This window comes from Humulus lupulus, chromosome X (genome assembly GCF_963169125.1).
Source record: "Humulus lupulus chromosome X, drHumLupu1.1, whole genome shotgun sequence".
In the NCBI taxonomy this organism is placed as follows: domain Eukaryota; kingdom Viridiplantae; phylum Streptophyta; class Magnoliopsida; order Rosales; family Cannabaceae; genus Humulus; species Humulus lupulus.
The window spans coordinates 253,645,588-253,717,676 of record NC_084802.1 but is presented as its reverse complement, the minus strand read 5'-3'; the positions used below and the strand labels follow the sequence as shown (position 1 = coordinate 253,717,676).

Genomic DNA, 72,089 nt, shown 5'->3' with positions numbered 1-72,089 from the left:
GGTTCGCCGCGGTTGCACGAGCACCCCCGACCGAGCTAAAAATGATATCGTCTCCCTGGCCCTTCGCCATTTGGGGCATAGATCTAATAGGCGCCCTGCCCACCGGAAAGGGCGGGGTCCGTTACGCCGTGGTAGCCATTGACTACTTCACAAAGTGGGCCGAAGCAGAGCCGTTGGCGACAATAACATCGAAAAAGGTGCTAGACTTCGTGGTTAAAAGCATCGTTTGTCGCTTCGGCCTACCCAAAAAGATCGTTTCCGACAATGGCACTCAATTTGACAGCGACCTGTTCACCGAATTTTGCGAAAAGAACGGAATTGTGAAAAGTTTCTCATCCGTGGCCTATCCCCAGGCGAACGGCCAGGTCGAAGCTGTCAATAAAACTCTGAAGGCAAGCCTCAAGAAGAGGCTAGATGAGGCAAAGGGGATCTGGCCAGAACAGCTCCCCCAAGTTCTGTGGGCCTATAGGACCTCACATCGGACTCCCACGGGTCACACTCCTTTCTCCCTAACCTTTGGAAGTGAAGCGGTCCTCCCCGTGGAGGTAAAGGTCCTATCGCACAGGGTCCGGTCCTCCGAACAGAACAAGAACCACGAGCTCCTATGCCACTCCTTAGACTTGATGGATGAGAGGCGAGAGGATTCACAACTCTAGCTCACCCATTATCAACAGAAAATCACTCGCTACTTCAACGCTAAGGTCAAAAGACGTGCCTTTAGCGTCGGCGATTTGGTCTTGAGGAGAGTTTTCCTGGCCGGGAAAGATCCCAAAGATGGGGTTCTGGGACCAAGCTGGGAAGGACCATACCAGGTCATCGAAGTCATCAAAGAAGGGACGTATAAATTAGCTCGACTTGGTGGAGGGGCGGTCCCGCGGACTTGGAATGCAATCCACCTAAAGAAATATTATCAATAAACATGTGTAAGACCTAGAAGGTCACCTCCCATGTATAAATAAAAATCAAATGTTTCTCGTTATTTGCAAGGGTAATTTTAAAGTAACAACGAAAGACCCTTTCCCAGTTACTTGGGGGGCATATGGTACCCGGATATATCCAGGTCTCCTTAACGACTTAGGTGTTAATTTTTATCTATGGATAAGAGTTATCACAAACTAAGTCCTATCCTGGTCTTAACCAGGTCATAAAACTTAGAAGTTAGCTAAAATTTGTTGACCGAGGTTCTTCTTTAAAGAGCCCGGGATACGGATAAAAGTTGACACGAACTAAGTTTTTTCAAAATAAGTTCCTGGTCTTAACCAGGTCATAAAACTTAGAAGTTAGCTAAAATTTGTTGACCGAGGTTCTTCTTTAAAGAGCCCGGGATACGGATAAAAGTTGACCCGAACTAAGTTTTTTCAAAATAAGTTCCTGGTCTTAACCAGGTCATAAAACTTAGAAGTTAGCTAAAATTTGTTGACCGAGGTTCTTCTTTAAAGAGCCCGGGATACGGATAAAAGTTGACACGAACTAAGTTTTTTCAAAATAAGTTCCTGGTCTTAACCAGGTCATAAAACTTAGAAGTTAGCTAAAATTTGTTGACCGAGGTTCTTCTTTAAAGATCCCGGGATACGGATAAAAGTTGACGCGATCTGAGTTTTTTCAAAATAAGCTCCTGGTCTTAACCAGGTCAGAAAGCTTAGGAGTGAACTAGAAAATTGTTGAACGCGGATCTTATTTAAAGAGCCCGGGATACGGATAAAGTTAACTCGAACTACGTTCATAAAAATAAAGAGATAAATTATGACCAAATACATGAAAATATATATGTAAAACTGGTTGAGCAAATTGTCTCGAGGCGGAAACGCCTCACATAAAAAAGAGAATTACAATAAAAAAAAAAAGAGTTCAAAATACGAAAACAAGAAGCATCCTAAGCCCCATCAGCTGGCCCTTTGGAGGTCGCGGTCTCACCCTGCTCCGCCGCGGCAAAGGCCTCTCCAGTCTCCGATGGAGGAGCCTCCTTATTCAGGCGGGCTTGAAGCCGCGGCAACAGGAATGCCCAGAGGTCCGGCGGCATGAAGGAGAAGTCCGCGTCCGGATTGTGGGACCAGCAGTGATAGAATAGGTCCTGTAAGGACTGCTCCGACACGACCCGTTCGTCTTTCAGGGCGGTCTGGGAGGTCTGGACTTCGGCCTTCGCCACCTCAAGGTCTGCCCGCAATGCGGCCAGGGAGTTTTTAAGCTCTAGGTTCTCGGAGCGAAGCTTCTCTAGCTCGGATGCGGCCAGGGAGCGTTTAAGCTCTTGGTTCTCCGAGCGGACCTTCTCTAGCTCGGCTTTTGAGGCCGCCAAGGCGTCTCTCGCCTCCTGAGACTCCTGGAGGGCAGTCTGGCGATCTTCTTCCAAACCCTCGAGCTGGGCCTTGGTCCTAACGATGCCTCTATAGGCGGCAGCCATGCCCTGCAAGAAAAGAGTGATAAATTAGCAAACTGGAAGGAGAAAGGCGGCGTGTGAGTGTCAAAGCCTTAAAAGAAGGGGGCACTTTACCGTTAAAGTCATGTCCATAGCGGACTCTATAACTCGGACCGGGCTCTTTGTTTCGATGGCCCGGAGCTCCTTCTCCCTGATATTGTAATAGTGGCTGACGGCGTAGCTGGCCGACTCGTACACCGTACCCCGGAATGCTTCGGGCATCTTCTCCAGAGCCCGGGGGTCGACCGGGATACGCACGTCCGGGGCTACCGCGGCCAGATTCCCGACCTCTATTACCCCGTCCTGGGCGGCCAGTGGAGATCGTTGGGGTGGCGGATGCATGAGTCCTGTCCTGGCGACAGGGAGGTTCGCCCCCGCGACCTGGGATGACGGGTCTCTCCCCTTCTCCGTAGCTGGGGATTTGGTGGAGACCCCGGTCGAGCTCTTGGACTCGCGAAGCCTCTTTAACCTCGGCCCCGCTGGGGGATTCCCACCAAACACAACGCCCCGCAGACTATTCCCGGGCTGAGACATCTCTTCTGCCAAAGAGCAAAAAACACGGTTATCAGCAATCATACAGAAATAAAGGCAATAAGAAAGCAAATACTAAGGGAGCCCTACCCCCCGAGCTGGAAGAGCCTAGGACGATTATCTCACGAACTGGCGAAGGTTCTAGGTCCGGTTCTGAATCGGGGTTGGACTCTTCTACGTACTGCCTAATCCCCGGAGCGTAGACGCCCCTCTGGAGCGCAGGCCACGTGCGTAAATTGGTCCCGTACTCCTCAAAAATGGCCGACCTAAAGGCTAGGGTATTATCTACTACTACGGTACCCTTGGGCCGACTCTCTTGGTTGTCCAGCACGAGCTGGTCAACGCAGTGGAGCAGAAGCGTGTCCAGGTCCGGATTCCTTGGGTGACGATGGACGAGCTGCCTAGGGTTGAACCTAACCAGCCGGGGGTCTGCAGTGGCCCTATCTACGTTCTTAAATAAGTAAAAGTTACCTTGACCGGAAGGACCCGCGGCTGCTCCGGATTGGGCCCTCTCCTCGATCATCCCCTGGGCGACCTCCAAGCTCCGCTTCCTGTTCCTCACCAGAGGAACTTCCTCACCTTCTTCCTCGCCTTCGTCATCTGCGACCTCCTCCGCGACGATCGGCCTGTTGTCGCGGGCTGGGGGAGGCCCCCGGGGCCTTTTCAAATTCAAAGTCTGATTTGGGAAAATCAGCTTGCAGAATACCATCGTCTCGTCCGTCACGAGCACGCGGTAGTCTTTCTCACTGGGAGGCAGGTTCGCCAGTGTGTCGTATTGACCCCCGAGGGTCACGGACTTTTCGGTCCTCGAGTAGATGGCTGCAAGGTTGGTCGAAATCAGAATTGGAATAAGGGACGGGCTAAAATAAGATAACCGTTAAAAGGCGAGCTAAATGGAGGATTACTTACGAGGGCGGTTGAAATAATGATGATCGCAGTTTCGGAACCCATTAGACATAAAAAACTGGTCTTTGAAGTCGTTTGGATGGCTCGGCAGCTCGATCACTGCTGCTGTGTTAGGGAAGCGGGTTAAGTAATAGAACCCGTCGCCTCGCCCCCGCTGGTCCGGGCTGGCTTTGAGGCAGAAGAAATACAAGATATCAGCAGGAGTGGGGACCTCCCACTCATGCTTTTGGAACAAATACCTCAGTCCCGCCAGCAGACGGTAGGAATTGGGGGGGAGCTGAAATGGGGCCAACCCCACGTAGTTCAGAAAATCAGCAAAATACTGATCCAGGGGGAGGAAGGCCCCTGCCTTGAAGTGTTCCCCGCTCCAGGCCGCGAACGACTCGTCGAGCGGCGTGCAGCTCCTCTCCCCATCCGCAGCAGGTCGGGCGATCACGGAGGTCTTCCCAAGAGGAATGTTGTGGTTAAGGAAGATTTTGGTGATCTTTGCCTGGCTGGTTATCTTCGAGACGATTCTCTCCGCCTCGAAAAACGCGTCAGGAGCCACCTCGGCCTGCTTCTCCACCGCCGGTCCAAAGTGAGGAATTGGCGAGCTGGTCACCACCGCCTTTCCTTTATCCTTCTGGGAGGCCAAACTTCCCACATTCTTCTGTGGCAGATTTCTCTTTGGAGCCATCTGGTCGCCTATCGAGCAAAAGAAAACACTTTAGAAAAGGTGACCCAAGCAGGAGAGTGAGGCAAGCATTAAGTACACGAGCTGGGGTAAGCCCAGCCCGTGGAGAGTGGTGCCACGCGTTCCAAGGAACACGCGCCTATGCCCTCAACAGATCCCAGATTACTCGGAATTCGTGTGTCAGATGGCTCAGAGTAAGAAAAAAAATTTTTTTTGCCTTGGGGGGAAAGTTTCAACAGGCAAGGCGTGGCAAAACCGCTTTTAAGGCGTATTCCCTAAGCTACCCGGTTTTTGCACCCAAAGTTCCTACGGATCCTACCAAAAATTGTTCCTAAGAAAGAATCATGGAACCCATGTTCTAAGGCGATGTCCCATGGCAAATGTGCCCTAATCAAAGAAGGGCCATCACCCTCCATATCCGCGCGACCCAGAAAACCTCTGCATGTGGCTACAGTAAAAATTTTTACCTAGGCTACAGTGGCATGCTTTCAAAAATAAATGGGGACAGAAGACTTACAGTATAGGGTTGGATGGTGAGCGAGGTTGCTGCGCGGGTAGGGGCTTCGTCGGCACAGTAGTCTCCAAGGCCTTGAAGGAACTCGCACGCTTAAGCTTCGTGAACGGAGAAGATGAGAGCAATGGAAATGAGGGTTTTGCTCTTCGGAAGGTCAGAGAGAAAAGAAGGAAATTTGAGAGGTTCTGAATGGTAAGGTGGTCCGTGCGTGGGATGACCACCCCCTTTTTATACAAGGGGGGATCACGTGTAAAAGGCTCCTGGGAGACCCTCCACTCGAAATGTGAAACGACGGCTGGACAGTAGGCTAGGCCATTTAATGCGGTTCTCGTAGAATGTACCGTCGCCACCCGCGGCGTTCCACGTATCAGACGCATGCGAAAAGCATGGAATGCGAAGGGTTGTGGGAGAAGTCTAAAAGCTCCAACTGTGGTCTCCCATGTCTGACGTCATGGACCATGAGCAGGAGCTTGGGGGGCAGATGTACGCCCTGGATTTCCCACGGGCTGTTTAGCAGGACGATCCTCGGACTAAACATGATTTAGCCCGAGGCTCCCACAGGCCAGAGGCTTTATCTTCAGGACGGGCCCTTTCTAGCTCGAGGGGATGGAGTTTGCTGCTCCTTCTTGTTGTTCCAGGAGCTGGGAACAACATCCGACGACCACTGAAGGATCAGCTCGGGTTATGGATTGCTCCGGTAGCGAGCTTCTCAGGAAGCTCTGACCCTATGGGAGGTCAACACGCAAGATAAACGTGCATAATCCTGCCATCACGTGTCCGATATCCCCCTGACTTCTCGGACACGCCGCAGGAACGTGCGTATTCAGACACCCACGGATGGGTTGGGCCGTGCGGCCCATTATCTCCTTCCATACTGATTAGACCACACTTGTGTGTCAGGTTTAGGAAGTAATCATGAATATCACAGACTTGATATGACAAATGGTAAGGTCACAGGATGACCTCCCTACCAATTTCCAGGTGCCTTCTCCTATAAATATGGAGACCCTGGGAATTGATAGGGGTTGGAAGAAATAGTCTTGTAAGAACTATATATTTTGTAAACCAATTACCCAGAAAAGATCAATAATATTGACTAGTGGAGTAGAAGGATTTTAACCTTCGAACCACTTAAAAAACGTGTTTAGGGTCACCTAGTTCTTCTCACAAAGATTTCATATCTGCGGCGGTTCTACTTTTAAGTACTAATCTCTTTCTCTTCTTCTCTTAATTACCTGTTGCCGAAGAACCGCGTCAACATCTAGTTACTTGTATAGTGTATAAAAGTACTAAGTTACTTTTTGTTGTCTTCTTTTGTTAATTTTATAGATTGTAAAATATCATGTTATTTTTTGTTGTCTTTGTTAATTTTATAAATTGCAAGGTACCAAAGTTACTTTTTGTTGTTACATTTTTTATGCTTGTAATTGTTCTAGGTTATTTATAGCGTCCAAAAAATATTAGGTTAATTTTTATAGTAGCTATGTAGAAGATTGATCTTGGCTAGAGATGTTGACACGAAGGAGATGCCACCTGATCAAAGTTAGTATGGAATTCCATAAAATCCCACTATTAATAGATGTGTGTAAGCAACATAAAACAAAGAATTGTTGTGCATGTAGCTTTAATTTTGACTATAAACATTTTGTTTTCTTCAATAACATGGAAAGTACTGGTGTTGCATGGTTTGATCGAGAAAAAGATACATAAATAACAGTAAGTGTATTATGAATAAGGTAACCTGGTACAAAATTAAACAATACTTTAGAATACCAGGTTAACATCATTTAAACATTGAAAAAATGATAAATAAGAAATTGTAGGTACCGGGTTACTTAATTGAGCAAAACAATACATATAAACAATTGACAAGGTACTTTTTGCAATTATTATTTTTTAAGATAAAATAATTAAGAAATGGCAGGTTCATTCCAGGTTACTTCATTAAGCTAAAATAATGCAATAAAAATCAAGCAATAGGTTGCTTTTTTGACTATGAGGTTACTTATTCCAAAATCAATTAATGTTCACTAAATTCAATCAATTATAATTGCATGTACATCCCAAGTTACTTCATTAAGCTAAAAAATGCTAAAATTTAAAAAATATAATGACATGTTACTTTTTCCAATACGAGATTACTTTGCCAAAATCAATTGATTCTTACATTATTCAATGAATAAAAATTATAACCACCAGATTATTTTTTGCAGCAAATATAGTAAATAATCAAGTGACAAGTACTTCTTTAGCCCTTGTTGGACAAACAAGTTATGTTCCAAGTTACTTTATTTTCAGACAAACAACAAAAAAGAACAACACACATAAAACCAAAGAAATGTTAATATTATGAACAACAGACAAACATGTAAAATCAAGCAAAATTAAACATACATAGCAAACATTCAATCAATATAATTTATAGTTCATATCAATTCTAACTCATACAAAATTGCAATTTCAATTTTTCTTACCTGTTTTTGTATTCCTAATCAGTCTCTATCAAAGAAGATGAATGGAAATAGTTATCTCTTGCAACATGAACCTGCTACAGCGAAGAACACCATCTGAAAAAAAAAATGGAGAATCTTGTATGATTTTTTTTTGGAGGTTCTCAACTTCACAACATGATCTTTTTTCCCCAATTTGATTACCTCTACAAAACTCACCACTTTATTGAACTATTGGGTGACCTATTTGATAATTTTGCAAATAGACAAAGGAGATTTGAGAGAGAATCAAAAGGGAGGCTAGGTTTTCATTATATTGTAAAGATGATAATAAGAGTACAAAATAAACAAAATATATAGCCAAAATAATGAGAGGCTAAAAGACTAAACTACCCTTACATATTAATAAAACTTATATTATTAACATCCCCTCAAACTCACGATGCATTTGTGGGAAGCATCGAGAGTTTGCTAACTAAGAAACGAAAACGAGAAATAGTATGAGCCTTTGTAAACAAGTCGGCAATCTACATAGCGGAAGTGACAAATGGTAAAGTGATGGCCCCATTCTGATAGTGGTGACGAGTAAGATGACAATCTATCTCAATATGTTTCGTGCGCTCATGAAAAATGGAGTTGCGAGTAATTTGAATAGCACTAACATTTTCACAATGCATCGGAGTGGGATCTGAGAGAATAACACCCATATCGGCAAGTAACCAACGCAACCAAACAATTTCAGCAGTAGTGGAGGCCATGGCACGATATTCTGCTTCTATAGACGATCGAGAGACAACAGTTTGTTTTTTACTCTTCCAAGAAATAAGAGAATCTCCTAAAAATATAAAAAAACTAGTGGTAGATTTGGGATCAGTACAATCACCACCCCAATCTGCAACTGAGTAGGCACGTAACTCTAAAGTAGACGTAGATGGAAAAAGCAGACTCTGAAATTGAGTTCCCCGAAGATATCGAAGAATACGAAGCACAGCTACCCAATGTACAGTAGTGGGAGATGCAACAAACTGGCTAACAATGTGAACTGCATAAGCGATGTCTGGCTTGGTGATAGTAAGGTACACTAAGCTACCAACCAGAGTGCGATATAGAGAGGGATCTGACAAGGAAACACCATCAAATGAAGTATACTTGGCATTAAGCTCAAGAGGGGTATCAACAGTGCGAGCATCAGAGAGACGAGCCTGATCGAGAGTGTCAGCAATGTACTTAGATTGAGAAAGAAGATAGCCATGAGGAGAGTAAGCTACTTCTATCCCTAAAAAGTACCGTAGGGAACCCAAATCTTTCATCTCAAATTCACGAGTCAAGTGTGTTTTCAACTCCGTTATCCCATTCGCATCATCACCAGTGATAATCATATCATCAACATATAAAGAGAGTAAAGCGCGGCCAGAAGAAGTGCACCTAACAAAGAGAGCTGAATCATGTGCACTGGGATGGAAGCCGAGAGAAGTAATCACGATGGAGAATTTTTCAAACCAGGCTTGGGGAGCTTGTTTAAGCCCATAAAGAGCCTTCTTCAATCTGCAAACTTCTCCTGAATTATGAGGAACACCTGGTGGAGGAACCATGTAAACTTCTTCTTGAAGAGTCCTGCTCAAGAAGGCATTTTTAAAGTCCATTTGAGAAATGGACCACTGTCGAGCAGACGCAACAGCAATGAGAGTACGAATAGTGGTATGTTTGGAAACTAGAGCGAAAGTTTCCTCATAATCCATCCCATACTCCTGAGCAAAGCCTTTAGCAACCAAACGAGCTTTGTACCGCTCTACTGACCCATCAGACTTAGTCTTGATCTTGTAAACCCAACAGGAACCAATAGCACGCTTCCCCACAGGAAGAGGAACAATATTCCAAGTACCTGTCTTGTACAACGCAGAGAGTTCTTCAGCCATTGCCTGCTGCCAAAGAGGATCAAGAATAGCCTCTTTATAGGAAGAGGGCTCAGAGAGTTGGTGAATAGAAGTCAAAAAAGAAGAGAAAGAATCAGAATAAGTGGAGTAGACAAAATCAGGTAACTGTGTGGACTTACGAATTCTTTGAGGGTAGCGAGGAGGAGGAGGAGCAGGATCCACAATCTCAGAAGCATCTTGGGCAGTAGTAGGGACAGAAGGGACTTCGACAGGCTGAGAACCGACATCTGCAGAGTTAAGAGTATCAACAGTACAATAATCAAATGGATCAATATGAGTGAGATCAGATTTGTGTAGATTGGGGGTGTCCGATGGAATAGAGTAGAAAGGTATATGCTCAAGAAACACAACATGACGAGAAACATAGAGTTTTTTACTAACAGGATCATAACATCGATATCCTTTTTGACCTTCACCATAACCAAGAAATACACAAAGAGCGGAACGAGAAGTAAGCTTACTACGTTCAACATGAGGACGGAGAACAAAACAAGTGGAACCAAAGACTCTCAATGAAGAATAATCAGGAGCGTGACCATAAAGTTTTTCAAAGGGAGACAGACCTAAAGTGACAGATGACGAAATTATATTGATTGAATGAACTGCAGTCAGAATGGCTTCCCCCCAGAACTCACAAGGAACATAAGCAGACAATAAGAGAGAATGAGCAGTTTCCACAATGTGTCTGTGTTTTCTTTTGGCAACCCCATTTTGCTTTGGTGTATCGGTACAAGAGGTTTGATGTAAGGTACTGTTGACAAGGTTCTTTGCCAACAGGTAATTAAGAAATGAAGAGAAAGGGATTAGTGCTAAATGTGAACCGAAACAGATATAAGATCTTAGAAAAGGAAAGAGGTGACACAAGACATGTTTTTTGAGTGGTTCAAAGGTTAAAATCCTTCTACTCTACTAGTCAGTATTATTGCTCTATACTGGATATTTGATTACAGGGCCTTTTTTACAATAGAGAATCCAACCCTTATTAAGTCCCAGGTCTCCAAATTTATAGGAGAAGGCACCTGGGAGTTGGTAAGAAGGTCATCCCGTGACCCTCTTATCTATCACATCAACTCTGTGACATTCATGATTAATTCCTAAATCTGACACATAAGTATGGTCAAATCGATAGGTAAGGAGATAATGGGCCGCACGGCCCAACCCAGTCGTGGGTGTCTGAATACACACGTTCCTGCTGCGTGTTCGAGAAGTCAGGGGCATATCAGACACGTGATGTCTGATATATGCCCGTTTACCTTGCGTGTGTTGACTTTACAAAGGGTCATAGCCTTCATACTCAGTTCGTACCGCGAGCTGGATACTTAACTCGACGATAGGCCTTCAGAATCCGGGGTCAAGTCTTGTGCAATCTTGGCGAACCCTTGAGTCTCCTCGAGCTAAGTAGGTACGACCTAATGACAGAGGCTCCGGTCTGTGGGACGTCCACGAGATAATTATGATTAGGCCGCAGCTCGGCTCGCTAATCAGCCCGTGGGAAAAACAGGGCGTACATCTGCCCCCCAAGCCCCTGCTCGTGGTATGCCACGTCGGGTAAGACCACAGTAGGGGCTTTTAGGCTTCCCCATGAACTCTTCATATTCCACCTCTTACGCAGGCGCCTGATACGTGGAACATCGTGGTTGGTGACGGTACGTCTTACGAGAACCGCATTTAATGGCCTAGCCTATGCTCAGCCGTCGTTCCGTATTTCAAGTGGAGGGCCTCGGATCCCTCATCAGGGCCATCCAACGGCCCTCTACACGTGACCTGTAACGACCCGAATTCACTAATAAGGCTTAAGGGCCTTGATTAGTGTGCCAGGATGGCGTGTTGGGATTTATGTGTGATTTTATGAGTTAAATGCATGGTTATAATTTAAAGCGTGTTATGTGACCATTTGATTATTTGAGATGCATGACTATGTATATTAGTATGCATGTAGGCCCGGATTGTGTTAGAAGGGCATAATTGTAATTTTGGCCATGTTGGGCATAACTGTATTAATATGTGATGATTGTTGAGACCACAGTGGTATGTGGGTATATCCGTGATTGGTAAGTTTCGGCACGAGGCGATCCTAGAGCTGGATAGCGGGGAAAAGTCACAACGGGGCATTATAATTGACTTTGGACAAGTCAAGGAGTATTTTTGATATTGGGTTATGAAAATAAATAATTGGAGATATATTTGAGGTTAGGATACCTAGGCGGGAATACTGGGGGATTTTACCATTTTTGCCTCGGGGACATTTTGGTACCCCGAACCTTGAGGTAACCAGCTTAAGTTATAAAAACAAAACAAATAAACCATTTGGAGACTTAGAGAAACCGACCCAGCCTCCACCCTCTCCTCTTCTTTCTTTCTTTCCTCTTTTTTTCATGAAATCCACAGAAATCTTAGGAGAAATCAAGCTTGAACTTCTGAAAATTGATGGTGGGATTTGGTGGTTTAGCTCAAGAGTTAATCAAGAACAAATCAGGGTAAAGGTAAGAAATTAATTCTTTTTCTCAAGTTAATTCTGAGATTTTGTTGGGTTGTGAATGTTTATGGATTTTGATATTCAAGGTGGAGTTTGAGGCTTGAAACTTTGAAGATAGGTCATGGGATCCTTTGGGAAACGATTCTACAACTGAGGTAAGGTTTAAATTAAAGTTTGATGGTTGAAATTGAGAATTCCATGGTTGGTTTTGAGTTTTAGGTTTGAAATTTCAGAAATTTGGAATTGGGATTTTGGTGAGTGTTAGGTTGGATTTTTGGTGGAATTGTGTTGTTTAAACCATCCTAATGTTGTGATTATTAATTGGTTTTGAATTGGGAGCTTTGGGATGGCTTAAGGTGAGGTTTTAAGCTTGAAAATGGTGGGTTTTCTGGGTTCGAAGGGTCGGGCCGCGGCATGGTTCTTGGAGGGCCGCGGCCCTTGAAGGCTAAGATGCGCTGAGGATGGAGGGCGGGCCGCGGCATGGTCCTTGTAGGGCCGCGGCCCTTACCTGTTTCTGGGCATTTTTGTGGCCCTGTTTGGGGGCCATGCCGCGGCGCTTAAGGAATTTTGGGATTTTGAGAATTTTGGCTTGGGAATTTAACCACGGGTGCTCGGGATTGAATCTTTTTATATTTTTGGTGAAGTTCAATGTTCCGGGGACTAGAACTTGGTTTAGAAACTCATTTGAGATTTATCTTATTGGTATCCATTATCTTGGTTGTGACTAGGTGTTAAGCTAGAGCTCGGGAAGTGGATCGTGCTCGGGGGCCGTCATTTTTCTATTTAAAGCATTTAGAATTAAGGTAAGAAAACTATAACACCCGTAGGATAGGGCGTGGGCCCATAGTATGATTGCGGGGCGCGGCCCTATGTTGCATGTTGCATGATGAGATGATTGCAGGGTACGGCCCTATATTGCATCACATGTTAGGGTGCAGACTTAAATGAATTAATATTTGATTGCATGTTGTTGTGTTATATTATATGTGTGATTACAATGGAATGAACGACAAGGGCCGAGTGCGGCGTAGGCCGGGTACGGCCGTGGGGCCGAAAGTAACACACAGCACATGGGATGCTTATATTCAGGGTGGGACCCAAGGGATACATGAGTTATCCTCACGGTGAGAACCGAAACCCCAGGCTTTGGTAAGGCCTCAGGGGCGGCATGGCCGTACTTGTTTATTATGATGGTTTTCCTATGTATCAGTGAATTATGCCAGCTATTTGATTTGCATATGTTATGTTCTGCATGAGTTTTCTTGCTGGGCTTCGGCTCACGGGTGCTCCGTGTTGCAGGTAGGGCAAAGACTGAGTCAACCAACCATGAGTACGGAGAGCGTGAAGCGACGCGTACATGTTTGGCCTGCCCGACTGCTTTGGTTGGGGGTTTATTCGAAAATGGCTGTAATAATCTATGATTTTTAGTACTGATCAACTGTAAACTTATTTCAAGATGTAAATAATTTTTAAACCCTGTTTTGGGATCCCAATTGTTTAATACTTGAAGTTTTATTGAGTCAACGCATTTTCGAAGATTACAGCCTTAACTTTTTATTAGTCACACTTTTGTTTCAAAACCTCGGTTAGCGAGTTCATTGCACTGTTTTGTCTTAAAACTCACTTAGTAACGGCTCTAAGGAAGTAGGGCGTTACATGACCCTTCACGTATATAAAAAAGGGGTGGCCACCCTACGCATGGGCCACCCTTTCATTCGAACTTTTTCCGAATTTCTCTTCTTCTTCTCTCTTCATCTCAGACGAAAAAACCCTCTTCTCTGTGGCTGCTATACTCAGCGTTCAAGAGGCTCAGATGCCAGGATTTCTTCAAAGCTTTGGAAGCCGGTACTCCGACGAAGCTTTCACCCAGGCAATACCTTCATCCACCTCCCAGTCAAACACTGTAAGTTTCCTGACCATGTGTGTTTTGAAAATATATTTCACTATAGCTGAGGTAAATATTTTACTGTAGCCGCATGCATGGTTTTACTGGGTTTTTTGGATATGGAGGGTGAAAGCCCTTTTTTAGGCTAGGGTATCTTTCCTGTAGGAAATCATTTAAGAGTATGGTTTACAGGATGCTTTTTTTGGGGAAAATTTCTGGGTAGGAGTTTTGGAACTTTTGGGTGCACGACTGGGTAGCTTAGGGAACACGCTTCACAGGCGGTTTTGCAATTTTTTGCCTACTGAAACTTTCCCCCCAAGGAAAATTCTATCCTGACCCTCCTGACACACGAATTCCGAGTAATTGGGGATCTGTTGGGAGCACAGGCGCGTATTCATCGAACCTCGTGGTCCCACTCTCCACGGGCTGGGCTTACCTCAGCTCGTGCAAATAACATTTGATTTTTCCTCATGCTTGGGTCGCCTTTTCTGAAATGTTTTCTTATGTTCGTTAGGTGAACAGATGGCACCGAAAAGGAACGCTCCCAAGAAGACCGTAAGCAGCTCGGCCTCATAGCAGGACAAAGGAAAGGCGGTGATGTCGGACTCCCCAATCCCCAACTTTGGGCCGGCGGTGGAGCAGGAGGTCGAGGTCGCCCCCGATGCCTTCTTCGAGGCGGAGAGGATCATCTCAAAGGTCACCGACCAGACGAAGATCAACAAAATCTTTCTCTCCCACAACATCGCCCTGGGGAGAGCATCTGTAACGCCCTACTTCCTTAGAGCCGTTACTAAGTGAGTTTTTAAGACAAAACAGTGTGCAATGAACTCGCTAACCAAGGTTTTTGAAACAAAAGTGTGACTAATTAAAAGTTAAGGCTGTAATCTTTGAAAATGCATCGTTTCATCAAAACTTCTATTATTAAACAGTTGGGATCCCAAAATAAGGTTTGAAAACTAATTACATCTTGAAATAAGGTTACAGTTTGAGAAATTATAAAATTATAGATTATTACAGCCATTTTCGAATAAACCCCCAACCAAAGCAGTCGGGCAGGCCAAACATGTACACGTCGCTTCACGCTCTCCGTACTCATGGTTGGTTGACTCAGTCATTGCCCTTACCTGCAACACAGAGCACCCGTGAGCCGAAGCCCAGCAAGAAAACTCATGCAGGACATAACATATGCAATGTATACAGTTTATCATAACAGATAATCCACAATAAACAAGTCAATCATTAGACTAAGCAAACACGGCCAAGCCGCCCCAGAGCCTTACCGAAGCCTGGGGTATCGGTTCTCACTGCGAGGATAACTCATGTATCCCTTGGGTCCCACCCTGAATATAGCATCCCATGTGCTAGGTGTTACTTTCGGCCCACGGCCGCCCCGGCTTACGCCGTACTCGGCCCACGGCCGCCCCGACCTACGCCGTACTCGGCCCACGGCCGCTCATTTCATCATAATCACACATATAGTGCATTCGAAATAATCATTCACACACATCATGATTCATTTAAGTTTAAACATTTGCACATAATACAATCTGGGGCCATGCCCTAACCTCGGGTGTTATAGTTTTCTTACCTGCATTCCGAGCCTCCTGATGCACTAAAGCCGCGAGCACGGTCCTCTAGCACGAGCCTCTCAAAGAACCTAGTCACAACACACAAGAAACATCCCTCATTACTAATCAACCCAAAACCACTTTCCGGGACCAATCCCGCACTCTCGGGACCCCTAAAACCTTAGAACAACACCCCGGAGGCATCCCCCGAACCCCCGGAGCAAAGGCCTAAAATTGCCTAAAAATGATGCCCTGAAATTAGCCTTGTGCCGCGGCACCACATCCTTGTGCCGCGGCACCCATCAATCAGAGGCTCCCTTGCCGCGGCACGAAAAACCTGTGTCGCGGCACGCCTTCGCAGACCCAGAATTCTGGGTTTTCTCCTGCGTTTTCTCCGAGCTAAAACCTTACCAAATCAACCCAAACTCACACCCAAGCCCCAAAACCAACTCAAGACTCCAAATAAACCATCCAACAACCCATACACATCACCAAAACATCTAAACACCCAATCAAATCCCCAAAATCCACATCCTTGATTTCAATTTCAGAAAAAATAAAAACTCAAACATCAAACTTAACCCATGCTCAAATTCTTAACCCATAACATAATCAAGCCTTAAATGTGTATAAAATTCCTTACCTCATATGGAGAATCCATCCCTAAGCTTCCTTCATCTCCTAGGTCTCCAACTTCTCCTTCTCTTCTTCCTCATGCCCTAGCTTTTCCCTCTCTTTTCTCTTCTCTTCAAACACTATCAAGACCAAAATGGTTAAGCCCTAAACCGTGTACCCCATAAAACCAGCTGCCATTTATCTAATTCCCAACCAAATGACCATTTTTCCCCTCCTTGCCTATCCTTTCCCACCTAAACCTCAAGGGTACTTAAGTCTTTTCATTTCTATTTCATTTCTACCATTTTCTTTCTAAAACTTGTTACTCTCAGCAGTAACTAATGGTTACCCAGGTTACTAAATCTCCAATAACCATTACCCACTAAATCTCAACTTAACCATAAAATTCCCGAGGTACCCCTAGGCTCCTCCCGAGCCGGGTATAGAAATCCCGTTGTGACTCTTGAGTTAACGAGCTCTCTAGAACCGTCTCGGCACGTGCATCACAATAATACAACCACACCCACGTGGTACAATTCACAGAATACAGTTATCACATATCAATACAGTTATGCCCAACATGGCCAAAATTACAATTATGCCCTTCTAACACGATCCGGGCCTACATGCATACTAGTAAACATAGCCATGCATCTCAGTTAAACAAATAGCCAAATAACATGCTTTAAATCATAATCATGCATTTAATTCATAAAATCACACATAAATCCCAACCTGCCCTCCTGGCACACTAATCAAGGCCCTTAAGCCTTATTAGTGAATTTGGGTCGTTACAACTATCCCCTCCTCATAAAAATTTCGTCCTCGAAATTTATCCAAACACATCAGTCAACAAACCCGCAGTTCTGACCATAACTTCCAAGGTCCACCGCCTTTACTTTACTTTTCAACAACACTCTTACAGGAGTAACAATCTTGGCTCGCAAGATCTCGTCTAATAGCCATACTCTCGATAGCCCCTCTTTAACACCGCAACCCTGCCGAAGCCCAGGGTCTGCCTAGATTACAATGACCAATTCATTGTCTTATTCCTGATTCCATAGATACTCAAACGTCATCACCTCTACTAGGTGGGATCAGCTTGTAGGCCCCGCTGGCCTAACACCTAGTACAACTTCGATATTTTATGTTGAATCAAGGGTCAGAACTCTCCCTTCTTTCTTTGAACGCCTCACAGATCCTCGTCTGTTATTACGCAGAGATGCAACTCTTTCCTTCCGGAGCTTTATTTCCTCATAATTTAACCATTCACAAGCTCTTTATCCTTTCAAATAGGCAGACACTCTTGCCTTAACAATTCCAACCACTTGTCTGGCTTTCACTCTGAACCAATGCCAAAACGTAGTATTCACTAACCTTTACCTCTTACCATGTCCTATGTCGTGTTTCATTAACCAGACACCAGCAACTGCTACCACGACTAACTCATCAGGGATTACGCTTCCCTTAATACCTCCAGTATCCGCCTACTTAGCGCTCAATTCTTTAAGATGTCTGATAAGTTTCAGGCTGCTATTCCACTTGCAATCAATTGATAATTCCAGGTTCCCACTCTGTTCTTTTCGTTCTCTAAGTCCATTCCAAAATTTAAACTACTAAAGGGTCTCAATTCGATATCATCGACGCTCCGTCCTGAAGCCAGTTCACTCGACCCAACCAACATTAACTCAAACAACCGAGTTAAACTTTTCATGTCCAAATACCTTACTTAAGGTCTAATGTGATCTATTCCCATGATACACTACCACATCACCTAAACTCTGTCACCCGCTCAACCCTCCCGGTGCAACGTACCCTAGGAGGTAGAATGATGTCCATTCAGAATCCTCATTCAAAACCATATCCTACCTGGATCCTTCACTCGATCCTGGTATCCTACTGTACCACCATGACAGGGTCCTTCCCTGTTTCAACTCAAGTCAACACTTCGGATTCCATAGCTCAGTGACGCTCACCAGCTAACCCTTACCTATTAACATCATGCCAATCTCAGTCGTTGCTTTGACCACCCCAATACCATCTATGGCGCTATTCCCCGACTGACACGCGCCTTACCGCAAGGAGTTCCGCCTCCAATTAAATTTCCCCTCGTCCAATCGAGAACTCAAACACTGATCATCAGTCTGTTACTTTTCACCACAACTGGACCTCAACGTTAACCTTCTTACTAATACCCAAAACTCAAGTACCTTATGCCATACACAACAGTCGACTTAACGTTCCAAGTGTATCAACCATGATCCATTCTGTCGCCTCCCGCAAGGTTCGATCCACCCTCGCGCCAACTGCGCCTGGGCGTGCACAATCCGTGATGCACTCCCACATTTCCATAACCCTACCATGGATCAGGTCCTTTATGAAATCACTCTTTACTTAACCAAATCACACGCATACTCCCGCATTAGCAGATACTAAACAATCACACCTTGTCTTCTGAATTTCTTTCTGATTTGATACCACTCAGTCCGTCTAACCTCGAGTTTACTGTTCCCCTCGTCTCTGATGTAGTTGTCTCCCGGAGATGCTCGTGCAGTAGATGACGCGCTTACCAGTCTTGTTATGCCTTCAATTCTTCGAACGTTCTTCATTAGCTTCTTTGCGGCTTCAGATCAATTCTTCTCTTACCTGTCCTTCCTCCTTGTAGCTCTAATCTTAGTACTCCTGACGACGCTCAACCAACAATCCGTAGAACCTTACCTGAGACTCTGCCTTCTGGGTACAAACGTCTTTCGCATAATCATTGCTCACCATTTCCGTCTGGGAGTAATCCACATGTACTGCTCGTGAGCTTGAAGGGACTTACCCATACCGTTCACGCATTCTCAGCCTAAAGAACTTACCTGTGCTGCTGTAGCTTGAACCATTCTAGAATCTTTGTTACCAACTCCTCACTCCCAACCCGGTGCAGAATAGAAAATTTTCCAAAGTGTCTCTATCCTTGGTTTCCAACTGGCAATAACCAGGTCGTAGATCAACTCTTGGAGACATCGTCCCCACTGGTACCCAACATTGTACTTTTCGTTCAAACCCAACGATGCCAACAATCCCCGCAGTATAACACACTGGCTACACCAGGCTCAGATTCCTTCAATTTCTTCGATAGACTTTCTGTCGTCCAAAACCGTCTTTTACAACATTCCCTATACCAATCCTATCCATAGTCTGACCTTGAAGTATTCCCTAAATCTTCCTTTGCATACCCACATAATTTTCCCACTGATCAGCTCCGTCTCCTTTACGTACTCCAGATGACATCCTCAACAATCCATCTGCCAGAGTTTCTAATTCCTTCTCAATAAGTATCACTGTCCTCAGCCTCTCGAATGGCACCATAGAGGCACCCTCTCTATGTCCATCACCCTCTCGGAGCATTCGCAACACCGAATCCTTCCAGTTCGCTACATGACCAAAGCATAAGCTCGTCAGATACATACTCACCCTTGAGGACTCGGCCTCGAACTTTGAATGTATCGCTGCACTCTGGTTCTCCGTTCCCTCACCATGGGAAATCCATCCCAACATCTCGAGTCATTCTACGTAGAAGTCATGCCCTCACCTGACCTCCTCTCAGGTGGCATCCTCTTCCTCATATGCATACCAATTAACCTCCTGGTTCCTGTCGCCATCTCGATATCTACCTTTTCAATCAGGCTTCTTTCAAATCTCAAATTAGGTGCCCAAGCACTGTCTGGGGTCCTTCTATCTCAACAATCGAGAATCCGACCTCGCTGCGTTCTATCAACAAAAGTACCGTCTTATCAGTCAGACTTTTCCCCTTTTTCTTGGCAATCCAAAAGCCACAACATTATCCGGGGTTCTTTCAACTTGATTATCACGAATCTATCTTCACTAATTCCATCAAAGGAAGCACCGCCCTTGCGGCTCTAGCACTCATGCTCTATACATCAACCATCAGTTCCTCAAACAATATGGCCCTCTCCGCCATCCACATGCAGACAAAAACTCTTTCCTCAAAGCAGCCCAAATGCCTTAGGCTATTTCAGATCTCATGCCCTTAAATGGGTCGCCACCAATCCCAGATACATCCATCTGTATAAATTTCCGAAATGAACTATCCAAATCACCAAACCCATTGATCTACGCTGTTGTTACCCCTAACAGTCCAAACCAGACTCACACATTTGCCCGTCTCCACGGTTCTAATCATGTCTTTAAAATCTCTTCTAACCATTCATCAACTAGGTTCTTTCCAACCCATTAAGCCAGTACCTCCGCCCGAGTACCAAATCCAGGCATCTCCCTGCCTCAATGTTTAACACAACCCTCTAATCAGGATCTCTCATCCTCTTAACCAAGGGTGGAATTAACTCTGCTCATCTATTGATAAATTCCTTGTCAACTCGAACTCTCCTCAAAACCCGAGGTTAACACCCTTTAAGCCTTTCATGTAATACCCTTATCTGTCCATACCTCACAGTAGACCAACACTGGCCACCTTACTGTTAAAACATCGAAATCAGCTATTTCCCCAGAGAAATCTGCTGCTCTTCTATCCCGTCTCAACTAACAACTCCACAGCTACCCAAACACTAGTGACCCTCTGCTGCTACACTCAGGGGTAACTAGAGATTTCAACTCCAACTTATATCTAAAACCCCCTTTTCAACACAATATCAGGTCCCCAAACCCTTCTAGGAACCAACAACACAATTCCACCTGTCAAAACTGACCTAACACCTGAACTCTGGGGTTCCTACTCTGAACCAAACCACCACTAGGTCCAAATATCCACAGGTATAATGCACACCCAAGCATATACTAGGTCAAGTCCACCATGATATACATATAGCTTACCAAATCTCTATCACCACTAAGTGTATCCACACTCATCATGCTTCATACAAGCCAGTAAACAGATATAACATATGAATTTAATTCAGAAAACTAACCACATACGCTCAATATGCGAACCATTATGCCAATTTTCATCCACATGCATAATAATGTTATTCAGCACACATTAATCTCAACATGCAACAGTCAAGGGCCAGGCCCTATCAGTATCTCATGCATATGTCATCTCATTCCTTATGCTCCATATAAATAAGCAGGCAAACAGGGCATTCAAACATATATTCAAACATGTCAATCATTCATACCAACCAACCCTGAGTCGAGCTTGTCACTGACAGCGAGCGTACATGTTCGGTCGATCTCCAGAACCAATAAACCTTGGCTCGCTCTGATACCAAGTTGTAACGCCCTACTTCCTTAGAGCCGTTACTAAGTGAGTTTTTAAGACAAAGCAGTGTGCAATGAACTCGCTAACCGAGGTTTTTGAAACAAAAGTGTGACTAATTAAAAGTTAAGGCTGTAATCTTTGAAAATGCATCGTTTCATCAAAACTTCTATTATTAAACAGTTGGGATCCCAAAATAAGATTTTAAAACTAATTACATCTTTAAATAAGGTTACAGTTTGAGAAATTATAAAATTATAGATTATTACAGCCATTTTCGAATAAACCCCCAACCAAAGCAGTCGGGCAGGCCAAACATGTACACGTCGCTTCACGCTCTCCGTACTCATGGTTGGTTGACTCAGTCATTGCCCTTACCTGCAACACAGAGCACCCGTGAGCCGAAGCCCAGCAAGAAAACTCATGCAGGACATAACATATGCAATGTATACAGTTTATCATAACAGATAATCCACAATAAACAAGTCAATCATTAGACTAAGCAAACACGGCCAAGCCGCCCCAGAGCCTTACCGAAGCCTGGGGTATCGGTTCTCACTGCGAGGATAACTCATGTATCCCTTGGGTCCCACCCTGAATATAGCATCCCATGTGCTAGGTGTTACTTTCGGCCCACGGCCGCCCCGGCTTACGCCGTACTCGGCCCACGGCCGCCCCGGCCTACGCCGTACTCGGCCCACGGCCGCTCATTTCATCATAATCACACATATAGTGCATTCGAAATAATCATTCACACACATCATGATTCATTTAAGTTTAAACATTTGCACATAATACAATCTGGGGCCATGCCCTAACCTCGGGTGTTATAGTTTTCTTACCTGCATTCCGAGCCTCCTGATGCACTAAAGCCGCGAGCACGGTCCTCTAGCACGAGCCTCTCAAAGAACCTAGTCACAACACACAAGAAACATCCCTCATTACTAATCAACCCAAAACCACTTTCCGGGACCAATCCCGCACTCTCGGGACCCCTAAAACCTTAGAACAACACCCCGGAGGCATCCCCCGAACCCCCGGAGCAAAGGCCTAAAATTGCCTAAAAATGATGCCCTGAAATTAGCCTTGTGCCGTGGCACCACATCCTTGTGCCGCGGCACCCATCAATCAGAGGCTCCCTTGCCGCGGCACGAAAAACCTGTGTCGCGGCACGCCTTCGCAGACCCAGAATTCTGGGTTTTCTCCTGCGTTTTCTCCGAGCTAAAACCTTACCAAATCAACCCAAACTCACACCCAAGCCCCAAAACCAACTCAAGACTCCAAATAAACCATCCAACAACCCATACACATCACCAAAACATCTAAACACCCAATCAAATCCCCAAAATCCACATCCTTGATTTCAATTTCAGAAAAAATAAAAACTCAAACATCAAACTTAACCCATGCTCAAATTCTTAACCCATAACATAATCAAGCCTTAAATGTGTATAAAATTCCTTACCTCATATGGAGAATCCATCCCTAAGCTTCCTTCATCTCCTAGGTCTCCAACTTCTCCTTCTCTTCTTCTTCTTCTTCTTCCTCATGCCCTAGCTTTTCCCTCTCTTTTCTCTTCTCTTCAAACACTATCAAGACCAAAATGGTTAAGCCCTAAACCGTGTACCCCATAAAACCAGCTGCCATTTATCTAATTCCCAACCAAATGACCATTTTGCCCCTCCTTGCCTATCCTTTCCCACCTAAACCTCAAGGGTACTTAAGTCTTTTCATTTCTATTTCATTTTTACCATTTTCTTTCTAAAACTTGTTACTCTCAGCAGTAACTAATGGTTACCCAGGTTACTAAATCTCCAATAACCATTACCCACTAAATCTCAACTTAACCATAAAATTCCCGAGGTACCCCTAGGCTCCTCCCGAGCCGGGTATAGAAATCCCGTTGTGACTCTTGAGTTAACGAGCTCTCTAGAACCGTCTCGGCACGTGCATCACAATAATACAACCACACCCACGTGGTACAATTCACAGAATACAGTTATCACATATCAATACAGTTATGCCCAACATGGCCAAAATTACAATTATGCCCTTCTAACACGATCCGGGCCTACATGCATACTAGTAAACATAGCCATGCATCTCAGTTAAACAAATAGCCAAATAACATGCTTTAAATCATAATCATGCATTTAATTCATAAAATCACACATAAATCCCAACCTGCCCTCCTGGCACACTAATCAAGGCCCTTAAGCCTTATTAGTGAATTTGGGTCGTTACAGCATCCGTGGTGGCCCGACCTGCCGCAGAGGGCGAGCGGAGCTGTGCACCGCTCGACGAATCGTTCGCGGCCTGGAGCGGCGAACATTTTAAGGCGGGGGCCTTCCTCCCGTTGGATCAGTATTTTGCTGATTTCCTTAATTACGTGGGGTTGGCCCCATTTCAGCTCCCCCCCAACTCCTACCGCTTGCTGGCGGGGTTGAAATACTTGTTTCAGAAGCACGAGTGGGAGGTCCCCACTCCTGTGGACATCTTATACTTTTTCTGCCTCAAGGCCAGCCCGGATCAGCGGGGGCGAGGTGACGGGTTTTACTACTTAACCCGATTTCCCAATACGGCTGCGGTCATCGAGCTGCCCAGCCACCCCAACGACTTCAAGGATCAGTTCTTCATGTCGACGGGGTTCAGAAACTGCGAGCTCCACTACTTCAATCGCCCTCGTAAGTGTTTGTTTTTTTTTTATCCTTAGCTCGGAAGTTAAGTGTCGTTTTTGCTCCTCCAACATCCTTTTCTGACTTAGACCAATCATACAGCCATCTTCGCGAGGACAGAGAAATCTGTGACCCTCAGGGCCCAATATGAGACATTGGCGGGCTTGCCCCCCAGTGAGAAAGATTATCGCGCGCTCGTAACAGACGAGACGATGGTGGCCTGCAAGCTGATTTTCCCAAATCAGACTTTGAACCTCAGGAGGCCCCGGGGGCTTCCCCCAGCTCGCGCACCAGACCCATCATCATGGAGGAGGTCGCGGAAGACGAGGATGAGGAGGACGAGGGCGACGAAGTTCCCCTCGTGAGGAATAGGAAGCGGACCTTGGAGGTCGTCCCGGGGACGGGCGAGGAAAGGATCCAATCCGGAGTAGCCGCGGGTCCTTTTGGCCAAGGTAACCCTTACATGTTTAGGAGTCTAGATAGGGCCACAGAAGACCCCCGGCTGGCTAGGTTCAATCCTAGGAAGCTCGTCCATCGTCACCGAAGTGATCCGGACCTGAACACAACCCTGCTCCATTGCGTCGACCGGCTTGTGCTGGACTACCAAGATAGCCGGCCTAGGGGTACCGTAGTAGTAGATAACACCCTAGCCTTTAGATCGATCCTATTCGAGGAGAATGGGACCAACCTTCGCACATGGCCATCACTCCGGAGGGGTGTCGTAGCCCTGGGGATTAGGCAATATGTAGAGGAATCTAGCCCTGAGTCAGACCCGGGCCCAAAACTTGCGCCAGCTCGGGAAGTAATCGACTTAGATTCTTCTTCTAGCTCGGGGGGTAGGATTCCCTTAGTACACATACTTGAATTTTTCTTTACCCCTTCACTTTTGTTTTTGCATGATCATTAATTCTCGTACTAACCATGTTTTTGCTTTGGCAGAAGAGATGTCTCAGCCCGAGGAGAGCCTGCGAGGTGCGGTCTTTGGAGGGAACGCCGCCGCTGGGCCAAGAACGAAGAGGCTCCGGACGTCCAAGAACGCCACCGGGACCCCCACCAAGTCCCCTGCGAAGGAGAAGGATCAAGCCCCAGCTGCACAGGTCGCGGGAGTGGTCCTTCCTGCTGCTGGGGGAAGCAATATGCCTCCACCGGCTCCGCGAGCTCCACTCGCTGCCCGAGACGCAGGAACGGAGGTTGGGACATCAACCATTGTACCTTTCGATGTACGCATCCCAGTCAATCCCTAGGACCTGGAGAAGATCCCCGATGCCTTTCGGGGAATGGTGTATGAGTCGGCGAACTACGCTGTCAGCCACATATACAAGTTCACTGAGAAGGAGCTTCGGGCCATCGAGACAATGAGCCCGTTGGGCATGCTGTAGTCTTCACTAGGCATGGCCATGACGGTAAGCTAACCTTAACCTTTTTGTGGTTTTTTACATTGTTATATTTTGCCCTGCTTTTTTTTTTCTAAGGCAATTGTCTTTCCGTCTTCGCAGAGCGTTGTCGCCCTTCATCGGAGCATCATCAGGACCAAAACTCAGCTCGGGGACATGAGGGACGAGCATCACACTACCCTGCAAGCGGCCAAGGATGCCCTGGCGGCCTCGCAGGTCGAGCTGGAGAAAACTCGTTTGAAGGTCCAAGAGCTCGAGACCTCCCTTGCCACCTCGAGGACGAACCTAGACGCCGCCAAGACTGAGGTCCAGGTTGCCCAGGCTGCCCTAAAGGCCAAGCGGACAACTTCAGAAAAGTCCATGGAAGATCTGTTCTACCACTGATGGGCCTACAATCCAGATGCGGACTTCTCCTTCATGTCAGCGAGCCTCTGGGAGCGCTTGCTGGTGAAGTTCCAAGCTCGCCTTGATAAAGAGGCGCCCTCGGAGACCGGGGATGGTTTTGGCGCAGCTGAGAAAGGTGAGACAGCGACCTCCAAGGGCCCACCTGGTGGAGCTTAGTGCGTGTCTTTTCTTGTGCCCCCCAATATATTTTAAATAATTTTTATGTAACCTTTGCATGAGGTGCTTTCACCTTGAGACAATTTGCTTTAACGCTTTTAATTGATCTTCTCTTTTTTGCCTTTATGCATTTTGGCTACAATTTCTTGAAAAACTTAGTTTATGCTGATCTTTTTCCATATCTCAAGCTCTTTAGGGAGAACAGCGATCCATAGATTTAAACCAACTTCTAAGTTTTATGACCCGGTTAGGACCAGGAACTTAGTTTGAAAACTTAGTTCACGTTAACTTTTATCCATATCTCGAGCTCTTTAAGAAGAACAATGATCAATAGATTTAAATCAACTTCTAAGTTTTATGACCCGGTTAAGACCAGGAACTTAATTTGAAAACTTAGTTCGCGTTAACTTTTATCCATATCTCGAGCTCTTTAAGAAGAACAACGATCAATAGATTTAAATCAATTTCTAAGTTTTATGACCCGGTTAAGACCAGGAACTTAATTTGAAAACTTAGTTCGCGTTAACTTTTATCCATATCTCGAGCTCTTTAAGAAGAACAACGATCAATAGATTTAAATCAACTTCTAAGTTTTATGACCCGGTTAAGACCAGGAACTTAATTTGAAAACTTAGTTCGCGTTAACTTTTATCCATATCTCGAGCTCTTTAAGAAGAACAACGATCAATAGATTTAAATCAACTTCTAAGTTTTATGACCCGGTTAAGACTAGGAACTTAATTTGAAAACTTAGTTCGCGTTAACTTTTATCCATATCTCGAGCTCTTTAAGAAGAACAACGATCAATAGATTTAAATCAACTTCTAAGTTTTATGACTCGGTTAAGACCAGGAACTTAATTTGAAAACTTAGTTCGCGTTAACTTTTATCCATATCTCGAGCTCTTTAAGAAGAACAGCGATCAATAGATTTAAATCAACTTCTAAGTTTTATGACCCGGTTAAGACCAGGAACTTAATTTGAAAACTTAGTTCGCGTTAACTTTTATCCATATCTCGAGCTCTTTAAGAAGAACAGTGATCAATAGATTTAAATCAACTTCTAAGTTTTATGACCCGGTTAAGACCAGGAACTTAATTTGAAAACTTAGTTCGCGTTAACTTTTATCCATATCTCGAGCTCTTTAAGAAGAACAACGATCAATAGATTTAAATCAACTTCTAAGTTTTATGACCCGGTTAAGACCAGGAACTTAATTTGAAAACTTAGTTCGCGTTAACTTTTATCCATATCTCGAGCTCTTTAAGAAGAACAACGATCAATAGATTTAAATCAACTTCTAAGTTTTATGACCCGGTTAAGACTAGGAACTTAATTTGAAAACTTAGTTCGCGTTAACTTTTATCCATATCTCGAGCTCTTTAAGAAGAACAACGATCAATAGATTTAAATCAACTTCTAAGTTTTATGACTCGGTTAAGACCAGGAACTTAATTTGAAAACTTAGTTCGCGTTAACTTTTATCCATATCTCGAGCTCTTTAAGAAGAACAGCGATCAATAGATTTAAATCAACTTCTAAGTTTTATGACCCGGTTAAGACCAGGAACTTAATTTGAAAACTTAGTTCGCGTTAACTTTTATCCATATCTCGAGCTCTTTAAGAAGAACAACGATCAATAGATTTAAATCAACTTCTAAGTTTTATGACCCGGTTAAGACCAGGATAGGACTTAGTTAGCGTTAATCCTTATCAATATCTCGCGTTTTTTAAGAAAAACAACGGTCAATCGATATGAATCAACTTCTAAGTCATTAAGGAGACCTGGTTATATCCAAGTACAATATGCCCCCCAAGTAACTGGAAAGGGTCTTTCGTGGTTACTTTAGATTACAATTGCAAACATACATAAAAGCTGATTCTCATTAATACATAAAAAGTGGCCTTCCAAGCCTTACAGGTGAATCATTGATAATATTTCTTTAAGTGGATGGCGTTCCAAGTCCGCGGGACCGCCCCTCCATCCAGTCGAGCTAACTTATAGGTTCCCTCCTTAATGATTTCGATGACCTGGTATGGTCCTTCCCAGTTTGGTCCTAAAACTCCATCTTTGGGATCTTTCCCGGCCAGGAAAACTCTCCTCAGGACCAAGTCGCCAACGCTAAAGGCGCGTTTTTTTACTTTGGTGTTGAAGTAGCGAGTGATTTTCTGCTGATAATGGGCGAGCTGGAGTTGCGAATCTTCTCGCCTTTCATCAACTAGATCGAGGGAATTGCACAGGAGCTCGTGGTTTCGATCTTGGTCGTAAGACTGGACTCTATGTGAAAGCACCTTAATTTCCACGGGGAGGACTGCCTCACTCCCAAAGGTTAGGGAAAAGGGAGTATGACCCGTAGGAGTCCGATGCGAGGTTCAGTATGCCCATAGGACCTGTGGGAGTTGCTCTGGCCAGACCCCCTTTGCTTCATCCAATCTCTTCTTGAGGCTCGTCTTTAGAGTCTTGTTGACAGCTTCGACCTGGGCATTAGCCTAAGGATAGGCCACGAAGGAGAAACTTTTTATGATTCCGTATCTTTCACAAAACTCGGTGAACAGGTCGCTGTCGAACTGGGTGCCGTTGTCGGAAACGATCTTCTTAGGCAGGCCGAACCGACAGATGATGCTTTTAATCATGAAGTCCAGCACCTTTTTGGACGTTATCGTTACCAAAGGTTCTGCCTCAGCCCACTTAGTGAAGTAGTCGATGGCTACCACGGCGTAACGGACCCCGCCTTTTCCAGTGGGGAGGGCGCCCACCAAGTCTATCCCCCAAACGGCAAACGGCCATGGGGACGAGATCATCTTCAGCTCGACTGGAGGAGCTCGGGCAACTGCGGCGAACCGCTGGCACTTGTCGCACTTCTTTACGTATGAGATCGAGTCTTTGGACAGAGTTGGCTAGTAATACCCCTGCCTCAGGACCTTTAAGGCCAAGCTCTGCCCCCCAGTGTGGTCTCTGCAAAATCCTTCGTGCACTTCCTGCAGGATGGCCTTTGCTTCACTTGGAAGAACACACCGGAGGAGAGGTAGGGAGTGCCCACGTCGGTACAACACCCCATCGACTATCGTATACCTAGGACCTTGATACAGGACTCGCCGTGCATCGTTACGTCCTTCAGGCAGCTTGCCTTCGACGCGATATTCAAGGATGTGGGTCATCTAGGTCGGCCTGGTATCGATCATATCGACCACCGTCCTGACTTCTTCTACGCTTGGTTTCTCCAAGAATTCGACTGGTACTAGACCCAATGTCTCCGTTTCCCCAGAGGTGGCGAGCTTGGCAAGAGCATCTGCATTAGCATTCTGCTCCCGAGGTATCTGCTTGACCGAGCCTCGTTCAAACGCAGACAGCTCAAATTTCACCTTTGCCAGATAGGCGGCCATCTTGGGTCCCCGTACTTGATATTCGCCCAGAACCTGGTTCACCACGAGCTAGAAGTCACTGAAGCACTGGACGGAGCTCGCCTTCAACTCCTGGGCTATCCTCAGTCCCGCCAGCAAATCTTCGTATTCGGCCTCGTTGTTGGAGGCATCGAATCCAAATCTCAGTGCCGAGTGGAATCTATGTCCCTCGGGGGATATCAAAATGATTCCAGCTCCGGAGCCATTTTCGTTGGATGAACCATCTACAAAGACCCTCCACGAAGCCTGGGGCGAGCTGATTTGGCTGCGGGATCTTCCTGGAATCCCGTGCACTCTGCCATGAAATCGGCCAGGGCCTAACTTTTTATAGCAGTCCGCGGAGTGTATAGTATCTCGAACTGACTGAGTTTGATGGTCCACTTTAACAAATGCCCCGATGCTTCAGGTTTTTGAAAAACCTGCCTTAAAGGTTGATCGGTCATGACGTGAATCGAGTGGGACTGGAAGTATGGCCTGAGCTTTCGCGAGGCCGTGATAAGGCAGAACGCCAACTTCTCCATCAGCGGGTATCGGGATTCAGCCCCGAGAAGTCTCTTGCTGATGTAGTAGACTGGTTTTTGAACTTGGTCCTCTTCTCGTACCAGTTGAGCACTAGCTGCGTCCTCAGTGACAGCCAGGTAGAGAAAAAGAGGCTCTCCTGCCTTGGGTTTGGATAGCACGGGCGGCTCAGCCAGATGTGCCTTCAGGTCGAGGAATGCGCTTTCGCATTCTACTGTCCATTCAAACTTTTTGTTTCCTCGGAGGAGATTGTAGAAGGGCAAACACTTATCGGTGGACTTGGAAATAAACTGGTTGAGGGCTGCCACTCTTCCTGTCAGGCCTTGGACATCTTTTCGCGAGCCTGGCGCGACTCCAAAAGTGCATTTCTGTGGATTGAGCCTCATGCCATATTCCCGTAGTATCTTAAAACATTCTTCCAGGTTGGAGACATGGTTATCGGCAGTCTTCGACTTGACTAGCATGTCATCAACGTACACTTCCATGTTCTTCCCAATCTGGTCCGCGAACATTCTATTGACTAGCCTTTGGTAGGTAGCTCCGGCGTTCTTCAGACCGAACGGCATGACCTTGTAACAATAGACGTTAGTTAGGGTCATGAAGCTGGTGTGTTCCTGGTCCGCCGGATTCATCGCGATCTGATTGTAGCCTGAGTACGCATCCATAAAGGACATGAGCTCGTGCCTTGCCATGGCATCCACAAACTAGTCGATCCTGGGAAATGGAAAGCAATCCTTGGGGTAGGCTTTATTCAGGTCGGAGAAATCGATGCAGGTCCGCCATTTCCCGTTAGGCTTCGAGACCAGCATGGGGTTGGCAACCCATATTGGAAACTTGGCTTCACGGATAAAGCCGCATTTCTTGAGCCGGGCTACCTCTTCCTTTAGGGCTTCAGCTCGAGTTGTTCCTAAACACCTTTGCTTCTGGGACTTGGCAGGAACGCTTTTATCCAGATGAAGTGTGTGCATGATGACACTCGGGCTAATTCCCACCATGTCCTCGTGCGACCATGCGAATACGTCCAAGTTATCCTGCAGAAACTTAGTCAGCTCTGCCTTCCTCTTGCTACAGAGGTTTTTCCCGAGCTTGACCTTCCGACAAGGGTTCTGTGGATCGATACTCACCTCCTCGAGCTCCTCAATAGCCTGGAGCTCGAATCTGTCCTCGCCTATTCGAGGGTCAATGTCCTCACTTAAGACGACATTTTCCCCCTCGGCCCTTTGAGGTTTTTCAATCTCAGGATCAGCTAAGGGTTCCTGAGATTCCTCTTCACCTTGAATGGCCATTGCCAGCTGCCCGGGTTTAGATTTTCCCTTCATGGAAATGCTGTAGCATTCCCTGGCAGCGAGCTGATTGCCCTGGACAGTGCAGATTCCCGTTGAAGTAGGGAACTTCATTGAGAGGTGGCGAATGGACGTAACGGCCTCGAAGGCTAAGAGCGTAGGTCGGCCCAAAATGGCGTTGTAGGCAGCGGAGCAGTCAATGACCATGAACTCGAGGAGTTTGGAGACTGTCCGAGACCCTTCACCTAGGGTGATCACTAACTCGATCGTCCCAATTGCTGCTGATCCTTCTCCCGAAAAACCATACAACATCATGGAGGTTGCCTTCAGCTCGGCGACGGTCAAACCCATCTTCTCTAAGGTGGATCGGAATAGGAGGTTCACCGAACTCCCGTTGTCTATCAGTACCCACCTCACTCTCCAGTTGGCGAGCTGGACTGCTACGACCAGAGGATCATTGTGAGGGAACTGGACATGGCCCGCGTCTTCCTCCGTAAAAATGATTGGTTGCCTTTCCAATCGCTGTTGCTTTGACTGACGCTGTTCCGGAACGAACTCCACTCCGTTATGAGCCTTTAGTTCGTTCACGTATCTCTTCTGGGCGCCTCTGCTCGTGCCGGCCATGTACGGTCCCCCAGAGATGGTGGATATCTCCCCCCCTACCACAGGGGGAGGGACATCCTGATCTAACCGAGACCCGGGCTGACTGGTCGGGACTTCCGGAGCAGGTCGGTTTGCTGGAACCCTGTTCCATGCATATTGAGCCAAGGGGCCGGCTCGGATGAGAGTCTCGATCTCGTCTTTTAGATGTCTACAATTGTCGGTATTGTGGCCGACGTCGTTATGAAAATGGAAAAACTTAGAAGTGTCTATCTTCCCCTTGTGGTGCTTTAATGGCTCCGGCCTCTTCCAAGGGATTCGAGTAGAGTTGGCTAGGAAGATATTCTCCCTAGACTGGGTTAACTCAGTATAAGTCGCGAAGACGGGCTTAAACTTGTCTATGGATTTGTTCTTCTTTTGGCCGTGCAGACTGTTTTCGCCATTTCCCTTTCTTTTGCCTCCACCGGGCTAGTTGTTCTGTGTGACATTTTGGGTCGCTGCCACGACCTCCGTCCCCACTCCAGCGAGCTGCTCGGGGACCTGGCTGGTTCCCGCAGCTGAAGCTTCGGCTTCCTCCAAGTTTATCCATTCTTGGGCCCTGTTAAGGAATTCGTTAACCGAGCCGACTCCCTTCCTTTGTATATCCTTCCAGAGGTATCCTCCAACGAGGATTCCAGTTCTCATGGCCATGAGCTTGGAGCTATCATCCGCGTCTCTGGCTCGAGCAGCAACGTTCGCGAATCTGCTCAAATAGGCCTTCAGAGTCTCACCGAGCTGCTGCCTCACGTTAGCCAGGGAGTCGGCCTGAACACGGGCGGCCTGAGAGGCTCGGAATGCCCTTTTGAAGTCAGCTGAGAGTCTTCCAGGAACTGATTGACTGTCTTTTACTTTGCTTGAACCACTGCCTGGCAGGTCCAGTCAGTGTGGAAGGGAAGATTAAACATCTCAGCTCAGGGCCAATGTTGTGGGCCATCATCAGGGTGTTGAACATCCCTAGATGGTCCGGTGGGTCTCCGTCCCCATTGAACTTTGACAAGTGAGGCATATGGAAACCAGATGGGTACGTCGTCGCTGCTATACTGGGGGCGAAGAGTTCCATCTCGTCCCCTGAATCATATTCGTCTTTTTCTTTTTCTGATAGGAGCTTCCTCATCAGCTCCTCCATCTGAGTCAAGCGCTCGAGGGTTTGGTCCTGATGTCCTTGGTTATTCCGGGGCTATTCAACAGCTCCGGACCCATTGTACATATTTGGTGGGTTATTGCCCCTCCTATCTTGAGATAGGTTATTTGGGACATTCCCTCCGTTACGTACTTCGGATAGAGCTCCCCTTGAGCGAGCGGGGTCATCTCCTCCTGCTTGTTCCCCTCTATGAGAGTTGAGGCGATCTCGCAGGTCGCCTCCCTGGGTGGTTTGATGACTTTGCGCCGAACTCAGACGCTGGAGCAGGTCTCCCCCAGAGAGATCACTCCGGCGACTGCCAGTCCAATGGCTCCTGCTAGATAGGCTTGTTGTCCGCCTATGGTGCTGAGGATCTGGGCTTTCCCTCGGTGTCTTGCTACGCCGGGAAGGTCCTGCCGATGGTGGATTTCTCCTACTACTCCTGTAACGCCCTACTTCCTTAGAGCCGTTACTAAGTGAGCTTTAAGACAAAATAGTGCAATGAACTCGCTAACCGAGGTTTTGAAACAAAAGTGTGACTAATTAAAAGTTAAGGCTGTAATCTTTGAAAATGCGTTGTTTCATAAAGACTTCTAGTATTAAACATTTGGGATCCCAAAATAAGGTTCGAAAACTATTTACTTCCAAAAAAATAAGTTTACAATTGATCAGTCACAAAATCATAGATTATTACAGACATTTTCGAATAAACCCCCAACCAAAGTAGTCGGGCAGGCCAAACATGTACGCGTCGCTTCACGCTCTCCGTACTCATGGTTGGTTGACTCAGTCATTGCCCTTACCTGCAACACAGAGCACTCGTGAGCCGAAGCCCAGCAAGAAAAATCATGCAGAACATAACATATGCAAATATACAGTAAATCATAACAGATAATCCACAGAAAACAAGTCAACCATTAGACTAAGCAAACACGGCCATGCCGCCCCAGAAACCTTACCAAAGCCCTGGGGTATCGGTTCTCACCGCAAGGATCTCACACATATCCTCTGGGTCCCGGGCCCTGCCCTGACCATAAGCATCCCATGTGCTTAGTGTTACTTCCGGCTCCACTGCCGTACCCGGCCTATGCCGCACTCGGCCCTTGCCGTTCATTTCATTATAACCACATATAGCATAAATCAAGCAACATTCAAACAAATGCTAATTCAATTAAATCTGCACCCTAACATGTAATGCAGTATAGGGCCATGCCCGACAATCATCTCATCATGCAACATGCAATATAGGGCCGTGCCCCGCAATCACACTATGGGCCCACGCCCCATCCTACGGGTGTTATAGTTTTCTTACCTGACAATTCGATAGTTAAAATCACCTGACTCCTTGAGCACGATCCCACTCGAGCCTTAGCGCACACCTAGGCACAAACACAGGTCAAAGTCATCACCGAACCCCAAGTCCGAAAACCTAGCCTCGGGACCAATCCCGAGTCCCCCGGGAAGTCCTAGATCCACAAAACAAGGTGGCGGAGTCGAACCCCGAACCCTAGGTCAAAATCCCTCACAAATAGACCAAAAACCCCATTCTGGGCGCAGGGTAGCGCTACAGCGCTCAAAAGAGAGCGCTATAGCGCTACAAGCAGAATCATCACCACCCCAGAAAGAAGGCCTAGCGCTACAGCGCCCAAAGACTAGCGCTGTAGCGCTAGTTGCAGGCAGCCAAAACCAAAAATCGCTTCTTGCGATTTTCTTCTCCCATTTCAACTCCAAACTTGTCCAAGTCTTTCCCAAGCCCAAAAACAAACTTATACACACCTCACACTCATCCCAAGCATCCCAAGAACTCAATCCCAAGCTCAAGCAACCCAACAACTCAAAATCTACCATGAACAACCCTAAACCAGAAATTCATGTAAACCACAAAGATAGAGTCTTAGAAATCATACCATTAATGCAATTTCGACCTTGATTCAACCCTAGGCCTCCTTAGCTTGTTCATCATCAAAGCTTGACCTGCTTTTCCCCAAAAGTCCCATCCATCTAGCTCAAAAACACAGCTCAAACCAGTAAAGCCCTAAAACTGAAATCCTCAAGAACTTACCTCAAGTTTCAGATGTTCTTGCTAATCCTTGCCAAGTCTTCAAGTGTAACCTTAAGATTCTTGATGCTCAGCCTATCCTAGCTCCCCACTGAGCTTGACCTCAAGAAAAATGAAGAGAAGAGGTGCTAGAACCCCCAAACCGATCCCTTAGAAAACCCATCAGTTTTCTCTCTTTTCTTTCTTTCCTTTTTCCTTTCTTTTTCAGCCCCTTTACTCTATTCTACAAAATCCACTAAGTGTATAAAGCCTCATTTATTCTATCTTCAAAAGCCAATTGACCAAAATGCCCTCCCTATTAATTCTAAACCCTTTTACCCAAGTAGGGCCATTTTAGTCATTTACCCAATTCCCGCTAATCCTCAAGTGTCTCTAATATTTTCCCGTTGCTTCCCAATACCTGATAAATCACCAAAAAACCATTTTGAAACTGTAAACAACTTTGTAAACGTTATTATGGGATCCCATGTATAGTTTAACGTTTTTAATAAAATATATCCATTCCTTTTAAATCGATATTTTAACCCTGGCCATTAATAACACCTTGATGCACGTTTATGGCCTAATGACTCTTAATCCGAGTTAAGCACTATTTAAAAGTACACAGTGTGACGGTCTTGGCTAACCAAGGCATTACATATAGTTAGAAAGTTTCAGGATTAGGCTAGAACATATCAGAACACTTCTCAGCACCCACTCCCTCACTCTCACGTTCTCTCTCTCCCTATCTTGTGCTTGGAGGCTTAGGGGAAGCTATTGAAGGAAAATCTTAAGAATTGAGCTGGGAAAATTTCAGGAATTAAGCTAGGAGCAGGTGAGGGGGACAGCTGAGAATCAAAGTTGCTACTGGGTAAGATTACAGACTTTAATCTGTTGAATTTCTGGTTGGGTTATGAGCATGCTTAGGGATACTTGAGTTGGTGTATGGATTTGGGATTTAAGGAAGTTTGAGCTAGTATTTTAGGCCATATGTGTTGTTGTAAGGTGATATTGAGAGTTTTGGACCTAGTACTAGCTTAGGTATATGTTTGAATGGAATTCTATAGATTTGATTTGGAGGAAAAATGCAGAAAGAAGCTAGGTATTCTAGGTTCGCGGGGGCGCACCGTGTCCCGCGTGACCCCAGAGGCCTTAGGGGCCTGCTGTTTCATGAGTGCGCTGTGACCCTAAAGGGGCAAGTCGCAGCCCGCATGCCCTTAAGAGTTGGGGCTAGCGTCTCTGACTTGAGGGCGCGTCGCGACTCGCCTAGGCAGCCTTAGCCGAAATAGGTTTTTGGGCTCGGGGACTTAAACCTAAGCGCTTGGGATGAATTCTACTACCTGGTTTAGTAGAATTCGAGGTCTCGGAGGCTAGTATTTTATTCCAAAGCATTTAATTGGATTAGATTTTAATAGTTGTCTATTTTCGCTTGTGACTAGGGTAACCGTTAAGGCTCAGAATTGAGGATCGTGCTTGGGACCACTACATATCTTTAGCTCGGGATCCGAGGTAAGAAAATTGCACTCGAGTTGTGATTGGGGCTGAGATCCCCTGTAAATGGATATATGTGAGATTATAAATGTATTTGTGATTGGAAATATCTGGATATGCAGGTTAGCTTGTGTTGCTTTCAATTGTGTGTTCTGCAACTTGTATGTCTGCTATGTTTGATGTGAAAGTCCGACCTAAGGGAGCCGGAGTTGATGTTATGCGTACTGAACGTAGCTCAGCCTAAGCAAGCCGGTATCAGCTAAATAACTAGAGGGCTCAGCCTAAGGGCACCGACACCTAATTAAATGTATCAAGATTGAATTATATATTCAGATTTAACTATTACTGTTGCTTAGCTTATTACTTGTATTCTGCTGTTAATTGAGCTGGTTGATCTAAAGTTTATTATGCATATTCTGTTGTTGTCTATGCTTGTTGAATTTAGTTTTCTTACTGAGCCTTGGCTCATAGGTGCTACGTGGTGGAGGTAAAGGCAAGGAAAACTGGCGCTGGGGCGCTACTTCGAGACTCGACAGACTCCTTCATATCCTTCCTAGCGCTATGGCGCCCTTTTGATAGCGCTGTAGTGCTATTGACAGCATCAAAACTCGTACATATCTGCCCCGAAAAACATGATTTTCTCCAAATTAACTATATTTTCTTCCACTTTCACTTCATTCCACCCTTTTCATCAACTTATCATGGAAAACCTGAAACATGAACAAATGAGCATAATTCTGCAATAAAATAACCCTAAACTAATGAAAACCAACATAAAAAAACTAGACCATAAACGAGCCTAAAACTCATTTATCAAACATAGGGGGAAATTAATGACCTAGATATTCTAATCTCTTGAATTCTTGTTTTGTGTTAGTTATTTTCTTAAATCTTTATTTTCTTGAATTATTATTTGACTTGGATTGAAAGAAAAATAGTGTTTGGTAATTAACAACTTAAAGATTACTCTGTGAAATTGATTTAATATACCACTTGTTACAATATGTGCTTATGATATCAATAACTCCTATCGAGCCGGGAATTGAGCTCCATCGAACTTCATCGAGCCAAATCAAATTTTTCATAAAAATCTTCATTTTTAAGGCCCCATCGAGCTGGGCATCAAGAACCATCGAGTCTAATCAATTTTCTGCAAATTTCAAAGTTTCAGATCTGAAAAAAAAAATTATGCTCAAATCTATTCGAAAAAGTTACATTCATATTTTAACTGAATATTTTCTTGAGTTTAAGCTTTGGATCGTTAAAAAAAAAATGATGGTGTTAATGGTAGATGGGAGCTTCTATGGTGAGAGGATGTGGTGTTAATGGAGGATCACCTTCCACTTTAATGGTGAAACTCCTCCTCGTAGTGAAGGATGATGAGGGATGATTTTTAACATTTTTTCACAATAATGTGCTGGCGATGATAGTGGTAGTAGTGGTTGGGAGATGGAGAGAGAGCAACTAAAAGGTAGAAACAAGAATATGTCAGGAGTATTTTTGTCATAAGATAGACATTGTCATATTTTACAAATTAAGCAAGAATATGCACGAAATTAAGCATAGTTTTTCAAATTCACTTTGAAAAATAGACGACGAGTCAACTTTTATTTTTTTAGTGTCTGAGATCCCAAGTTTTTCAACTATTACTATCTCAATGAGAATGTGGCCAAGGAATCCAACAACACCTAACCAAACAGCTGCAGCCTTCAAAAGAATGAAAATCTTCTGGCTTAAAACTCTCTGTCCCCCTTCTGTCTCTCTAATTAAAAATGGACACGTACCTATTACTTTTAACCTCACGTGATTAACAAATAAGGCATATCAGTTAACACTCTGTTACTCTTTTCCGTTACTTTTAGAATCCTTAATTTATAAATCTATTCTTTTGTCAAATATTATGACAATATTTGTTCCTCGGTCAAATATCTTAATTAACAATCTGTCAATATTTTTTAAATTGAGAAAAAATCATACATTTCCTTTAAAAACACTATAATAAGTCTATAATGTAATTTTTTTTAAAGTGAATTGTCCAATTATTTATTAATGCCTGTCAGAATTACCTTTCAAAAAAGTATATAGCTACACATATTATTTTATTAAAATTGTAATATTTTTAACTTTTTCTTAATTTGTTTCTATATACCATATTAGTTAATTTGTGTATTTCATCCCATTCATATTTAATTTTTTTTTTTGAGTAAATAGGAATTTGTGTAATGAAATTCCAATTTACACAATTAATTGTGATGAGTTTTTTTTTCTTTTATTTCACTATCTTTTTATTTTTAATTTTATAGTGTCTTTATCCACTATAAATTTTTTTTGTTTAACGCCTATATTTTCTTTACACTAATAATAATAATAATAATAAAGTTTGAGTAAAAAAATTTCTTTTTTTAGATTGTAGTGATTTTTTTTATATAAATAAAATTATGGGATTATAGTATAATCATACTAATAAAAAAATTTCAATACAAAAATATCTTTTAATATTGTATATATATATATATATTGCTGAATGTGATTCTTAGAAACGAGAGAATACATATATTAATATTGCAATAAAAGAGTCCAAACAATGATTACCATTTCAATGGATGAAGGTAAGTAAGAAATTAACACAATTTTTTAAGGCAAAATGAAAACAACTACTAACTGAAAGTAATACACACCAAAAGAGATAACGGGGAGAGTAAACTTCAAAAAATAGAATATAATGAATAGATTTAAATCAGTGTTCAAATTCATCAGGAGCAAGTGATGTATTTTTGTTGAACTCTCCATTCATATTCAAACTTGATGAAACCTGACAATATAAATATATTAATTTAAGTGAACTAAGATAGATAAATTATATTTAGATTAAAAAAAATATAGGAATAATAAATAGTTTTAATGCTTACTTGACTAAAATGAAAAGGTGATGTGAGAAATGAACTTGATATATTTGGTTCAATTGGAGCCGCGTTATGATTAGACAACACCTGCGTAATACACATATGAATAAGAAAAATGTATAAGACTAAAATGTATATATATATATATAAATTATTTATACTTTTACCTCTTCTACTGATAAATTTTGATGGGAAATGTTTTTCTTTTTCTTGCTCTTTTCAAGAACACCTTTTGGTCTACGAGATTTACCACTCATTTTGCCTTTTTTCTTCACACCCTTTAACTTGGTGTCAATTGGATTGCCAACATCATTCTTATATATTCCAGGAATTTCTTCTCCTCGTAAACATGCCTCAACATCATCGAATGTTCGTTTAAAACCTTGTATAGCAACTTTATAAGCATTCTCAGATATCGATCCCCTTGTTGAGATTTGTGTGTAAGCTCTACTTAATTCTTTGTAACGTCTTGCCATGCATGTTTTAGGATCATCAAGATGTGTATTTTCATATCTAAAAGTTATAGTGCCTGTCTTGGCATACTTTGTCCATCTTTTCAAAATGTATTGAGAAGGAATTTTTCCTATATTACGGGAAGAAAAAACCTTAAGAATATGTGAGCACAATATTCCAGCAAACTCAAACTTCTTGCAACTACATGTCACTGTGTCATTTGATGAGTCATGGTTAACTGTATGATGGAAACGTTTTCCATTAGGAGTGAGCTTGTATATTTTTTTCATTCCTAACTCACAACAAATCTCCATAACACAATTATATGCTTTTGAAAACTCAAATTCAAACATTTTCAAAATTGATGGGGTGTATACAGTTGCAGCATGATTTAGAATATCAATTGGAAGAGATGGTGGTAACTTACGTTGAGTTGTTTTGAAGTCTGCTTTGGACTCTTCATAACGACGATCATCAACCAACCTTTCAAAATGTTGAAAAAACCGCAACATACTATGTTGGTAGCTAACATAATGTTTCAAAACATTATTCATACTCTCACTCCGTTGAGTAGTTGTCATATTTGCACAAAAACTATCTCTACCATATACCAAAGCCCATTTCTCTTTTAATTTGAACATTCGTTCCAACCAATCGTTATCTTTGAGATTATATCTTTCAAGCATCTTCTTCCAAACTTCAATGAATTCATCTTCTTCCTCGAATTCATATATACAGTCACCAAAATCTGTTGCAAATTGACGAAATTTTTGAAAAACACTACTAAGGTGTTTTGCTGCATTTTGATAGATATGCCAAATACATAGACGATGATAAGTTTCCGGCCATTGTGATTCTAAGGCATTGGCCATTGCTGTATTTTGATCCGTAAGAATGGTTTTTGGCTTTTTTCCCAACATTGCTTCTGAAAATGTATCAAATAACCATATAAAAGTTTCGCAAGTTTCATCATATAGTAATGCTGCACCGAATAAAGTGGTTTGTTTATGATGGTTTACCCCAACAAACATTGCAAAAGGCCTACAATCATGATTTTTTCTATAAGTTGTGTCAAAGCAAACAACATCACCAAAGTGAGAAAACGATTCCATCATTTTTGCATCTGCCCAAAAAAATATTAGTTATCAAATCATCATTGTCTGCTTGCAAAGCATAAAAAAAAATTAGGATCTTCTGACTTCATACGCTGAAGATATTCAAGAACCCCGCCTGTATCTCCTGTTCTCATTTGGATTGTTCTTTTTGTGAGTATATAATTCCGACAATCATCAAGAGTAAATCCAAGATTATCACGCCCACCAGCTCTCCTAACCATTAGTTCTAAACTAGCCTTAGGAGCAATTCCAGAATCCTCAGCCAATTCAATTTCAACTGCTTGGGCAGCAGTTAATTTCCTTTGGGATCGATGCAAATGACTCTTGGTAGGACTTGAAGTCACATGACTATGCTCTTCTATAAATTCAACAACTTTATATTTTCCTGTTTGACGAGAATTTATTTTTATCTGTGCTAGACAACCAAACCTTGTTTCAGCAAGATGGCGTTTCACATTAACATCTCGTTTATCTGTTCCACGAAAACCTTGACAAGAACAACAAAAAATTCTATCCTTCATTTTCCCATCTTTATCCTTATGTCCTTTACTTCTTCGAATGCTAAAACCTACATTGTAAGCATAAGTATTATAAAAATTATATGCTTCTTCTTCAGTTTCAAATTCCATACCAACCTTAGGTATCACTTCATCACGAATACATGCATGGATCATTTTGATATTTTTCTCACTTCCAATGCTAGCTTCAATATCTTTGCTATTATCTTGCAATACTTCTTCAAAGCTCACAGTATGATTTTCTTCATTATTCTTAAATTCTAATCTTCGATGCGGGAGAAAATCTTCTATAATATTATTGTCCATATCTATCATCAACATTAACAAAAATATAAATTTAGAAATTAATAGTAAAGATTTTTCTTCTATGAAATAAAATATTAAGCTAAACCACAAAGGTAAAAATATCAATTCTATTTCTTAAGCAATTGTTATTCAGACTATTTCTCTTATAATTTTTTTTGACAAAGAGCAATTACTCATCAATTTCTCTTATTTTATAGTACCAACAATAGATATTAAGTAACTATGAATCTATAATATGTCAAAAGATTAAAATTAAAATTAACAAATTCTATATAAAACAATCAATAGCTCATCAAATCAATATAAATAAAAAAAATATATTATAAAAAATCACCTTTGTTATCGGGTAAATTTGTTTAATCAAAAGAACTTATTTTTAAACAATCAATCTATACAATCAAAATACCTTTAAAAAACAATCAATCTATCAAATCAATATAATATAATATAAAATAAATATTATAAGTCCTAATCATTATTCTTTTACAATAAAATAAAATAAATTAAAATAATATATAATATAATTGTTTAAATGAATGGCATCAATTGGAGGAATGCTCACCATAAATCTTTTCTCTATTGCAGGCTTGGATATTGCTGCATGTGATATTATTGAATGTGATTCGCTTTTTGCAGAAAGAAATTCAATATCCCTGATATTTTTTCTAGTTTAGGAGAGTGTGCTCTCAATCTTCTGAAAGCATAATAAAAAGAGGAACAGAGAGGTGATTGTTAACTGAATGATATTTGACCGAGAGGAACAAATATTGTCATAATATTTGACAAAAGAATAGATTTATAAATTAAGGATTCTAAAAGTAACGGAAAAGAGTAACGGAGTGTTAACTGATATGCCTTATTTGTTAATCACGTGAGGTTAAAAAAAATAGGTACGTGTCCATTTTTAATTAAAGCGACAGAAAGGGGACAGAGAGTTTTGAGCCCGAAGATTTTCATTCCCTTCAAAAGGGGTGCAGTTTAGGAAGTTCTTGCTCAATAACTTAATTTCCACCACCTTCGATTTATCATATAAAACAGGAGCACATGATTTGCACATCAAATATACCCAAAATCACATGGGGAATACAACAAAGGCAAAGAATCAGCGCAATGACTATTTTCTAGTGCAAACTCAATATTTGTAGAAGTCAGACTCAGAACATTGCGGTTCTGAATCAAAACGTCCTCATTCAACGACACTTGAAAGAACAAATAATAAAAAATTGGCCTTGTGGAGAAAATCAAAAGTGCCCACCATTTGGAATATCAGATAAGGTGCATCTTTACTTCTTACTTTTACAAGAGAGGTAATGTGCCAACGGCGCCACCTATACCTCATCATACAAAGTAAATACCAAAGGCAGACTGTCTTGAAAATTTGAAAATATTTTGGACAAGGATGCCATTGATATCATACAAAGCTTTACATCATATGACAGTATGAATCCTCAACAAACTTATCCGTTGCATTTCCGAGGGATAAGGATGGTAACTGTTTTGTCTATCAAACAAGAGAAGACAGTAAAACAAGCACCAGAACTCTACAACAATATCGATGACAATGTTTTTGTAAAAGAATATCAAGCAGGGGGAAAACAATATTTGATCCTCTGTTTCTATCATTGCCAATTGTGTCCATTTTGATGCTGATTAATCTTTGGCTGTCGGCAATTCCCCCAATCTATCCAGGGGGACGAACCAATGAGATGAAATATTATCTGTCATGAAAGTCTACTGATCAGATGTTTTCTTTCAAGGTAAGAAGTTAATTTTGGTAAATTTACTGATAAGAAGATTTACTTAATGATAAGAAACTGATTTTGCTAAATGAAGAAACCTTCACACCCCTAAAAAGAATCTTAATGATGAAGCATGGCTAGCTATTCGTTCGCCCTACCAAACTAGTAGTAAGGTGAGCTATGTGCAGAAATTCGTCTCTCCAAAACAAAGCTATTATCTGATAATGAACTTGTGGCTTTTTTAATTCCACCGCTGCCCAACTCAGGTGCGGTGCATCTATCCATGATCCATCACTTGTGACTGGAGAGATTGGAATAAAGAGTTAAAGAAAAATCATACCTCTCGTAAGCTACAAGTATCAAAACTGCTAGATTGATGTCAATCACTTGAGAGGGATAGCAACATCAAGGTACTTTTGGAGCAGCCATCCACTGGGATAAACACGACCGTGAGCTTCCAAATGAAGATGCCAGTTCATTATCCTTGAACAACCCACAGGTGTACCTTCCATCTGACTTTCATCCTCAACCACTTGCTCTAAAAAAGTTGTCTCCTACATAGTAAGCAAAATGTCAATTAGCTGTGAGTGAATTGCAGCTTGATGATATGTAGGAAAACTGAAGAAAACTACAAAATTGCAATGACATTAATCATACTTGGAAACCCTCCTTTACTGTGTCTAACTGTCGAACGGGAATTGATGCGGGGCGTCGCCATCTCTTTGGATCCCACAAAATTGTGCTGTTGAAAGCAAATCCTGACATATCAACATGAAATCTTCGTAGTCTCTTACTTTTCTCATTAGTATGCCATCCAACGACTTGACTCCCATTGCACACTGGACCTTCCAATATGGCTTTGTTTTTGCTTTGTGCAAGCATTGCAACTGGCCAAGTGCCGAAACGACTAGAATATATATATATATATATATATATATATATTTTTATCAAAATAAACATTTGCAATATGGAAAGATTGATATGTAGGGTACACAATCAATGGTGATAATGGTTTGCATTTATAATATTCCATGATAATTAACTCCACATAGAGAAACAATTTGTAGCAATTGCTGTCAATCAAGTCATAAAACCAAATGATCAATTATGCATTTGTTTTTTCTTTCCCTTTTATAATCCTTAGAAAGAATAAAATCTTAATAAATTTGGGATGACCTTTGTCTCTTTTCAAAAAAAAAAAAAAGGAATAAAAATCTTGCAATAAGCATCTATCACATTTTCAGTCTCAAGAGTAACAACCAAATGTAAAAGGAAAAAGGGGACAGAAAATGAAATGTACAACGCATGCAAGAAGAATGAAGTATCAGAACCTTAGATTGTTACACAATACAACATAGTTCCACAGTCCATATGTTTGCTATTTGAATAGAAACACAGAAAAAGAAATATCAATGGTCCAAGTGTATTTTACAAGGAACCATTTTTCAAATTGTAAAACAAACACGCCAAAAAACAGCTCAAGAACTCAAGCTTAACCCAGAAAACACAAATCCCCAGACCATGCATACATCATTTTGTACGCACAACTTCCTATGTCCAATTTTTTTTTTACCATATTTAAGTATAACTCGAAGAAATATCTTGCGGAGAAAGCCGACCGATAACAATCCTAGTAACAACGAAAAGATTTAACAGATAACCAACAAGGAGAAGAAAATCCAGATTTGTTACAAATCACCAAAGCTAACTCAAACACATCAGCGAAATTCTAAATTTTAGAGCAGCAGATCAGCACGAATCATCAGGGGGAGCTGGCTTATAATAGAGATACTTTGTTAAGATACCTTCATAATACCCAATACCAATAACAAAGACATGAAATTACTCAAAACATCACAAACACTTATAATTATAGAAAGAGAGTAAGACATACCTAATGCTTCTCAAGCTGTAGAACAATTCAAGCGAATATATGTTGTCATCATCAGCAAAATAAACAATGCCATCGAGCCTGTGATGCTCAATATGCTCCAAAGCAGTGTTCCTCTGATGCACACCTCGGTCCTTTACTTCCGTCGAATTCTTAACACAAACCAAATGCCTATACATAACGCCAGTCTTCCTCAAAATCTCGGCGGTCTCCATCGACGCCGAATTCATTTCCACCACAATCCACAGCAATGGCGGAGGCACCAGTCTCAACACCTGCCCCAACCTATTCAAGAAATACGCCTGCAAAGGCCGATTATATGTCGGAGTCACCACAATCAGCTCTGTCTTCGGCACAAAAACAAGCTCATCGTTCGACTTGGCCTGGGTCTCGACGCCAAGCCTCACGTCCACCATAAAATCCTGCTCAGGCTTCACAACCCGATCTCCACTGCCGCCGGCTTCGGCGGCCTCGTCTTCGAATCTCACGTTCACGTGCGATGGCTTTATGTCAAAGGAGAAATCCCGAGCCAGAATGTCGTCGACGTGACCTAAGGGCATCATTCCGAGCAGGAAGCCAATCAAGAAGAAAATCGCCCACCTGCCAAAGGCTTTCCTCAACCCTGGAGGTCCCTTGCGGCGAAAGTTAAGAGCGAAAGCGGCGACGGCGGAAGGAAGGGTCGAGGGTGAGTATTTAGAAGTAGTGGAGAGGAGGTTCTTGTGAGAAGGAGAAGAAACGGAGGCGCCATTCTGGTAGGGGCGGTCATGGTGAGCTGGCGAAAGAGTTCTCCGGATCGATGCCATTGTTGTTGTGCAATGAATTGAGTGCTACATAATCCAAAAAAAATCCAATGTCCGATGGTTTTTGTTCAAGAAATGAGGATTAGTGGAGTTGATCAAACTTTAAGTTCGAAGGAAGACGGAAACCAATTTTGAAGCGGCTGAGATCTCTCTTTAACATTCTTTCTTTGAGCTCTTCTTCAATGGAGTTTCCTTCCTTCTTTCTTTTGACCCGACCCTATTTAACCGAGGAGTGAGATTTAAGACTTTTTATTTTTTTAAATCAATTTGTTTGTAGTGATTTAATCATTGTACACGTGGCAGTGGTTAGAAAATTAATTATGTAAATGTCCTATTACCCTAGATATTACCCTAGAGACGTTAAAATGTTATTTTAAAATATATAATTGATGTTTTAGACCAAAAAGTATGAGTGAAGGCTCATTTAATGAAACTTAAATAGAAAATATTTGGACATTCATTAAGATTATACAAGTGTTATATTGGGATCCCAAAACATTGTTTAAAATATAATTACAACTCAAAAGTTAGCCACAGTCGTCCTAGGCGACAAAATCGATTATTTACACAACGTTCCTCAAAATTACCCCAGTCGTGGCAGCCAGGTAGGCCAAACATGTATGTGTCACTCCATGCCCTCTAACTCATGCTTGGTTGACTTTTCCTTTGCCCTTACCTGTACCATAGAGCACCCGTGAGCCAAGACCCAGTAAGAAAACTCCACAAACATAGCATATAACAGTTTACCTCAGTAAACGCATAACTTAAATAGATATAAGAAACAATTAACATAGCGCCTAAGCCAATCAAGGTGCGTTACCAGGCACCAGGTTCAAGGTCTTCACCGAGCAGATGAGTACAACACCTGTAACACCCCAAGTTGCTAATAAGGTTTAGGACCTTGATTAGCATGCCTGGATGGCAATAAGTGAATTAACATGATAATATATATGAATTTAAGTGAGTATGTGATTAGAATGCATATTTAGGTGGTATAAATATGCGTGTGGGCCCCGTTTGTATTAGGGGTAAATTGGTAATTTTAGCCCGCTGAGGGCATAAATGTGATAATTGTATTATGTGATGTGTACCACGTGAGTGTGGTGATGTTAATGTGATGCACGTGCCAAGACAGTCCTAGGGAGCTAGTTAACTTAAAAGTCACAACGAGATTTTATACCCGGCTCGGGAGGAGCCTAGGGGTACTTTGGGGAATTTCGTAAGTTGAGTTGAGAATTAGTGGTTAATGGTTATTGGAGATTGAGTAACCTGAGTAACCATTAGTAATTGCTGAGAGTAACAAGTTTAGATGAAAGAAGTGGTAGAATTGTAAGAAAGTAGGAATGACAGAAATGGCCTTGAGGTTTAGTTAAAGGGGGAATAGATGGAAGGGCAAAGTGGTCTTTTGGCAGGGATTTAGATTACTTCAGCTAAGGGAAAGATCATTCACGTTATTTCACTTGGGCAATTCAGTTTGTGCTGAAAGAAAAAGAGAATTAAGGGCAAAAAGGAAGAAAGGAAGGGAGTTGGGAATTCTGAGATTTAGGAGAGGAATCAAGGTGATTTAAAGCAATTAAAGCCAAGCAAAAGTCAAGATTGGTCAAAGGTAAGTTTTATCTCTGAAATCTCTGTGTTTTTAGTAAGTTTTTATAGAATTTAGGTTGGAATTGAAAGATGGTTTGTGGCTGGCTTGTTTGGGAATTCAGCTTGTGAAATCAGAGGGCATAACTTAGGGCTGGAATCAAGGGAGCTTAAGGTTGAATTCTCTACTTGAGGTAAGGATTCTATGCAATTATGAAGTTTGTTTCTGTTGTGGCTTAAGGAATTTGAAGTATGGTTTAGGTTTTTGTAGGCTTTGGTCTGAATTTCTAAACTTACTGGTTTGAACTATTGAAATTTGGAATCAAGTGTGATTTATGGAAGTGATTATGTATCTATACTTGTGGATGATGTTTAAAGGTTGTTAGATGGTTTATCTGGGGTTTTAAATTAGTTTTGGGATTTAGATATGTGTTTGGGTTGAGTTGGAGGTGTTTTGGCTCGGGAAAAACGCAGGGGAAAACCCAGATTTCTGGGTTCGAAAAGGGGCGCCGCGGCGCGAGGCTGCTTCAGGGTTGGGGAATGCTCTCTGACTTGTTGGGCGCCGCGGCCCTCAAGGGCAGCGCCGCAGCGCTAGGCTATTTTCAGAACAAGGAATTTTGCAATGTTGGGCTTTTGCTCTGGGGGTTCGGGGGATGTTTCCGATGTATTGTTTTAGGAATTTTGGGATTCTGAGAGTGTGAGATTGGTCCCGGGAAGTGGTTTTGGATTGGTTAGTATTAAAGGATGTTTTATGTGTGTTGTGACTAGGTCTTCGGAGAGGCTCGGGATAGAGGACCGTGCTCGTGACCTTGGTGCACTGTGAAGCTCCGGATACAGGTAAGAAAACTGTAACACCCGTAGAGCAGGGCATGGGCCCACATAGTGTTGTATTATTGCTAGGATGTAGCTTTAAATGAACTATTATATGTTTGATTGTTGTTTGCGAATGCTATATGTGGTTATAGCAGAATGAGCGGCGAAGGGCCGAGAACGGCAGTGGGGCCGGGAATACCACTTAGCACATGGAGTGCTTGTGGTTAGGGCGAGACCCCAATGGATACATGGGATATCCTTACGGTATGGACCGAGAACCCAGGCTTTGGTAATGCTTCTGGGCCGGCATGGCCATATATGTGTTAAAATCTTAAGGGCTGTCAGATTATTCTATGGATTGCCTAACATGTTGGTTATATAATATGCTTATGTTATGTGTTGTATGAGTTTTATTGCTGGGCTTCGGCTCACGGGTGCTCGGTGTTGCAGGTAAGGGCAAGGAGAAAGTCAACCAGCCATGAGTACGGAGAGCGTGGGGACGACACGTACATGTTTGGCTTGCCCGACTGCCTTGGTTGGGGGCATTTTGAGAAATGGCTGTATTAAACTATGTTTTTGATAATTAGTCATTTGTAAACCTATTTTGAATTGTAAATATTTTGCAAACCTCATATTGGGATACCGAATGTTAAACTTTTAAACTGTTAACGAGTTAGAGTACTTTTAAAGATTACAGCCTATATTCCTATTTAATCACACTTTTATTATTAAAACCTCGTCTAGCGAGCTAATTGCACATCTTAAACTCACTTAGTAACGGCTCTAAGGTAGTAGGGTGTTACAACACCCTAGATGGACATGCCATGGCGGCCCGCATTCAGCATGCTTATCGTCGTTTCCAGCCCTTGTCAATCCCGGCCTGTGCCGATCCTGACCTTTGTCGATCTTGGCCTTCGTTGATCAGTCACAAACACATATACATGACATAACATTTATAAACATTCATACATAACACTGAACATAGATAATCGGGTCATGCCCTGCTCTATGGGCACAAACAATTTTCTTACTTGAGTATCAAGCTGACCGCATAGTGGATCCCGAGCACGGTCCCTAAACCCGAGCCCTAGCGGTAAAACCTAGTCACAACTTCATAAAAATAAATATCCATCAAACCCTATACCAATTAAAAGCTTCAAAACAATATTCTAGTCTCCGAGACCTCGAATTCTACTAAACCAGGTAGTAGAACCCTTCCCGAGCCCTTAAGTTTGGGTTCCTGAGCCTAAAAATCTGTCTTAACCATTTCCCCTAATTAGAGCCGCGACCCAACCCCTAGGACCACGACACGCTACAAGTTAGAGAGCCTAAGGCTCTCTCCTAGGGGACACGAGCCTAAGTTAGATATTTACGAGATATTTAACTATTTTGAATGTAAATATCATAATTGTTTGCTATTATTTTGTTATTCTTGTAACGCAAGTTAAGGATGGCCCATAGGCCCATATGTACATCCATGAGTTGATAAATAGGACTCATAAGATTCATTTAGGGGGGGGGGGGGGGGGGAGGGGATATTTTGTATTCAGAGCAAAATAGTGCTTTCATACGTAGTATTTGTATCAAGCTTCAAGACTTTTGAAACTCGGTGAACCCTTGTTCGTTGATCGCAGGATTTGGAGTTCTACATCAATAAATAAACTAAGTGGACGTAGGTCATTACCAATCCTTGGGGCCGAACCAGTATAAAATCCTTGTGTTGTTTATATTCTTGTATTTAGTTCTTTAATTCATATTGTAACGTCCTAAATTTGCTAATAAGGCTTAGTGTCTTGATTAGTGATTTGGGAGGGAAAAATTGATTTAACTATATTAATACGTAGATTAAATGATTATGTGATTAGAAATGCATGTTTAGGTGAATTAGATATGCATGTGAGCCCATTTCGGTTAATAGGGGCATAATTGTAATTTTGGCACGTTGAGGGCATAAATGTGAATTATATGTATGTTGTGCCTGATAACACAAGATTGTGGTGATGTATTTGTGATGTGTGATCCGAGACGGTCCTAAGGAGCGGAATAGCGAAATAGTCACAATGGGTCGAATACCCAACTCGGGGTGAGCCTAGGGGTATTATGGGAACATAGTGTGTGTTCGGGATTACTGGATAACGAGTAGCAAGTTAATGGTTGTTTAAGTATGTCGAGGGTTAAATGGGGAATTATAGGAACACTCAAGGAATTAGCGGGATGTGGCAAATGGCGGGATTGCCCTTGGTGGCATTAGAGGATTGAGGATAGACTTAGGGTCATTTTTGGGACTTAGGTGGCTGAGGATAGGCTTAAGCTGATCAAAACACAATTTTGGAACTTAGAAGAAAATAGGACAACCTCAATTCTCCCTCTTTCCCTCTACTCGACACTTTCTCTCTCCCTCTATAAGCTTGGAAGCTTTGTGAATTATTGAGGAGTTGGCTAAGGAATTAAAGAACTGGAAGCTAGAAGTGTTGGAAAGTTAGCTCAGGTCGAATTCTCAGTGAGGTAAGGGTTCAAACTTGGTTTTTTTTTTCTGTTTAATTCTATTGTGAACCAAAAGCTTGCATGAGAGTTGGACTTTAGATTGGTTTTGAGTGTTGGTGAGGATATGGAATGATTCTGGGGTTGTTGTGATGTTTAGGTTGTGTGGATGAGGATTGTAGACTTAATTCTAAGTTTAGATGTTGTTTGGGGTGTGATTTGGTGGTTTAGGCTCGGGGAAAAAACACAGAGAAATGGTGGGATTTTTGGGTTTTAAGGCTCGAGCCATGACCCTGTTCATCAGGCGTTGCAGCCCGCTTGAACACAGAGGCTTGGGGCCCTCGAAATTTGGCCTAGGAGCCGCAGCCCATGTCCCTTTGATGAGAGCCCAAGGCTCTCTGACTTGAGCGCGCCGCCACCCTTAAGGGGCTGGGCCGTGGCTCAAATAGGAAATGTTGGCCATTTGAGGGTTTTAAGCTCGGGAACCCAAATGTTAAGGCTCAGGAAGGATTCTACTACCTGGTTTAGTAGAATCCGAGGTCCCGAAGGCTAGTATTTTAATCCAAAGTTTTAATTGGTTAAGGATTGATGGAAATCTACTTATTATGGCATTGTGACTAGGATTTACATCAAAGCTCGGGTTTAGGGGATCGTGCTCAGGATCACGTTAATATATCAACTCGGGACATAGGTAAAAAAACTGTTTGTGCCAGTAGAGCAGGGCGTGGCCCTATTATTTGTGTTTCAGGGCATGACCCTAATATTTGTGTTTAATATATGTGCTTAATATATGTGTGAATACTTGTAAATACTATGCTATGTTGTGCATGATTATGAATGAGCGACGAAGGCCGAGAACGGCGAAGGCCAAGAATGGCGAAGGTCAAGAACGGCAAAGGCCGGGAATGGCGAAAGCACGCTGAGTGTAGGCTGCTAGGGCGAGACCCTCTAAGGGTGCTGTATCCATCCGCTTGGTGAAGATCGCGAACCCAGGGCTTGGTAATGCACCTGGGTCGACATAGGTCACTATATGTTTAATCTGTTGACTGTTTATGCTGTATATTATTGTATTGATTTGTAATTTGTTATGCGTTGGGTTTTCTTGCTAGGCTTTGGCTCACGGGTGCTCTATGGTGCAGGTAAGGGCAAGGGAAAATGTCGACCAACCATGAGTTGGAGAGCGTGGAGCGGCGTGTACATGTTTGGCCTACTTGGCTGCCACGACCAAGGTTATTTTGAGGAATATGTTGTAATGATAGGTTTTGTTGCTTAGGTCGACTGTATTCACATTGTAACGACCCAAAATCGCTAATAAGGCTTAAGGGCCTTGATAAGTGTGCCAGGAGGGCATGTTGGGATTTATGTGTGATTTTATGAGTTAAATGCATGGTTATGATTTAAAGCGTGTTATGTGACTATTTGATTATTTGAGATGCATGACTATGTATATTAGTATGCATGTAGGCCCGGATTGTGTTAGAAGGGCATAATTGTAATTTTGGCCATGTTGGGCATAACTGTATTAATATGTGATGATTGTTGAGACCACAGTGGTATGTGGGTATATCCGTGATTTGTAACTTTCGGCACGAGGCGATCCTAGAGCTGGATAGCGGGGAAAAGTCACAACGGGGCATTATGATTGACTTTGGGCAAGTCAAGGAGTATTTTTGGTATTGGGTTATGAAAATAAATAATTGGAGATATATTTGAGGTTAGGATGTCTAGGCGGGAATACTGGGGGATTTTACCATTTTTGCCTCGGGGACATTTTGGTACCCCGAACCTTGAGGTAACCAGCTTAAGTTATAAAAACAAAACAAATAAACCATTTGGAGACTTAGAGAAACTGACCCAGCCTCCACCCTCTCTTCTTCTTCTTTCTTTCCTCTTTCTTTCATGAATCCACAGAAATCTTAGGAGAAATCAAGCTTGAATTTCTGAATATTGATGGTGGGATTTGGAGGTTTAGCTCAAGAGTTAATCAAGATCAAATCAGGGTAAAGGTAAGCAATTAATTCTTTTTCTCAAGTTAAATTCTGAGATTTTGTTGGGTTGTGAATGTTTATGGATTTTGATATTCAAGGTGGAGTTTGAGGCTTGAAACTTTGAAGACAGGTCATGGGATCCTTTGGGAAACGATTCAACAACTGAGGTAAGGTTTAAATTAAAGTTTGATGGTTGAGATTGAGAATTCCATGGTTGGTTTTGAGTTCTAGGTTTGAAATTTCATAAATTTGGAATTGGGATTTTGGTGAGTGTTAGGTTGGATTTTTGGTGGAATTGTGTTGTTTAAACCATCCTAATGTTGTGATTATTAATTGGTTTTGAATTGGGAGCTTTGGGATGGCTTAAGGTGAGGTTTTAAGCTTGAAAATGGTGGGTTTTTCTGGGTTCGAAGGGTCGGGCCGCGGCATGGTTCTTGGAGGGCCGCGGCCCTTGAAGGCTAAGATGCGCTGAGGATGGAGGGCGGGCCGTGGCATGGTCCTTGTAGGGCCGTGACCCTTACCTGTTTCTGGGCATTTTTGTGGCCCTGTTTGGGGGCCATGCCGCGGCATGGTTGGGCCATGCCGCGGCGCTTAAGGAATTTTGGGATTTTGAGAATTTAGGCTTGGGAATTTAACCACGGGTGCTCGGGATTGAATCTTTTTATATTTTTGGTGAAGTTCAATGTTCCGAGGACTAGAACTTGGTTTAGAAACTCATTTGAGATTAATCTTATTGGTATCCATTATCTTGGTTGTGACTAGGTGTTAAGCTAGAGCTCGGGAAGTGGATCGTGCTCGGGGGCCGTCATTTTTCTATTTAAAGCATTTGGAATTAAGGTAAGAAAACTATAACACCCGTAGGATAGGGCATGGGCCCATAGTATGATTGCGGGGCGCGGCCCTATATTGCATCACATGTTAGGGTGCAGACTTAAATGAATTAATATTTGATTGCATGTTGTTGTGTTATGTTATATGCGTGATTATAATGGAATGAACGGCAAGGGCCGAGAGCGGCGTAGGCCGGGTACGGCAGTGGGGCCGAAAGTAACACACAGCACATGGGATGCTTATATTCAGGGTGGGACCCAAGGGATACATGAGTTATCCTCGTGGTGAGAACCGATACCCCAGGCTTCGGTAAGGCTCTGGGGCGGCATGGCCGTGTTTGCTTCGTCTAATGGTTGACTTGTTTATCTGTGGGCTATCTGATATGATTAACTATATATATTTGCATATGTTATGTTTTGCATGAGTTTTCTTGCTGGGGTTCGGCTCACGGGTGCTCCGTGTTGCAGGTAGGGCAAAGACTGAGTCAACCAACCATGAGTACGGAGAGCGTGAAGCGACGCGTACATGTTTGGCCTGCCCGACTGCTTTGGTTGGGGGTTTATTCGAAAATGGCTGTCATAATCTATGATTTTTATGATCAATCAACTGTAAACTCATTTCAAGATGTAAATAGTTTTCAAACCTTATTTTGGGATCCCAAATGTTTAATACTAGAAGTTTTATTGAAACGACGCATTTTTCTAAGATTACAGCCTTAACTTTTATTTAGTCACACTTTTGTTTAAAAACCTCGGTTAGCGAGCTCATTGCACACTGTTTTGTCTTAAAACTCACTTAGTAACGGCTCTAAGGAAGTAGGGCGTTACACACATTTTGAGTTGTAAAACATTTTCAAACAGTATATTGGGATCCCAAATGTATAACTTTTATGATTTTGAATGAATGTCCAAAACTTTATAACTAATGTTGTCAAATGAGTCTTTATTTCAATTTAATCACACTTTTTAACCTAAAACCTCGATTAGAGAGCTAATGGCACATTTATAAATCACATGGTAACGACTCTAAGGTAGTAGGGCATTACAAAAGGGGCCCAGGCCAAGCTCAAGGACGCTCTCAAAATCTCTCAGGCCAAACTCGCCTGTTCCGAGATTGTCGTCGACAACCTGAAGGCGGAGCTTGATACCAAGACGGCTGATTTCGACACTGCTAAGGCTGAGATTGATCGCCTGAAGGCGGAGACAAGTGCTACCAAGGCGAAGGCCGAATGCCTGAGGGAGGAGAAGAACTCTGCCTTTGAGATTCTCGAGGATGAAAAGAAACTCATGCTTGAGGAATCAAGGCCAAAAAAGACTGGGCAACCGATCGGGCCATGTACATGATGTGGTCCTTGAACCCCAAGATGGACACCTCGTTCCTCGAGGATAAAGAGGAAGAATTCATCTCCAAGTGGAAGGCTCTGTTGGCCAAGGAGGAGGTTACGACCATCACATTGGATGGTGGAGCTGAAGAGGAGACAGGGGAGTAGGCCGAGTCTGCACCTGCTGGCCAAGACTGATTTTTATTAAAAAGGGTTGCATCCCTTTTTTTTTTGTAATTGTTTTTACGCCCTTTGGGCCAAGACAATTTGAAACATTTGCCCATATTTCTTATGTCAATGGTAGTTTTGATATTTATGCTTATACTCTTTGCTCGAAATATTTACACATTGTGCATAAAGTACTGTTGTAACGACCCAAATTCGCTATTAAGGCTTAAGGGCCTTGAGTAGTGTGCCTGGAGGGCATAACAGGATTTTTGTGTGGCTTTAATGAGTTTAATGCATGATTATGATTTAATGCACGTTATATGACTATTTGATTATTTGAGATGCATGACTATGTGAATTAGTATGCATGTAGACCTGATTATCTTTGAAAGAGCATAATTGTAATTTGGCCATTTTGGGCATGACTGTGTTGATATCTGTGATCTATGACTCGGGACAATCCTAGAGTGAGCGGGTTAGCGGAAAAGTCAAAGCGGAAATCTATACCCGGCTTGGGTTAAGCCTGGGGAGTTTAAATGAGAATTTGGAAAATATATTGAGGTTAATCTTGATGATGAGGAATGTATATTTGGTGATTAATCAGGTATTGGGTAGCGAGCGGGAATTATTAGGAGCACTTGAGGAATTAGTGGGAATTTGGGTAATATGACTAAAATGCCCCTTATGGGAAAAAAGGTTTAGAATTATTAAGGAGGGCATTTTGGTCTTTAGGCTTGTAAGAGATGAGTTAAAGGGGGCTTTATTGTAACGCCCTACTTCCTTAGAGCCGTTACTAAGTGAGTTTTTAAGACAAAACAGTGTGCAATGAACTCGCTAACCGAGGTTTTTGAAACAAAAGTGTGACTAATTAAAAGTTAAGGCTGTAATCTTTGAAAATGCATCGTTTCATCAAAACTTCTATTATTAAACAGTTGGGATCCCAAAATAAGGTTTGAAAACTAATTACATCTTGAAATAAGGTTACAGTTTGAGAAATTATAAAATTATAGATTATTACAGCCATTTTCGAATAAACCCCCAACCAAAGCAGTCGGGCAGGCCAAACATGTACACGTCGCTTCACGCTCTCCGTACTCATGGTTGGTTGACTCAGTCATTGCCCTTACCTGCAACACAGAGCACCCGTGAGCCGAAGCCCAGCAAGAAAACTCATGCAGGACATAACATATGCAATGTATACAGTTTATCATAACAGATAATCCACAATAAACAAGTCAATCATTAGACTAAGCAAACACGGCCAAGCCGCCCCAGAGCCTTACCGAAGCCTGGGGTATCGGTTCTCACCGCGAGGATAACTCATGTATCCCTTGGGTCCCACCCTGAATATAGCATCCCATGTGCTAGGTGTTACTTTCGGCCCACGGCCGCCCCGGCTTACGCCGTACTCGGCCCACGGCCGCCCCGGCCTACGCCGTACTCGGCCCACGGCCGCTCATTTCATCATAATCACACATATAGTGCATTCGAAATAATCATTCACACACATCATGATTCATTTAAGTTTAAACATTTGCACATAATACAATCTGGGGCCATGCCCTAACCTCGGGTGTTATAGTTTTCTTACCTGAATTCCGAGACTCCTGATGCACTAAAGCCGCGAGCACGGTCCTCAAGCATGAGCCTCACCAACAACCTAGTCACAACACACAAGAAACATTCCTCAATACTAATCAACCCAAAACCACTTCCCGGGACCAATCCCGCACTCTCGGGACCTCTAAAACCTTAAAACAACACCCCGGAGACATCCCCCGAACCCCCGGAGCAAAGGCCTAAAATTGCCTAAAAATGATGCCCTGAATTTAGCCTTGTGCCGCGGCACCACATCCTTGTGCCGCGGCACCCAACAGCCAGAGGCTCCCTCGCCGCGGCACGAAAAACCTGTGTCGCGGCACGCCTTCGCAGACCCAGAATTCTGGGTTTTCTCCTGCGTTTTCTCCGAGCTAAAACCTTCCAAATCACACCAAACCAATACCCAAGCCCCAAAACCAATTTCAAACATCAAATAGACCATATAACAACCCATAACTCAAGATTCAAGCTCAAAACATCAATATACCCAAGATTCACACCCATTGATCTTAAAATTCAGCAACTATCCCAAAACCCAACAAAGCTTAGCTTAGGCATTTAATTTCCTCAAATCAAAACCAAAACCCAAACTTAAATATGTATAAAACACTTACCTCCAATGGAGAACCCACACAAAGTCCTTGATCTCATCCTAGACTCCCACTTCTCCTTTTCTTCTTCTTCTTCTTCTTGCTTGCCCTAGCTTTTTCCTCTCTTTTCTCTTCTCTTCAAACTCTATCAATGCCTCATAAAACCAATGCCCAAACCGAACCCCATATACCCAGCTGAGAATTTTCATAATCCCCAGCCAAAAGACCAAATTACCCCTTCCTACTAATCCTCCTTAGCTAAACCTCCAAGGGCACTTAAGTCTTTACACTTTCATTTCATTTCTACCATTTTCTTTCTAAAACTTGTTACTCTCAGCAGTAACTAATGGTTACCTAGGTTACTAAATCTCCAATAACCATTACCCGCTAAATCTCAACTTAACCATAAAATTCCCGAGGTACCCCTAGGCTCCTCCCGAGCCGGGTACAAAATCCCGTTGTGACATCTAAGTTAACTAGCTCTCTAGGACCGTCTCGGCACGTGCATCACAATAATAAAACCACACACACGTGGTACAATTCACGGAATACAATTATCACATACCAACACAGTTATGCCCAACATGGCCAAAATTACAGTTATGCCCTCCTAACACGATCCGGGCCTACATGCATACTAATATACATAGTCATGCATCTCAGATCAACAAATAGTCATATAACATGCTTTAAATCATAATCATGCATTTAATTCATAAAAATCACACATAATTCCCATCATGCCCTCCTGGCACGCTAATCAAGGCCCTTAAGCCTTATTAGCAAATTTGGGTCGTTACAACTATCCCCTCCTCATAGAAATTTCGTCCTCGAAATTTATCCAACACATCAGTCAGAAAACCCGCAACTCTGACCATGAATCCCAAGGTCCACCGCCTTTACTTTAGTTTCCAACAACACTCTTACTGGCACATCAATCTTGCCCCACAAGATCTTGTCTAACGGCCATACTCTCGATAGCTCCTCGTTTACACCGCAACCCTGCTGAAGCCTCAGGGTCTGCCTAGATTACAATGACCAATTCATTGTCTTATTCCTGATTCCAGAGGTACTCAAAAGTCATCACCTCTACCAGGTGGAATTAACTTGTAGGCCCCGCTGGCCTAACCCTTAGTACAACTTCGGAATTTTATGTTGAATCAAGAGTCAGAACTCTCCCTTCTTTCTCTGAACACCTTACAGATCCTCGTCTGTTATTACGCAGAGATGCAACTCTTTCCTTCCGGCGCTTTATTTCCTCATAATTTAACCATTCACAAGCTCTTTACCCTTTCAAATAGGCAGACGCTCTTGCCTTAAGAAGTTCCAACGACCTCTTTGGCTTTCTCTCTGAACTGAAACCAACCATAGCATTCACTATCCTTCATTTCTTATCATGTCCTATGTCGTGTTACTTTAACAAGACGCCAACATTTGCCACCACGGCTAACTCACCAGGGATAACGCTTCCCTTAAAACCTCAAGTATTCGCCTACCGGGCGCTCAATTCTTTAAGATATCTGATAAACTTTCAGACTGCCATTTTACTTGCAATCAACTGATAATCCCAGATTCCCACTCTGTTCTTTTTCGTTCTTTAGATCCATTCCAAAATTTAAAATACTGTAGGGTCTTAATTTGATATCATCGACGTTTTACCCTGCTACCAGTTCACCTGAACCAACTACGTTAACTCAAACCACCGGGTTAAAACTTTTCGTGTCCAATCACTTTACTCAAGGTCCAAAGTGGCCTATTCCTGTGATACACTACCACATCACCTAACCCCTCAGGGTCCAAAGGAAAGCACTAGATTCCGCCACCTGCTCGACCCTCCCGGTACAACGTACCCTAGGAGGTGGAATGATATCCATTCAGAATTCTCGTTCATAAACCAAATCTAATAGGATCCTTCATCCATTCCTGGTATCCCTACTTGTACTACCTTAGCAGGGTCCTTCCCTGCTTCAACTCAAGCCAACACTTTAAATTCCATAGATCATTGACACTCACCAGCTAATCATACCTACTAGCGTTACGCCAAACTCAGTCGTCGCCTTGTCCACTCTATCACAGTCTATGGCGCTATCCCCTGACTGACACACGCCTCACAGCTAGGAGTTCCGTCTCCAATTATAACTCCCCTCGCTCAATCGAGGATTTCAAACACTGATCATCCGTCTGTTACTTTTCACCACATCTGTGTCTCAACGTTAACCTTTCTCACTAATACCCAAGACTTAAACATCTTATGATATCCATAACTGTCAACTTAATGCTCCAAGTGTATCAACCAGGTTCATACTTTCGTCTCCCGCAAGGTTCGATCCAACCTCGCGCCAGGTGCGCCTGGGCGTGCCTAATCCGTGATGCACCCCTACAAGTCCACGTCCTCATCATAGATCAAGTCCTTTATGCCATCACTCTTCACTTAACCAAAACATACACAAATTCCAGTTACTAAACAATCTTACCTTGTCTTCTGAATTTCTTTCTGATTTGACACCATTCAATCCGTCTAACCTCAAGTTTTACTGTTCTCCTCATCTCTGATGTAGTCGTCTCTGGAGGTGCTTGTGCAATAAATGACGCGCTTACCAGTCTTGTTATGCCTTCAATTCTTCAGACGCTCATCATTAGCTTCTTTGCGACTTCAGATCAATTCTTCTCTTACCTGTCCTTTCTTCTTGCAGCTGCAATCTGAGAACTCCTGACGACACCCAACTAACACTCCGTAGAACCTTACCTGAGACTCTGTCTTCTGGGTACTAACGTCTTCAGCATAATAATCAGTTGCTCACCATTTCTGTCTGGGAGTAGTCCACATGCACTGCTCGTGAGCTTGAAGGGGACTTGCCCACACCGTTCATGCATTCTCTGTCTAAAGAACTTACCTGTGCTATTGTAGCTTGAACCATTCCAGAATCTTTGTTACCAACTCCTCACACTCTAGCCGGCGCAAACTAGACAATCCATGAAATGTCTCTATCCTTGGTTTCCAACTGGCAATAACCATGTCGTAGATCAACTCTTGGGGACATCGTCCCATCTTGTATCCAACATTTTACTTTTCGTCCTAACCCGACGATACTAGCAATCCTCGTAGTATAACACACTAGCTATACCAGGCTCAGATTCCTTCGATTGCTCCAATAGACTTTTCTGTCGGCCAAAACCGTCTTTTACGACATTCCTTATACCAACCCTATCTGTAGTCTGACCTTGAAGTAGTCCCTAAATATTCTTTACGTACCCTCATAGCTTCCCCACTGGTCAGCTCTGTTTCCACTCAGTATCCTTTACATACTCCAGATGATATCTTCAACAATCCATCAACCAGAGTTTCTAACTCCTTCTCAGTAAGCATTACCGTCCCCAGCCTCTCAAATGGCACCTTTGAGGCAACTTTTCTATGTCCATCTCCCCCCTCGGAACATTCTCAACACCGAGCCCTTCTAGTTCGTTACATGTCCAAAGCATAAGCTCATCAGTTAAATATTCATCCTTGAGGACTCAGCCTCGAACCTCGAATGTATCGATGCATTCCAGTTCTCCGTTTCCCGCACCATGGGAAATCCATCCTAACATCTCAAGTCATTCTACGCAGAAGTCACGCCCTCACCTGACCTCCTCTCAGGTGGCATCCTCTTCCTCGTATGCATACCAATTAACCTCCTGGTTCCTGTCGCCATCTCGATATCTACCTTTTCAATCAGGCTTCTTTCAAATCTCAAATTAGGTGCCCAAGCACTGTCTGGGGTCCTTCTATCTCAACAATCGAGAATCCGACCTCGCTGCGTTCTATCAACAAAAGTACCGTCTTATCAGTCAGACTTTTCCCCTTTTTCTTGGCAATCCAAAAGCCACAACATTATCCGGGGTTCTTTCAACTTGATTATCACGAATCTATCTTCACTAATTCCATCAAAGGAAGCACCGCCCTTGCGGCTCTAGCACTCATGCTCTATACATCAACCATCAGTTCCTCAAACAATATGGCCCTCTCCGCCATCCACATGCAGACAAAAACTCTTTCCTCAAAGCAGCCCAAATGCCTTAGGCTATTTCAGATCTCATGCCCTTAAATGGGTCGCCACCAATCCCAGATACATCCATCTGTATAAATTCCCAAAATGAATTATCCAATTCACCAAACCCATTGATCTACGCTGTCGTTACTCCTAACAGTCCAAACCAGACTTAAACATTTGCCCGTCTCCACGGTTCTAATCATGTCTTTAAAATCTCTTCTAACCATTCATCATCTAGGTTCTTCCCAACCCAATAAGCCAGTACCTCAGCCCGAGTATCACTTCCAAGCGACTCTCTGCCTCAACATTTAACACAACCCTCTAATCAGGATCTCTCATCCTCTTAACCAAGGGTGGAATTAACTCAGCTCATCCATTGATAAATTCCTTGTCAGCTCGTACCTTCCTCAACTCTAGAGGATAACACCCTATACGACTTTCATATAGTACCCTTATCTGTCCATACCTCACAGTAAACCATCACCGGTAACCTTACTGTTAAAACATCTAATTCAACCATCTCCCCAGAGAATCCGCTGTTCTTCTATCCCATCTCAACTAACAAACTCCACAGCCTACTCACACACTAGTGACTCACTGCTGCTGCTTCCAGGGATCACTGGAGATCTCAACTCCAACTTATGTCTAGAAGCCCCTCTTTATCACCATATCAGGACCATGAAACCCTCCTAGGAACCAACGACTCGAGTTCATCCGTCAAAACCGACCAAACTCCTGAACTCAGAGGTTCATACCCTGAACCAATCCACAACTAGATCCGAACGTCTACAGGTATAATGCACACACAAGCATATACTAGGTCAAATCCACAATGATATACATTTAGCTACCAGATTCAATCATCACTAAGTATATCCATACTCATCATGCTTCATACAAGCCAATATACAGATATAACATATGAATTTCATCCAGAAAATTAATCGCATATACACAAAACGCGAACCAATATGCCAATATTCATCCATATACATCACAATGTCATTCAGCATGCATTAATCTCAACATGCAATAGTCAAGGGCCAGGCCCTATCAGTATCTCTTACATGTGTTATCTCATTCCTCATGCTCCATATTAACAAGTAGGCAAACAGGGCATTCAAACATATATTCAGCATATCAATCAATCATACCAACCAACCCTGAGTCGAGCTTGTCACTGACAGCGAGCGTACATGTTTGGTCGATCTCCAGAACCAATAAACCTTGGCTCGCTCTGATACCAACTTGTAACGCCCTACTTCCTTAGAGCCGTTACTAAGTGAGTTTTTAAGACAAAACAGTGTGCAATGAACTCGCTAACCGAGGATTTTGAAACAAAAGTGTGACTAATTAAAAGTTAAGGCTGTAATCTTTGAAAATGCATCGTTTCATCAAAACTTCTATTATTAAACAGTTGGGATCCCAAAATAAGGTTTGAAAACTAATTACATCTTGAAATAAGGTTACAGTTTGAGAAATTATAAAATTATAGATTATTACAGCCATTTTCGAATAAACCCCCAACCAAAGCAGTCGGGCAGGCCAAACATGTACACGTCGCTTCACGCTCTCCGTACTCATGGTTGGTTGACTCAGTCATTGCCCTTACCTGCAACACAGAGCACCCGTGAGCCGAAGCCCAGCAAGAAAACTCATGCAGGACATAACATATGCAATGTATACAGTTTATCATAACAGATAATCCACAATAAACAAGTCAATCATTAGACTAAGCAAACACGGCCAAGCCGCCCAGAGCCTTACCGAAGCCTGGGGTATCGGTTCTCACCGCGAGGATAACTCATGTATCCCTTGGGTCCCACCCTGAATATAGCATCCCATGTGCTAGGTGTTACTTTCGGCCCACGGCCGCCCCGGCTTACGCCGTACTCGGCCCACGGCCGCCCCGGCCTATGCCGTACTCGGCCCACGACCGCTCATTTCATCATAATCACACATATAGTGCATTCGAAATAATCATTCACACACATCATGATTCATTTAAGTTTAAACATTTGCACATAATACAATCTGGGGCCATGCCCTAACCTCGGGTGTTATAGTTTTCTTACCTGAATTCCGAGACTCCTGATGCACTAAAGCCGCGAGCACTGTGACAGTCAAAATCCCGTGATCCGTAAGGGGAAAGACCGGGTAAGCTGTGCAATCCCACACCGCCTGGGGAAGGTCAAGTGTAATGATTCTAAGACTGTGTAGGTATGGGACTACACAGTCGAAGAGGGCTTAAATGGATTGATGGGTACTACCTATATCAGGAAGGTGCATCTTCTTTTCGGTAGCCCATCACTTAAGAACTCCATGGTTAAGCGTGCTTGGCCTGGAGTAATCTAGGGATGGGTGACCTCCTGGGAAGTTTTCCCAGGAAGTGTGCGAGTGAGGACAAAGCACACTGGAAAGACTTGTCTTGGTTTGTAGGGCCAGTCGTCATTCCAGAAAGCAGCCATAGTGATGTGGGGCATCACAGTTGGTATCAGAGCCTTGACCCAGCCGGAAGTGTGGCCGACGGGGACGTCGGGCCCGTAAGGGGGGGTGATTGTGACAGTCAAAATCCCGTGATCCGTAAGGGGAAAGACCGGGTAAGCTGTGCAATCCCACACCGCCTGGGGAAGGTCAAGTGTAATGATTCTAAGACTGTGTAGGTATGGGACTACACAGTCGAAGAGGGCTTAAATGGATTGATGGGTACTACCTATATCAGGAAGGTGCATCTTCTTTTCGGTAGCCCATCACTTAAGAACTCCATGGTTAAGCGTGCTTGGCCTGGAGTAATCTAGGGATGGGTGACCTCCTGGGAAGTTTTCCCAGGAAGTGTGCGAGTGAGGACAAAGCACACTGGAAAGACTTGTCTTGGTTTGTAGGGCCAGTCGTCATTCCAGAAAGCAGCCATAGTGATGTGGGGCATCACATTTATACTTAGTGGATTTTGTAGAAAAAGAGTTATAGGCTGAAAAGAAAGAAAGAAGGAAGAGAAAGGAAAAGAGAGAAAAGCTGAAGGGTTTGTTCCAAAGAATCGGTTTGTGGCTCTCCCAACCATTTTCCCTTCATCTTTCTTGGAGTCAAGCTCAGTGGAGAGCTAGGGTAGGCTGAGCATCAAGGATCCTAAGCTAGACTTGAGGATTGGCAAGGGGTTAGCAAGATCACATCAGAAATTTGAGGTAAGTTCTTGGAGATTTCAGTTTTAGGGCTTGACTGGTTTGAATTGTGTATTTGAGCTAAATGGATGGGATTTTTGGGGAAATCAGGTCAAGGTTGTGAAGGTGCAAGCTAAGGAGGTCTAGGGTTCAACTCAAGGTCGAATTTCCATCCACGGTATGATTTCTAAGACCTTATCTTTGCTGTTTGAGTGAATTTCTGGTTTTTGGGTTCATTATGGTAGATCTTGAGTTTTGGGTTGCTTGATCTTGGGGTATGAGTTCTTGGGATGCTTGGGATGAGTGTGAGGTGTTGATAAGTGTGTTTTTGGGCTTGGGAATGATTTGGACAAGTTTGGGGTTGAAATGGTAGAAGGAAATCGCAAGAGGCGATTTTTGGGTTTTGTTGGTCTACAACTAGCGCTACAGCGCTAGTGTAACGCCCTACTTCCTTAGAGCCGTTACCAAGTGAGTTTTAAAGGAAAACTTTGTGCAATTAACTCGCTAACCGAGGTTTTGAAACGAAAGTGTGACTAATTAAAAGTTAAGGCTGTAATCTTTGAAAATGCGTTGATTCAATAAAAACTTCTAGTATTAAACATTTGGGATCCCAAAATAAGGTTTGAAAACTATTTACATCTAAAAATAAGTTTACAATTGATCAGTTATAAAAATCATAGATTATTACAGCCATTTTCGAATAAACCCCCAACCAAAGCAGTCGGGCAGGCCAACACATGTACGCGTCGCTTCACGCTCTCCGTACTCATGGTTGGTTGACTCAGTCTTTGCCCTTACCTGCAACACGGAGCACCCGTGAGCCGAAGCCCAGCAAGAAAACTCATGCAGAACATAACATATGCAAATATACAGTTAATCATATCAGATAGTCCACAGATAAACAAGTCAACCATTAGACTAAGCAAACATGGCCATGCCACCCCAGAAGCCTTACCGAAGCCTGGGGTATCGGTTCTCACCGTAAGGATAACACATGTATCCACCGGGCCCTGCCCTGACTATAGCATCCCATGTGCTAAGTGTTACTTCCGGCCCCGCTGCCGCACCCGGCCTACGCCGCTCTTGGCCCTTGCCGTTCATTATATTATAATCACACATATAGTATAACACAACAACATTCAAACAAATATTAATTCATTTAAGTCTGCACCCTAACATGTAATGCAATATAGGGCCGTGCCCTGCAATCATCTCATCATGCAACATGCAACATAGGGCCGCGCCCCGCAATCATACTATGGGCCCATGCCCTATCCTACGGGTGTTATAGTTTTCTTACCTGTATTCCGAGCTTTCCGATGCACCAAGGCCACAAGCACGGTCCTCTAGCACGAGCCTCACTGAAATCCTAGTCACAACACACACAAAACACTCTTTAATACTAACCAACCCAAAACCACTTCCCGGGACCAATCCCGCACTCTCGGGACCTCTAATTCCCTAAAACAATACATTGGAACCATCCCCCGAGTCCCTGGGCAAAAGCCCTAAAAACCAGAATTTTTGCCTGCCAAAATGGCCTAGGGCCGCGGCACTCCCCTCAAGAGCCGCGGCGCCCAGCGGCCTGACCTCCTCCTGATGCAACCTCGCGCCGTGGCGCCCAAGAACAGGGCCGCGACGCTCATACGCGAACCCAGATTTTCTGGGTTTTCTCTTGCATTTTTCCCGAACTAAAACAATCCCAAATCATCCCAAACTCAAACCTAAGCCCTAAAACCATATCAAAACCCCAAGTAGACCATTCAATCAACCCATAAACATCATAACCCAGCTCAAGAACACAATCACTCTCAAAATCCACCCCTTAGATTCCTAAATTCAGCAACTCATACAAAACCTAGAAACTCAACTCAAGCTTTAGATTTCTCAAATCAAAACAGAAACAAGCCCTAAATTTGCATAAAACTTCTTACCTCAAGTGGAGAATTCACTCTTTGCTTCCTAGATCCATCTCCAAGTCTCCAAATTTCAGCTCCTTCTCCTCTTCTTCTTCTTCTAGCTTTTCTTTTCTTCTCTTCTAGTTTTATCAAAACCCAACATATATGCCAAGCCCAAACCGTGTACCCCTATAACACAGCTCAAATTTGTCTAAACCCCTTGCCAAATGACCATTTTACCCCTTCATCAAAACCCTTTGCTAATTAAACCTCAAGGGCACACTAGTCATTTCTCCTATATTGCAATTCTACCATTTCTTTCACCTAAACTTGTTACTCTCAACAGTAACTAATGGTTACCCAGGTTACTCAATCACCAATAACCATTACCCGCTAAATCTCAACTTAACCGTAAAATTCCCAAAGTACCCCTAGGCTCCTCCCGAGCCAGGTATAGAAATCCCGTTGTGACTCTTAAGTTAAATTTGCTCTCTAGGACCGTCTCGGCACGTGCATCACAATAATAACACCACACTCACGTGGTACAATTCACAGAATACAATTATCACATATATGCCCTCAACGGGCTAAAATTACCTATTTACCCCTATCATGCAAACGGGGTCCACATGCATATTTATTTCACCTAACATGCATACTAACCACGTAGTCATGCATCTCGAATGTTCAATTAGTCATATAACATGCTTTAAATCATAATCATGCATTTAACTCATAAAATCACACATAAATCCCATCATGCCCTCCTGGCACGCTAATCAAGGCCCTTAAGCCTTATTAGCGAATTTGGGTCGTTACAGCTAGGCAGGGGGCGCTGTAGCGCTAGCCCCTGTTTCTGGAGGGGTGGTTCTGCTTGTAGCGCTACATCGCCCTCTTTAGAGCGCTGTAGCGCTGCACTGTTCACAGAAGGGGATTTTTGGGTTTTTGATGAGGGATTTTGACCTAGGGTTCGAGGCTCGATTCCACCACTTTGTTTTGGGGATCTAGGACTTCTCGGGGGCTCAGGATTGGTCCCGAGGCTAGGTTTTGGACTTGAGGTTTGGTAATGACTTTGACTTGTAGATTTTGCTTAGGTAAGCGCTTGGGCTCGAGTAGGATTGTGCTCAAGGAGTCAGGTTGATCAAGGCCATCGAATTTAAAGGTAAGAAAACCGTAACACCCGGGATTAGGGCATGGGCCCACAATGTTATTGCAGGGCATGGCCCTAGATTGTTTTACTTGCAAATGTATGACCTTGGATGAATTATTATATGTTTGAACAGATTATTTCGAAATGTATTATGCGGCGATTATAATGAAATGAATGACTAAGGCCGAGAGCGGCAAGGGCCGGGTACGGCCTTGGGGCCGGAAGTAACACTCAGCACATGGGGTGCTTATAGCCAGGGTGGGACCCAAGGGATACATGAGTTATCCTGACGGTCAGGACCGAGACCCCAGGCTTTGGTAAGGCCTCTGGGGCGGCATGGCCATGCTTGTTTAGTCTGATGGTTTTCCTATTTATCAGTGGATTATGTCAGCTATATACTATGCATATGTTATGTACTATTTGGGTTTTCTTGCTGGGCTTCGGCTCACAAGTGCTCTGTGTGGCAGGTAAAAGCAAGGAGTTAGTCAACTGGCCATGAGTATGGAGAGCGTGGGGGCGGCGCGTACATGTTCGGCTTGCCCGACTGCTTTGGTTGGGGGCATTTTGTATATGGCTGTATTAACTCATTCTTTTGATAGTTAACCTGGTGTAAATCTATTTTTGAGTTGTAAATATTTTGTAAACCTTATTTTGGGATCCCAGATGTTTGAAACTAAACATTTTCAAAGAGTACAGCCTTAAATTCTGGTTTATTCACACTTTTGGTTTTAGAAACCACGTAGAGTCAGTCCAAAAGCACGATTTCTATTTTAAACTCACTAAGTAACGGCTCTAAGGTAGTAGGGCGTTACAACTGTACTTGTTTATCTATACAAATACTTGTTGGGTTTAAGCTTGAATTTCGACGCACTCATGCATAGTTCATTCAAATGCCCATATTCGACTTTGTTATTGTCAAGGTCGAATTTTACTTTTACCATGTATTTCTATTAAAAAATACTTAGTGGCGTGTAACCTCGTTAGTCTAGTTATATTTTGTTCTTCCATAGTAACTTTTCCTCATCCTTAAGTATGATCTCGAGGTTGCGAGGTCGAAACTTATTTGCAAAAAATTCCAGCTCTTGTCTCGACTTATGACTTTTGTTCTAGAATTCCAAATTTTGATTGTGTCGATTAGGTTTTGCTGGTTTGTTCTTGATTTGTTTAGTTTGTGTTTGGTTAATGATCCATACACTGTTATTGTTTACTTCAAGTTAGGTTTGGCAATCCATACATTGCTATCAGAATTTATTTTTATTGATGTTATGTTTTTTCGAGCTTATGGTATGATTGTATACCACTTATGCCCCCTTAATATCCTATGATTGTGATCTTAGGTTATTGAATTTTGAGGGCTTGCAAAAATTATAACAATAAAAATACAAAATTTGAATGAACACCAGTGCTTTATTGATGAAAAGAAAAAATTAAATACCAACTAGGCTAAAATGAATAAACATCGTTCTTATATTACTGATAATAAGGTCGTAGATGTTCACCATTCCAAGCTCGCGGGACCAAACCTCCATTCAATCTTGCTAGTTTATATACACCAGGTGTAATGACCCAACTACTCTAGACCTTAGACCATTAACGAAAACTATACATAGATACTAATCTTTAACAAAACTTACAAGTGAAAATATCATAACTTTATTAAAACTTGTAAAAACAAATGTTAGACATACATAAAATCTCAAGTAGGATATGAGATCCCATTGTTTTAAAAACAAAACATAACTTAATGGTAATTAAAAAGAGATTACATAAATAGGTGCGGAAAAAATACACATAAACCATAAATAAAGACTTCATCCTCAAAACCGAAACTCTCGGCTCCTTGAATCCATTCCACCTCAATACACATTCCCCAAGCTTCCAAGAACCTTACCCGCCACTATAGCTATTTCCTGCACATATAAACATAAAAGTAATGAGCCTAATGCCCAGCAAGGAAAATCTAACATATAGCCATATACATGAAAATTCATAATGCAACATAAAAACATACCATAACACTTATGTCACATACATACTATAACACTTATGTCACATACATACTATAATGGCCATTATTACTTGGGGTCCCATAAACTAAACAAGTCATATGCCCATTAGATTAGTGGGGTCTTGCTAGCTAAGCAAGTCATATGCCCATAATATATTTGGGGCTTGTTAGTCATATAGGTCATATGCCCAAGTCTACAATCATACTTAACATAACATATTGCATAACATAAAATCATAAGATAACATATAAAAGCATATAACACATAAATCCTATCCTATTTTCCTTACCAAAATAACCGGGATATGAGAACTGATTTGGGACCTTGGAACACTCCTAAAAACCATTTAAAATATGGTGAGTATATTGAAGAAAAGGGATGAAAGTGAAGAAGGATCTATGCTATATACTTACCAAAAACCTTGTGCTTAAGAACTTGGATTTCCTAACCAAGAATAAGAATAAGGTTAGAATGAGTAGAAGACTATGAGAACTTAAAGAACATAATACAGAAATGGACTAGAGTTTGGAAATACCTTGAAGACTTATATGATCAATCTAAACCTTGAAGCGAAATGTGAATAAACCTTACTTCCCAAAGTGTTTGATAAGCTTATAGTGACCCAGCTTATAATTCCCAACCCAAGTGTTTACACTCTCACACTCACCTAGCAACTTGCAGTCTCTGAACTTAGAGAAATAGATGAACAAATGGCTGGGTACTAGGTCCTATTTATAGAGTTTAGGAATGAAAAGATCTCATTTAACTTGAATAAAAATAATGGCTTTTTAAGTGAAAATAATTTTAATTATCGTTTAGCAGAGGCTGAAGACTCGTTCAGAAATGTGCTGGACTTATCAAGAGGTTGAAGGTTTGAAAGGAAAACGATTTCAAAAACTTTCAAATTATGCTGAGAGGGGCGATATATCGCCCCCTGTAGGCGATATATTGCCTGGGCCAGTATGCCCGAGGCAATCGTACAACGTTTCGTGTTTTTCGTATCTTCGTGCTGCGATATATCGCCCCCTATAGCTGCGATATATCGGCATACGCTGATTATTTAAACACGAAATTACACATTTTTAGCTTAATTTAAATTGAGTAAACAGCCTTGACTAAGCCCTCTAACGTTTTCAAAGCTGCTGACTGACCTTAGAGTATTCAAATTTTAACCTTAATAAATTTAATCCTCAAAATACTTAATCATAATAATCCTATACGTAACATGTGCTATTATCTAATTGGTTCTTATCTAAACCTTATAGTATAATAAATATTATCCTCAATATCAGTCATATTAATCAAACCTTAGGTTAAAATTAATATTCCTAAACTATAGGTTAAACTTAGAAAATCTACAAGTACTACTATGAGTGTCCAAATAAATCCCGGTTTGAACCAAAAATCCACAGTTATAAAGATAATACTATTATTACTATTATAATACTATCTAACTTAGCTAAGTAAAGTTCTTGGACTCTACACCAGGTCAAATGATGGACTCGATTTGGTAAGGTCCATCCCAATTAGGCCGAGTACCCCAGCAGATGGGTTTTGTGTGGCTAGGAATACGCCTCTGAGCACCAACTCTCCCAATCTAAATTTCCTGTCTCGGACCCTCTTGTTGAAATATCTTGTAGCCCTCTGCTGGTATGCATCATTTCTTAGCTGAGCTTCGTTTCGTCTTTCTTCAATTAGGTCTAGACTCTCTTCGAGCTGGGATTGGTTTGAGGCCTGGTCGTACGCCTCGCCCCTTATAGTTGGGATTTCGACCTCGATAGGCAACATGGCCTCGCAACCATAAGCCAAAAAGAAAGGGGTATGTCTTGTTGAGGTCCATGTTGTCGTTCTATATGCCCATATGACTTGGGGGTAGTTCCTCTGGCCATCTTCCTTTAGCCTCTTCTAGCCTTTTCTTCATATAACTCTTTAGAGTCTTATTAATTGCTTATACCTGGCCATTTGCTTATGGATGGGCCACAGAGGAGAAGCTTTTAATTATCCCATTCTTTTCACATAAATGTGTGAACATGTCGCTATCGAATTGGGTCCCATTATCTGATACGATCTTTGTGGGCATCCCGTACCTACATATTATATTCTTTACCACGAAATCCAGAGCTTTTTTCAAGGTGATGGTGGCTAGAGGTTCAGCTTTGGTCCACTTTGTGATATAATCAACGACAACGACCACATACTTTACCTCTCATTTCCCGGTTGGCAAGGAGCCTATGGGGTCAATTTCCTATACCGCGAATGGCCACAGAGAGCTCATCATAGTAATCTTTGTCGGTGGGGCTCGCAGTATCGAAGCGAACCATTGACATTTTTCACACCTCTTAGCATATTCGAATGAGTTTACTTTAACTGTAGGCCAAAAGTATCCTTACCTAATCACCTTTTTCGACAAACTATGCCCCCCAATGTGGTCTCCGTAGAAT

General features: G+C 42.9%; 3 protein-coding genes across 4 annotated transcripts; all 3 read right to left on the bottom strand.

Annotated features, from left to right (window-relative positions):
- Positions 1 to 38,868: 38,868 nt before the first annotated feature.
- LOC133807320 (protein FAR1-RELATED SEQUENCE 9-like) lies at positions 38,869 to 40,825 on the bottom strand. Of its 2 annotated transcripts, XM_062245575.1 has the most exons (4): positions 40,092 to 40,825; positions 39,379 to 39,902; positions 39,218 to 39,298; positions 38,869 to 39,120 (listed from the first exon to the last, which is right to left on the bottom strand). In XM_062245575.1, the coding sequence occupies exons 1-4, from the start codon at positions 40,777 to 40,779 to the stop codon at positions 39,046 to 39,048; spliced, it is 1,368 nt and encodes a 455-aa protein (XP_062101559.1). In that variant the 5' UTR covers positions 40,780 to 40,825; the 3' UTR covers positions 38,869 to 39,045. The 2 variants fall into 2 exon arrangements, with proteins under 2 accessions (XP_062101559.1, XP_062101558.1); XM_062245574.1 differs by having other exon boundaries at positions 39,379 to 40,825.
- LOC133806924 (protein FAR1-RELATED SEQUENCE 5-like) lies at positions 40,818 to 41,603 on the bottom strand. The gene has a single exon (XM_062245017.1). The coding sequence runs from the start codon at positions 41,601 to 41,603 to the stop codon at positions 40,818 to 40,820; it is 786 nt and encodes a 261-aa protein (XP_062101001.1).
- Positions 41,604 to 42,867: 1,264 nt separating this feature from the next.
- Positions 42,868 to 46,251, bottom strand: LOC133807321 (probable beta-1,4-xylosyltransferase IRX9H). Its single transcript, XM_062245577.1, has 4 exons — positions 45,237 to 46,251; positions 44,000 to 44,249; positions 43,683 to 43,896; positions 42,868 to 43,321 (listed from the first exon to the last, which is right to left on the bottom strand). Exons 1-3 carry the CDS (start codon positions 46,034 to 46,036, stop codon positions 43,726 to 43,728), a joined length of 1,221 nt encoding a protein of 406 aa, XP_062101561.1. The 5' UTR covers positions 46,037 to 46,251; the 3' UTR covers positions 42,868 to 43,321; positions 43,683 to 43,725.
- Positions 46,252 to 72,089: the final 25,838 nt, after the last annotated feature.

Bases quoted from the DNA above. Each gene is read 5' to 3' on its own strand.
- LOC133807321 (XM_062245577.1), bottom strand. From the start codon at position 46,036: ATGGCATCGATCCGGAGAACTCTTTCGCCAGCTCACCATGACCGCCCC. The intron at 44,250-45,236 runs GTATGTCTTACT...TATATATTCTAG, and splicing joins TACAGCTTGAGAAGCATTAG to TCGTTTCGGCACTTGGCCAG. The intron at 43,897-43,999 runs GTATGATTAATG...CTTACTATGTAG, and splicing joins CAGTAAAGGAGGGTTTCCAA to GAGACAACTTTTTTAGAGCA.
- LOC133806924 (XM_062245017.1), bottom strand. From the start codon at position 41,603: ATGGACAATAATATTATAGAAGATTTTCTCCCGCATCGAAGATTAGAA.
- LOC133807320 (XM_062245574.1), bottom strand. From the start codon at position 40,779: ATGATGGAATCGTTTTCTCACTTTGGTGATGTTGTTTGCTTTGACACA. The intron at 39,299-39,378 runs GTAAAAGTATAA...TGTATTACGCAG, and splicing joins AAAATTTATCAGTAGAAGAG to GTGTTGTCTAATCATAACGC. The intron at 39,121-39,217 runs GTAAGCATTAAA...TTATATTGTCAG, and splicing joins CACCTTTTCATTTTAGTCAA to GTTTCATCAAGTTTGAATAT.